Source organism: Microcaecilia unicolor, chromosome 10 (assembly GCF_901765095.1).
Source record: "Microcaecilia unicolor chromosome 10, aMicUni1.1, whole genome shotgun sequence".
NCBI lineage: Eukaryota > Metazoa > Chordata > Amphibia > Gymnophiona > Siphonopidae > Microcaecilia > Microcaecilia unicolor.
Genome location: NC_044040.1, coordinates 63,776,779 through 63,848,613, shown reverse-complemented (window position 1 = coordinate 63,848,613; position 71,835 = coordinate 63,776,779). Strand labels below are relative to the sequence as shown.

The 71,835-nt window shown below is 43.0% G+C and overlaps 2 protein-coding genes across 5 annotated transcripts; one reads left to right on the top strand and one right to left on the bottom strand.

Moving 5' to 3' along the window:
* Positions 1-19,466: 19,466 nt before the first annotated feature.
* THAP5 (THAP domain containing 5) lies at positions 19,467-58,972 on the bottom strand. Of its 3 annotated transcripts, XM_030216032.1 has the most exons (4): positions 58,740-58,972; positions 48,189-48,381; positions 21,763-22,156; positions 19,467-21,720 (listed from the first exon to the last, which is right to left on the bottom strand). In XM_030216032.1, the coding sequence occupies exons 1-4, from the start codon at positions 58,820-58,822 to the stop codon at positions 21,278-21,280; spliced, it is 1,113 nt and encodes a 370-aa protein (XP_030071892.1). In that variant the 5' UTR covers positions 58,823-58,972; the 3' UTR covers positions 19,467-21,277. The 3 variants fall into 3 exon arrangements, with proteins under 3 accessions (XP_030071892.1, XP_030071891.1, XP_030071893.1); XM_030216031.1 differs by having other exon boundaries at positions 19,467-22,156; XM_030216033.1 differs by having other exon boundaries at positions 19,467-22,156; positions 58,923-58,931.
* A 95-nt stretch (positions 58,973-59,067) lies between these two features.
* DNAJB9 (DnaJ heat shock protein family (Hsp40) member B9) lies at positions 59,068-69,107 on the top strand. 2 transcript variants are annotated; one of them, XM_030216035.1, is made up of 3 exons: positions 59,068-59,168; positions 63,965-64,199; positions 67,356-69,107. In XM_030216035.1, exons 2-3 carry the CDS (start codon positions 63,977-63,979, stop codon positions 67,808-67,810), a joined length of 678 nt encoding a protein of 225 aa, XP_030071895.1. In that variant the 5' UTR covers positions 59,068-59,168; positions 63,965-63,976; the 3' UTR covers positions 67,811-69,107. The 2 variants fall into 2 exon arrangements, with proteins under 2 accessions (XP_030071895.1, XP_030071894.1); XM_030216034.1 differs by having other exon boundaries at positions 59,166-59,253.
* The last annotated feature ends 2,728 nt before the right edge of the window (positions 69,108-71,835 follow it).

Sequence of the window (71,835 nt, the reverse complement as noted above, 5' to 3'; positions counted from 1 at the left end):
ACAAAGAGGCTAGTGCACTGGCCCTGTGATGCAAAATTGGTACTGTAGCCTAGTTCCTTCCATTTCTTCCCCCCCCCCCCCCCCACACACACACACCTTAGCATGATTAATTTTTCACAAATACAAGGTCATGAGAAAGTTCAGTTAATTTAGTGCATAAAGGGATATGAGCTTAACTCTTTATTCCTCTGCTCCTTGTGACTGTGGGCAAGTCACTTAACCCTCCATTGCGCCAGGTACAAAATAAGTACCTCTATATATGTAAACCGCTTTGAATGTAGTTGCAAAATACCACAGAAAGGCAGTATATCAAGTCCCATTTCCCTTTCCCTTAATTAAATGATTACCATGTGCTTGATTAGTTCTTGAAGCAAAGGGGGCACCACTAATTTATGCAGTTAAAGTATTCTAGTGGGAGGGAAAGATGCAAATTTAATAATACTTGCATAGCTGCCAATAGAAACACAGGCCTCTGGGTTTGTTACATACCATAAATAATATGTTATGCTAGTTTAATTTTTATCCTAGTCTCCTATCGAGAAATTGACCTTGAATTATTATGAGACAAGAGACTAGAGGCCGACAGAAACCTAAAAACTGTCTAACCACTTTCAGCCAAACCTGGTTTTAGCTGAAGACTAAAGAAAAAAACTAAAGATTGGTTGTGTAAATGTAAACCAATGAGGCCCAATGGGGATTGTCAGAGTTTATAGCCGGCAGTTCTCTGTTAAACCCACAGGAGATTATTACCCTGCAGTTCCAGGAAGTGCAAGCACAGGCTGACAACTAGGTTTCCAAGACAATGCAGATGTAGTTAAATATCTTCTGAGACAGAAGTTTGTGAGAGAATGTGTTTAATAAAAATCATGATTAACTGCTTTTTATACTTACTCAAATTGTGTACAAGTAATAAGAGAAAGTAGCATTGAGATGTTCCCCGTTTTATATTTAGTTATAAAACTGATTAAGGACAAGCATGATATGGATTCTTATTAAAATAGGGTAAAGGATTCCAGACACTGGTCTACACTGCGGACATTATATCAGTCTGGTGCACTATCTGGAATAAACAAAAGTCCACTGATGTTACTGAATGTGAGGACTATATTTATTTAGATTTATTTACCACCTTTTTGAAGGAATTCACTCAAGGCGGTGCACAGCAAGAACAGATCAAACATGAGCAAAAGACAACCACAGCAGCAAAAACATTCAAAACCAATACAAAGCATGGCACGGTATACTACTTACAATGTCAACACAATACGCAATAGAATACTACAATTGACAGTGAAGGGCAAAGCAAAGATGCAACACACAGATAGGCAAGAAAGTAGGAAGAGTCAGAAAAACAAGAGAAATACATTTCTCAAATTATTTTCTGATATTTAATTTCATTTCATTGTAATATTTCCCTACTAACACTAAGCTAACCAGTACTTATACTTGAAAACAATCACTGCAGGTTCCTTTCTTATCGAATCTAGCTTTTGCACATCATAAGTTTGATTAAAACGCTGCATCTTCATCATACCCAACAGAGCCTAGGAATTCTTTAGAATTACCCAAATAGTATACAAACCAGAATATATATAATAAAATATGGTCTTTCTTTTTTAAAATTATCTCCAAGCAAAATAGCCGCCACACACATGGACCTCAGCTAATGAAAACAAACTAAAAACCACAGTTGCTTTTACAGTGGCTGAATTTGTGCCACATTTGGAGTGACAGCTGATGTCATATCTCCACAGCAAGGGTAATTCCAAAGGAATTTATCATCCCAGATTTAGGAGCCCTTTTACTAAGCTGCAGTGAGCACAAATGTGTGCTTCCTGCAGCAAAACAAAAAAGTGTTTACTGCGGGGTGTGCAGAGGCATTCTGCGGTAATTTTTGCATGTGTGCGCTTCCCATGTGCTAAAAAATAAACTATTGGGTCGGGGGTGGAGAATAGGCATGCTCTGTGCTAATTGGTTAGCACAGCTACATTGTCACATGCTAAGTGTGTGAACTCCTACAACCTACAAAATAGATAGCTAAGTGCTCATACCCTAATGGGAAAATTAATGCATGGCCATTAATGCTGAAAATGGAGAAAAATGGCCTTAGCATGTGAGAATAACATGAGTAAACATGTACTAAGGCCACTTTTATAAAAGGGCCCCTTACAGACTTCAATTTCTGCTAAACATTTGTATCAAAAGCACTTATTTGGAGCACTCTATTTACCATATAAACTACTATGCAAGATCATAACTGCATTACTTGCAATCGTATTACACGCACAGAAAAGAAAGCAGAGTGTACCCCCCCCCCTCCCGACTACCTTACAATCCTTGGTGGTCTAGTGGTATATTCATGATCCCCAGTAGCTCTTGTCCATGTCAGTTCTACTCTCAAAATGGCTGCCATGACCTCTTGCAGCAGTTTCACAAAATTGCCACTAGAAGTCATGGCAGCCATTTTGAGAGCAGGGCCAGCATAGCAGGAGCGACTGGGGATCACTCCTGCCCTGATTACAACCCTAGATCACCAAGGATTATAAGATAGACCTGAGGGGGGCAGGAGTTAGGGAGACAAATTTTTGGCTTCTATTGAAAGCACACGGTCAGTTTGGGCAGAAAATGAAACCATGGCTGTAATCTTTTGGCCAAAACCAAAGTTGGCAGAAAAAAAGGATTTGGGGCTGGTTTCAGCACTGTAACCAAAACCAATATTCGGTCTGCCTCTGTCAGGCTTAGAAGCTAGATTAATGGGCTACAAACTAGGTTCAAGTTCTTCTACTGACACTATTTGTGACCTTACCCAAGGAACAAGCATTATTGTTAAACTAGCAGATAACGCTGAACAGTTAACGCCACTTCAATAGGTTGTGCTAAGCACATCTGTTTTAGGAGGATTGCCTTTGCATTCATTGTATGGGAAGATGCTGGGATCAGGAGCCAGACCTCTGTCCATGTGATGTTTTAATTTATTTTATTATATTCTGCTGTAAACTGTTTTTTTTTAGTCTTTTCTGGGAAAGGTGACCTATAAGACTAGTAAATTAGTGCAAAAGCTTTGCAATTTCTGCAACTGATATGTGGTATCGGGTCTAATAAAGGACTCTTGACTATCCTATGCTGGCACAGCCCTTGGTGCTTTTTTTTTTATTTTCTTTGAGAATGGATTTTCTTAAAAAATCTTCCTAGACTTATAATGGAAGGAAAAGAAATAGAAGGACTCAATATACTTGATTAAAGAATACAGGGGGTCTTTTACTAAAGCTTAGCTCGAATTACCTACAGCAAGGTCTATTTTATTCCTATGGGCCCTGCTGCAGATAACTTGAGCTAAGCTTTAGTAAAAGATCCCCACAATAAAGCCTTGATTTAATGGACCCAATTTAACAGATTTTGGATTTAAGGGACAAAATTTAGTGGTCTTGTCTCACCAGTATATATTGAAATAAACAAGCTTAATCTCTATTACTAATTAATGTTAACAAATGTCATTTATTTATATATTTCTTAATGCATGATGTATATATTCTCTAATATAGTTAAATTTGTGGGAGGGTTTTAAAATTAAAACTGATTGTATTGCACTTCAAAATATAGCATTTAATCTGTGGTGGATTTTTGGTTTTGCATATTTATTATTTTTTGGATATTTCAATTTAACTGACACTTCCTCCCCCCCACTTAGTCTGTTAAATTGAGGGTTTTACCGTATAGAGTGCAAAATGTAAATAAAGGGCTAGAGAATGCAGCAAGCAGGAGAACTGAACAGGATTAATGCTTTGAACATCTCTTTAGCCACAGCGTAGCTTCAGTGATGGTGCAGAATTAAAACTTTATTGACACACATGGCCCCATGGTGGTCAATTGACCATTTGCACTCAGGCCAGGGTAACACACCAGGCAACATGCTAGGCAGACATGCATTAGCAAAAGTATGATGCAATTGTTATCTTCTAGACCTACTGGCAGCAAGGAGGGAAAAGGAGTCACCACTTTGTTTCCTAGGCAGACCAATGAACAGATAGACACATTGAACACTTGCTTTTTATATGGTTGTACATGCAAGGGGAGAAATATAGGCTTATTTGCTCAAGAGGTGCCTGCTGCCTAGATGACTCCAGGCTACAACAACCATATGAAATGGCATGGCATAGCATAGCTGCCACATCCCTTCCCCCAAGCAGGAAGACAAGGAAGAATGAAAATGAGATTCAAGTTGAGTGAACACCCCGGAAGACCAAGATACAGGCTGGGAACAAGTTGTACTAAATGCTCTTGAGGGTGAGCTTACTGCACTTTTAAGTACAGTAAACATCAAGGAGTGGCTGGACTATGCAATCTATTTCTCAAAATCCAGAAACTCCAACCCTCTGATATGTACTTGAGAGGTTGGCAAGTGTAGACTGATGGACCGTAGAGGAGGCAGGACTTGGTTTGAAACAGTTTCAGAAGTCCTCGCTCTTCAATTCAGAGAGGAAGTAGGGGAGGGGATCTGTCTCCTATCACATGCTCGCTGGATACCTATTTCTGGGCACCCTGTTACTGAATTGCCCCAAAGATGCTGAGTGGGCCAACACCAGATCATGGATCAGCCAAGACTACTTTTAGGGTGTATCCAGCAGTGTAGAATTGCCTGCATTTAGCACAGCAATTTTTGACCGACCCAACAGCTCTTTAGTTTTATCAGGTTGGAAGGGAGGGGGGACCACATTTTTGGGCTCCCCAGGGCTTATAACAGCATTAGGCAATACCTGCTCCCTGCATCCCTCTCTGGGTAATTGCTGCCTTTCTTTCTTTCTTGAACAGACTATTTTGGAAAATACACCTCAGGCAGGAAGCTTGAAGGCATAAGGATTCTTACATGGTTTCAAGGGTGTCCATTAAAAAGGGTCCGGGGAGGGGGAGGGGTTGGAAGGAGGAACAGCTCACCATCACTGGCTGACTTTTGAAGAGGATCCCCTAAGGCCCCAGGCGTTAGAACTACAGAGCAAGCACGCGAATCAGCCTTCCTTGTCAGAATTCCTTCAACCATGCTCCACCAAACAACTCTTTGATGTTTTTTTTTTGTTCTCACAGCGTTTATTCTCACAGTGTTTACTTCAATCATACATTCTTTGAGCGCATACACTGATATTTGAAGCAGGATCACACCCTTATGCTATATTAGTGGCAGATCTGCATTGTCTCACAAAGAATTCTGCAGACTCGTGTCCCCTGATGCAGGCGAAGAGTTCAGAAACACAGCCCGTGTTGGGTCTTTATAATAAAGAATTTCTCATCGTCCTGCTTCTGAAGGTCCACTTGTGCCTTTTGCTTGGTGCACTTTGGACCCTCTCTTTTCTCTTTGTGTTATTACTAATACTGCTGACAACATCCACTTTGCACCAGTTCAGCAGAATAATTAGTAATACCATTTCTTCCCTATTTTCAAGTATGGGCCATAACAAACAGATATCTTCACAAAGGCCAGATGAGCACTTGCAACTGTCTTAATATGATCACTGACAAAACCAATAAAACTATACAAAATGTTTACATAGAGCTACCTACTAGGGATTCCTACATCACAGAATTAAAAAAAAAAGAATATGTCAAAGCTCCAGAATTTAAGTTTAGGGCTCATTTTCAAAGTACTTAGACTTCCCCAACTTCCTGCACAGTGCGGCTAATGTAGCTGCAGAGCCCAGCTGTGTAGGGGAAGAAAAAGGACAGAGGCAGCGCAAAAGAAGGGAAAATCTGGAGCCAGAGCTGTTGAGGTAAATTGTGGGGGGAGGGGTCACGAGATAATCTGGGTGAAGGCTGCATAAGAGAATCCGTGTGAAGGCTGGTGAGGGGGGGCATGAGAGAATCTGGGTGAAGGCTGGGGGGCATGGAAAAACCTGGTGAAGGGGGCATGAGAGAAACAAAGAGGGTGAGAGGAAGAGAGAGATGACTGTGTTCAATAGGAATCAGTCAGTTGGAGAGGGCGAGGGAAATGTCCAAAATGCATGCCGTGGTCAATCCAAATTAATCGCATGATTAAACATAATTACAATTCTTTTACGTTGCCCGCCCCTAGTTACTATGTAACTTTAAGTCTAAATGCTTTGAAAATATGCCTCCATATATCACATTTATCATCCTTAGTGGAGTCCAAGTACCGTTTCAGCCTGAAACAAAACTCCCTGGCTTTAACATTGCACTTCAAGGGAGATAATACTAGGACTCCACTAAGGATGGTAAATGTGAAATATACCGTATTTTTCGGACTATAAGACGCACTTTTTTCCCCAAAAATTTGGGAGGAAAATGGGGGGTGCGTCTTATAGTCCGAAGGTAGCAAGTTTTGGATCGCCGTCCCGTACTTACGCGATGCCATGTTCCGTGGTGGTCTAGTGACGTCGGGGCAGGAAAGAGCCCCCTCTTTCCTGCCCATCGCGCTGCTCTCCGTGCTCCTCACTGCTTCCTGACGGTCTCGGCGATATTCAAAATGGCGGCCATTTTGAATCTCGCCGAGACCGTCAGGAAGCAGTGAGGAGCACGGAGAGCAGCGCGATGGGCAGGAAAGAGGGGGCTCTTTCCTGCCCCGACATCACTAGACCACCACGGAACATGGCATCGCGTAAGTACGGGACGGCGATCCAAAACTCGGACAAGACGCACCGGAGCACCTAGGTTTTAGAGGAGGGAAAAAGGAAAATTTTTTTTTCCTATTTCCCTCCTCTAAAACCTAGGTGCGTCTTATGGTCCGGTGCGTCTTATAGTCTGAAAAATACGGTATATATATACACACACACACACACATATATATATATATATATATATATATATATATACACACTAGTAAAAAAGGCCCGTTTCTGGAACGAATGAAACGGGCGCTAGCAAGGTTTTCCTGGGAGTGTGTATGTTTGAGAGAGAGAGCCAGAGTGAATGTGCGGGTGTGTGACAGAGTGAGGCTGTCTGTGTGACAGTGTGTGTGTGAGAATGAGAGTGTGTGACAGGGCCCCCTCCCCTATTCCTAAAGCCCCTCACCCCGTTCCCTCCCCTCCTTTTCCTCCTCCTTCCCACACTTTGGGTTCCTTAAGGCTTTCAAAAGTCTGTGTACCCCCGTGGCCCTAACGGCCAGTATCCGGGTACCCCACCGCTTTCCTCCTCACCCCTCGCCCAAGATGTAATACTTTCACGTCCTTCATTTTTTTAAAAAAGTGTCCTATCTACCCTGTGTACAAATACCCGGCATTCAGATTGTGTTCCTCTCGTAAATTTTCATTTCTTTCATTCATTCATTCAGAACTTGCCCCCCCTCCCCCCGAACACTTTTGGTTCCTTCAGTCTTTTAAAACTGTCCTATGTACCCTGTGTGCTAATGGCCAGCATTGAGATTGTTTTCCTGTCCCAAATTTGCATGTCTTTCAGTCATTCACAACTCCCCCCCCCCCTTCTCCAGTTTAACACTTTCGTTTCCTTCAGTCTTTTAAAACTCTCCTATCTACCCTGTGTCCTAATGGCCAGCATTCAGATTGTTTTCCTTTCCCAAATGTTCATGTCTTTCAGTCGTTCAGAACTCCCCCCTCCCCCCATTTAACACTTTCGGTTACTTCAGTCTTTTAAAACTCTCCTATCAACCCTGTGTCCTAATGGCCAGCACTCAGATTGTTTTGCTTTGCCAAATTGTCTGTCACTGATGTCAGTGCGTGCCTGCCTAGCAGACCACTTCCGGCAGGCACGGTCCCAAGCACATCCTGTTGGAGGTGAGAATTATTATATAGGATATATATATATATATTTTTTTTAATGCTGTTATATATAATGGTGCAGGGGTCACTAGTAGTTAGCTCTAAGTATTATATATAGGCTCCATTTACTAAGGTGTGTTAGCGTTTTTAGTGTGTGCTAACGCTAGAAACACTCATATATTACTATGGGTGTCTAGCATTAGAGTACTCTAAAAACACTAGCGTGCCTATAGCATGGCTTAGTAAACAGGGCCCTTAGTTGTTTTCACTGTTTTAACCATAAAATTCCACACAGGCAAACAGAATTACATGCCCATATGTATACCTTAGAGGAAAAGAGGGATGGGAAGGGTATAGATGTTTAAATATTTAAAAGGTATTAATCTGAAAATTAATCTTTTTCAGAAACGGGGGAATTAGTAGAACTAGAGGTCATGAGTTGAGGTTGCAAGGTGGGAGACTTAGGAGCAAGGTCAGGAAATATCTTTTCACAGAAAGGGTGGTGAATGCCTGGAATGCTCTCCCACAGAAGGTTGTGAAGGCTAAACAGTGAAAGAATTAAAAAATGCATGGGACAAACATAGAGGAACACTATAAAATGTAAAGGGTCAGATTGTCCTATATAGAAAAAGGATGGAATCCAACTAAAGCAGTGGTTCCCAAACCTGATCCTGGAGGCATCCCAGCCAGTCAGGTTTTCAGGATATCCACAATGAATATTCATGAGAGAGATTTGCATGCAGTGGAGTCAGTGCATGCAAATCTCTCTCATGAATATTCATTGTGGATATCCAAAAAGCCTGACTGGCTGGGGTGCCTCCAGGACCAGGTTTGAGAACCACTGAATTAAAACAAAACTTAAATAACCTCAAAGCTGGAGTGAGTTTTGCTGGCAGCTTCAGAGATTGAGAAGTATGACCAATGCTAAGCAGACTGCTATGGTCTGGGTCCCGTAAATTGCAAAAACAGATCAGGATTAAGGCTGGAGTGGGCTTCAATGGCAACTCCAGTAGTTGAAGAAGTAGGACCTTTGTCAGGCAGACTTCTATGGTCTGTGGCCCAAAATTAGCAGGGAGAGAGAGATTAAGTATACTAGTGTTACATCATAAAGAAGTGGAACCTGTGCAGAGTGCTAGATTCAGCTCTGGCCACCTTGTTGGGCAGATTGGATGGACTGTGCAGCTATATACTAACATTTACTACGTCACTATGCTCACAGTGCTAAAAAGCAGCTCAATACAAATTGCTAGTCTCACCAAAATATACTTTTTTTGTTGTTATTATTCAAGATAGTATACATGTAAAAGTCAAATCAATGTATTCATAAGTCTGTGTGTGTACTGTAGTCTTGTAGAAAAGATCTGTATAGACAAGTAGATGTCAAAGGAAATTCATGTTTTGCATGACAAATATATGTCTTCCCAGTTCATAGACTGTCTGAAGGGTACAAACTACACTATGGGGCCTTTTTACTAAAATTTACCATTACCATAGCTTAACACAGGACTTTAGCTCATGGTAGCTGCAAATTTTAATGTGGCACCCATTGGGTGTGTTCCCACTATTTTATAATGCAATCTGTGTGCTAAGGTTCAGGATAACATGAGGTACCTGCTCCCCGTCAATGTGGAAGCACTTTGCACCTCCTATTCAGGTGGCACTAAGCGGTCCCACGTTAACTCTGGCTTAGGCGCTAATGTGGCGCACTTACCATGCACTAACTGGCAAACGCCTTTCACGCCCATTCTCTACCCATGCCATGCCTTCTGGCACTACAACAGAAAGTACTTTGTGTGCTGTGAAAATGACCCAAAATCTGTTAGGGGTCCTTTTACAAAGGTGCGCTAGTGTTTTTAGCACGCACGTTAAATATGTGTGCACTAAATGTTAGAGACGCCCATAAATTCCTATGGGAGTCTCTAGTGTTTAGTGCACCTTTGTAAAAGACTCCCTTAATGTGGTATAAACTGGGCATTAGCCCCCGGATTCTATATAATGTGACCTAAGTTGTGCACGCAAATACAATCATCGTATTCTGTATTTGTGTGCAACCTAATTAGTTAACAAGCCAATCAGTAATAATTGCCAATTGTCAATTGACACTAACTGGCATTAATTAGGATTTATGCACAGAACTGAGTATCCTATATAATAATTCTCACCTCCAACGTTCTGAGGCTGCCTGGAACCGTGGATTCCGCCAGATGTGGTCTGCTTCATGGAGTAGATCGAACTGACGTCAGCAGCAAACAGCGACACAGCCAGGAGGAGTAGTAGGAGTAGCAGCCAGGGGGAGGAGTACTCCTCCCCCTGCCTAGGAATCGCCCATGTTCCGAAGCACCCGCGCACACTAACCGCCGTGGAAAAACTGCCGCCACCCTCCCTGTCCTCTCCAAGTCTGGACTGACGGAGAGGACGGACAGGGAGGGCGGCAAGACAGCAACCGATCAGCTCCAGCGACTGTGAAATGTGGAGGGGAGAGGGAGAGGACGAATAGGGAGGGCGGCGACACGGCAACCGACCGGCTCCGGCGACTGTGAAATGTGGAGGGGGGAGGGAAAGACCAGCGCGTCCCACTACAGCGCATCCATCATCCCCGTTCACTCACAACAAAGCAAGCTATGAGATGCTGCAGGACGTTTAAGATACAGGAGTGGAAGACAGCACAGCAAGTCTACGGTAAGCAAGGAAGCCCATTGGTAAATCTCTGTTTCCACTCCCCTACGCTGGCGTCATTGCCATACACTCAAAAACAACCAAACCTAGGAGCTCCTGCTGCACATTGTCGTTTTTACACTGCTGATAGTGCCTTAAAACGTCAAGGACACAAGGAGGAGGGAGACAGACAGACCCTGCAACTAGGAGGGAGGGGGAGGACCCTGAAATTGGGAAAAAGGGAGGGAGGGACAGAGGGGGGACCCTGCAACTGGGAAAAAAGGGAGGGAGGGAGGGGACCCTGCAAGTGGGAGGGAGGGGGGACCCTCGCACATACTCTCATTCTTACACACACACTCGCACCCACTCTCACTCTCTCTCTGTCACACACACACACATACACACTCACTCTCTCTCACACAGTCACTCTCACATACACTCACTCAAACATACACACTCCAAGGAAAACCTTGCTAGTGCCCGTTTCCTTTAAAACAGAAACGAGCCTTTTTTTTACTAGTATTCCATAATGTGATGCGCGTAAATTCTAAGTCACATAGTTAAAAAGGGCGCGGCCACGGGTGTGGAATGGGCAGATCGTAGGCATTTCTAAAATCTATGTGCCTTATAGAATATAGAACATTTACACCAAGGTAAAATTAGGTCTTACCTGATCATTTTCTTTCGTTTACTCGCAGCAGATGAATCCAGAAACTGGTGGGTTGTGTCCCTCTACAAGCAGGTGGAGACAGAGATAACTAGACTGAAGATAGAGATACCAGACGATCAGCCCCTTCAGTACCCAGTATATGTTGCATTACAAAGCAGAAGAACAAACTTCCTCACCAACCATATTCGAAAGAAGAACGACGTAGCAAACAAAAAACAGAGTAAATTGCACTATGAAAAGGGATCCCCAGAAAGGGGCCAAACATGAAAAAACATCCAAGTACAGCTAAAAATCTAAGGAAACCTTCTTTCCTCTTCTTTTCCTTTTTTTTTTTTTTTTTTACAGTAATGTCTTCAAAAAGCCTGTGGAAGAGAGGAGAAGGACTGAAAAGAGAGGCCCTAGAACCGAAGCACAGGCCCACACACAGCCAGTGGAATCAAACAGTGAAAAAGGGAGGGATCCTGGATTCATCTACTGCGAGTAAAGGACCTAATTTTACCTTCCTTATCCTCCGCAGCAGATGAATCCAGAAACTGGTGGTATGTACCAAAGCAATCCCTAAGCAGGGTGGGCTGCCACTGCCCCCCGCCGTAACACAGCCGCGCCAAAAGAAGCATCTGAACGCGCTGCCACATCCAGTCTATAATGATATGAAAAGGTGTGCAGCGAAGCCCAAGTAGCTGCTCTACAGATTTCGTCGAGAGAAAGAACCAAAGTTTCCGCCCAAGAAGCAGATTGGGCTGTAGTGGAATGCGCTTTCAAGCCCTCTGGTGGAACCCTGCCAGAAAAAATATATGCTGAAGAAATGGTATCCCTAATCTACTGGACTATCGTAGCCTTAACCGCTGCCTCCCCACACCGAGCCCCTGACAGAAGGACAAAAAAGTGGTCTGACCGCCAAAACTCATTAGACATTTGAAGGTAGTGGAGGACTCGCCGAACATCCAGCAACCGAAGGCTCCCAAACTCCGCAGGGTAATCCTCCTTCCGAAAAGAAGGAAAAAGGACAGGCTGATTGACGTGAAAAGCCGAAACCACTTTAGGCAGAAAGGAAGGAACCGTATGGAGACCCCCCCCCCCCCCCCCAACTCCAAAAACTGCAAAAAGGGTTCCCGACAAGACAAAACCTGGAGTTCAGAAACCCTACACGCTGACGCCATAGCCACCAAACACACCGCTTTCAAGGAGCGCCCTGTACAGTCCAAAGGACCAAAGTAAGACTCCACGTAGGACAGGGATGCCATAGAGGAGGTCGAAAGTGAAGGGCTCCCCGTAAACATACCACATCCAGGTGAGAAGCGAGGGAAAAACCCGACACCCGTCCCTGAAACAAGCCATGGCTATAGGCCAGCCTTTTTTCAAGCCATCCTGCAAAAAGGCTAACAGCTGAGGCACCACGGCCTACAAAGAAGAGCAAGCCCCCCCGTCTGAACACCAGGAGACAAAGGTCTGCCAAACACGAGCATGTGTCGAAGAAGTAGAATGCTTCTGCGCTCGTAATGTAGTTATGACAGGATCAGAGTAGCCTTTCTTTCTTAAACATGCCATCTCAAGGGCCAAACCGTAAGACCAAAGCGGGATGGATCCTCCATCAGCACTGGTCCCTGGTGAAGAAGATCGAGACTGAGAGGGAACCGAAACACACCAAGGTCAGCGGGGCCAATCTGGGGCCATCAGAATGACTCGCCCTCGGTGACGGGCGATCCGGAGTAACACTCGACCTATCAATGGGCACAGAGAAAACACGTACAGTAGGCCGTCCTTGGGCCCTTTGGACCCGACCTCTCGTTGTTTGCTAAAAAACCCGTCCAATTCCGGAGTCCCCCACAGTCGGCAAATGAGGAGAAACACCAGTTTTGAGAGTTCCCATTCCACCAAGTCCAACAGATGACGACTGAGGGAATCCGCTCGAACATTGCTCTGACCTGCAATGTGACCTGCCGACAGACAGAGAAGAAGGGATTCACTCCACTCCAGAAGGGAAGCTGCCTCAGCGGCAAGCTCTAGACTTCGAGTGCCACCCTGGCAATTGATGTAAGCTATCGCCGTTGTGTTGTCAGAGAGAATGTGCACGGGCTTCCCCACCAAAGGTCTTGAAGGGCATTCACTATAGCTCACAGCTCTAACCGATTGATTGGCCAGGTCACCTCCAGGGGGGGGGGGGGTCCAGCATTCCTGAGCAGAACGACTGAGGCAATGGGCTCCCCAGCCTCTCAAGCTGGCATTCGTCACAACGACAACCCAGGGAGGTGAGGCCAGGGGCATCCCTTGCTGTAAGTTGGGATCGTGGAGCCATTAGGCCATGCTGCGCCTTGCTAAGGGTCACCACGGAAAGCGTTGACTGTAATCCTGGGACATCGGAGAGCATCTGCACAGGGAGGAGTGTTGTAATGGGCGCATGTGAGCCCTCACCCAAGGCACCACTTCCAACATCGCTGCCACAGACCCCAACACCTGTACACAGTCCCAAACTCAGGGACTCGACAGATGAAGCAAGTGGGAAACCTGAGCTTGAAGCTTGATCCGTCTGTCCTCTGGCAGAAACACACAGCCCCGAGCCATATCGAACCGAGCACTGAGGTAGTCCAAGTCTGGGAAGGAATCAGGTGGCTCTTGGGAAGGTTCAAGACCCATCCCAAGGACTGCAGAAGCGAAATCATCCGATCTGTGGCCCAGTGACTCTCCTGGTCCAACTCCGCTCTGATTAGCCAGTTGTCGAGGTAGGGATGCACTCTGATGCCCTCCGCAGGAAGGCTGCCACCACTACCATCACCTTGGAGAAGGTATGGGGAGCCATGAACAGGCTAAAGGGGAAGGCCTGAAACTGAAAATGACATTCCAGAATGGTAAAACACAGAAAGTGCTGAAGCGGAGGCTAAATGGGAGTATGCAAATAAGCCTCCTTCAGATCCAACGCTGTGAGGAATTCTTCTGGCTGGACCGCCGCCGCCACCACTGACTGCAGGGTTTCCATGCGAAAGTGACAAACTTTCAAGTGAAGATTGACCTTGCGTAGGTATAGAATGGGACGAAAGGAACCCCATTTTCTGGGGACAACAAAATAAATGGAGTAGCGGCCCGTGCCTACCTCCCGAGGGGGTACCGTAACTACCACCCCCCAGGTCCAAAAGGGACGTCAACATGGTTAGAACCGCCATCTGCTTGGATGCCGTGGAACACCGGGAGTCCAAAAAGGTGTTGCCGACGGGCGAGGAAAACTCTAACTAGTAGCCTTCTTGAATGATGTTCAGAACCCACTGGTCTGAGGTAATCTTGGCCCACTCGTTGTAGAAGAGAGAGTCAGACGACTTCCTAACCTTAAAACCGAGGAGTGGGCTGGTGCCCCATCATTGGGAGGGGCAACTGGAAGCCCCTGATCGCACAGCCGCACCAACGGGTCTCCTATGACCATGAAAGGAAGAACGATGCTGAAATCTGGGATGCTGAAAAGAAGAGGAGGTTCAGCCTGGACGGTACCTGCAGGAGTCCCGAAAACGGGGTTTTTGCCGCCCCAGATCGAGTTGCAGACTTAGGCTTGTCCTTAGGAAGTCGTTGCCATTTAGAATCTCCCAAATCCTTCGTAATCTTTTCCAGGTATTCACCGAAGAGAAGTTTGCCCCGAAAAGGCGATCTAGAGAGTCGTTGTTTAGAAATCATATCCACTGCGCAGTGACGAAGCCACAACCAGTGGAAAGACACCGCCAAAGCCATCTGTTTGGCCGAAGCACAGACCAGATCATAAAGGGAATCCGCCAAATAGGAAAGACCCGATTCCATAAGGGGCGCTACAGACCCCAAAACTGGCCCCGCATTCGGTTCCTCATCTAAGGCCTGCTGAAGCCAGAAAAGACACGCCCTGGCGGCATAGGAGCTACAGATGGAGGCCTGAAGAGTCAATGCCGATACTTCAAACACACGCTTGAGAAAAGCCTCAAGCCGTCAATCTTGTACATCCTTAAATGCCACTACACCCTCAACAGGTAGAGTAGTCTTCCTGGTGAATGCCATCACCAGTGCATCGACTGTAGGAAGGACAAATTTATCTGCTTGTTCTGCCCCAACTGGGTAAAGGCAAGCCATAGCCCTTGTCACCTTAAGACCCCTTTCTAGGTCTGACCACTGGGCAGAAATAAGCTCCTGGATGGCTTTGTGAATAGGAAAGGATTTGGAGGGTTTCCTAGTGCTAGCTATTTTAGGATTAACTGTGGTAGCTGCCTGGGCCTCTGGGTCCTTGATATTTAAAAGCTTATAAGGCGCTAGAGATCAAAGAGGGAAGCTCATCTTTATGAAAAAGACTATTGCAGAAGGATCATCCAATTCCCCCTGGAATAACTTGCCCTCCCTCTAGTTGATCACTGCAAGAAGGGAGTAGGGAAGCCCCAGAAAGCGCTGCCAGAGGGGGAGGGGGAGATGATGCCCACAGACCCTCCCCCCCCCCCCCTCAGATAGAGAAGTCATGCACCTTCTTTTAAGCAAAGAATCCTCAACAGGAGAGGGAATCAATACATCTAATTCCCCAGAGGCACCCCTTGAAGGATCTACCAATGGAGTAGCCTGAGGGAAGGGGGAGAAACGCTTAAGAACGTAGGCCTGATGAAGAAGTAAAATAAATTCTGAAGAAAACCCCTCCCCTGTGCTCACAGACCCTGGCAAAAACCCCGACAAAGGAGTGCCCGCAGAACCAGAGCTCAAATCACCCGGTACATCCACCGACATCAGGGGGGGCGGGAGCCACATCTGTGGGAGCAGAAAAAACGGCACACGCTCCCGCCGGCTCTGCACAGGCAGAAGAGTCGTCAGCCAAAGAATCAGAGCAGCCCGCTCCACAGACTCCTGCTGCGAATTTCCTGTTCCTGCAGCAGGAACAATGCTTAACCGCTTTGGCCGCCATGAAAGAAACGCGGAGCACGAAATCAGTACTCACCACGAGGGGAGTAGGAGCAGCCCACACCACACAGGGCGGTATCAAAGATCTCCCGACAGAGAAGGAGCTCCTCCCTGCAGTGATCCCGCTGCATGTGTGCAGTCAAATCTGGCTGTCAATTAGTGCCTCTGAGGAACCTTAGCTTTTTTTTTTTTTTTTAACTATCCTCTCTCTCTCTTTTTTTTTTAAATGGTTGGTGAGGAGGCAAAGCCAGAAAGCAGCAGTCAGGAGATAGGGGAACCCAGGGGTGAGGCAGGGACCTGGAGACCAGGTGTGCCCTTAAGGATGGCACCGATCAGCCAATCACTCCCACTCTCAACTGGCAAAGGCCCAGGAGGCGCCTCACAGAAGATGAGTTCAGGAGCTGAAGAGATGTCGTCCACCACCTGCTGAAGATAGAGATATACTGGCTACTGAAGGGGCTGGTCGTCTGGCATCTCTATCTTCAGTTATCTCTATCTCCACCTGCTGGTAGATGGACACAACCCACCAGTTTCTGGATTCATCTGCTGCAGAGGATAAGGAAGTTTTACTTGGCATAAATGCCCACGACTACATTTAGTCATGTGGACGGCCGCTCAGCATATTCTATAATCCGTGTGGAAATTTAGGCTTATTTTATAAGTATTAGTAAATAAGGCCCGTTTCTGACACAAATGAAATGGGCGCTAGCAAGGTTTTCCTCGGAGTGTGTATGTTTGAGAGTGACTGTGTGAGAGAGAGAGAGAGAGAGTGAATGTGCGAGTGTGTGTGACAGAGAATGAGTCTGGGTGCGAGTGTGTGAGAGAGTGTGTGTGTGTGTGTGTGAGTACGTATGTGAAACACAGTGACTGTGAGAGTGTTTCACAAAGATACACTGTGTGTGAGAGTGTGTGTGAGAGAGTATGTGTGCGATAGACTCTCTGTGAGACCGAGAGAGTGTGAGACCGAGTGTGTGTGAGTGACTGTGTGACACATAGTGAATGTGATATAGTGTGAGACATAGTATGAGAGACTGTGTGAGAGTGAGAGAAAGACATTGACTGTGAGTGTGTGTGAGAGAGTGTGTGTGAGAGATACCTCCCCCCTCCCTCTGTGGTCTCAGGATCCCCTCCCCCCTCTCAGGTCTGAGGACCCCCTCCCCCGTCTGCGTTCCCCTCCCCATCCCTGTTGTCTCAGGACCCCCTGCCTCTCCCCCCCTCTGCGTGGTTGGAAGCACCGTGCAAGTGTGTGTGTGTGACAGAGAGAGAGTGAGACTGGGTGCGAGTGTGTCTGTGAGAGAGAGTGTGTGATTGTCCACTGTCCCCCCTCCAGACACCCAGCAATTCTCCTCTGTCCCCTGGCCTCCCCTCCCCCAGCCACCCAGCGATTCTCGTCTCCCCTGCCCCCCCTCCAGCCACCCGATTCTCCTGTATCCCCTGCACCCCCCTCAAGCCATGCAGCGATTCTCCTCTCTTCCCTGCCTCCCACTCCAGCCACCCAGAGATTCTGCTCTCTCCCCTACCCCCCTTCAGCCACCCAGTGATTCTGCTCTCTCCCCTGCCCCCTCCTCCAGCCACCCAGTGATTCTGCTCTCTCCCCTGCCCCCTCCTCCAGCCACCCAGCAACTGTCCTGTGTCCCCTGCCCCCCCTCCAGCCACCCAGCGATTATACTGTGTCCCCAGATTAGCTCCGTTGAAGCGGTGGCGTTATTGAAAGCCATGACCGTCCACGGAGTCAGCTTCAGAACGTTGGAGGTGAGTTCATTCCCTCAGTCCTGCCTTCTGCTTACCCGCCCTCGACGTCATCACATTTTTGACGTGAGGGCGGGGCAGAGAGATATGTGACACTGTTACGAACCTTACTAACCCTTCACTGAAGCCACGGAGTCAGCTTCAGAACGTTGGAGGTGCTTTTTATTATAGTAGATATACAGAAGGGAGGAACTTTTATATACTACTAGTAAAAAAAGGCCCATTTCTGACACAAATGAAACGGGCGCTAGCAAGGTTTTCCCCGGAGTGTGTATGTTCGAGAGAGAGAGAGAGTGTGTGTGTCATAGAGAGACAGAGTGCGTGTGTTTGTGTGAGAGTGTGCGAGAGACAAAGTGTCTGTATGCGCGAGACCGCGTGCGACAGAGATAAGAGCGCGATAGACAGGGAGTGTGAAAGAGAGTGTATGCGAGAGAGCGAGTGTGAGTCCCCACCCCCCCTCCCACAGAGCCCCCCTCCCCATCCCCACCTCTCTGGTCCCAGGACCCCCTCCCCACCTCCCTCTCCCTTGCCCCGCCTCCAGTCATCCATGTCCACTGACCCTCCTCTCCCCCTGCCCCCCTGCAGCTACCCATGTCTAGCAACCTTCCCCTCCCCCCTCCCGGCACATCACCCAATCCCCGCCCCATCAAACCCCCCCCCCCCCCGAGCACATCAAACACCCCCTCCCTCCACTGCCACCCGCAGATGCCAGTAGTAACGCTGTCCGGCCGCTGCTGCTTCTCCTGTTGAGCAGTAGCGGCCGCTACATAAAGAAAAGAAGCGATAAATGTTTTTAAACACAGCCCAAATCATTCGCAAATGCCCGAGTCTTACAACGCAGTCTCTGCAGCCGCTCCTCCTATCTATCTACTTATTTCTATAGCGCTACAAGGCATACGCCTCCACGTCACTGTCCCTGGAGTAAGACCCCGGAGGAGTGCAGTGACGTGACAGGCGAGAGGAGAAGCGGCTGCAGAGACTGCGTTGTAAGACTCGGGCATTTGCGAATGATTTGGGCTGGGTTTAAAAACATTTAATCGCTTCTTCTTTTTTTTTTTGTAGCGGCTGCTGCTGCTCAACAGGAGAAGCAGCAGCAGCTGGACAGCGTTACTACTGGCATCTACAGGTGGCGATGAGGTTTGATGCGCCAGGGTGAGGGGGGGGATGTGTTGATGTGCTTCGGGTGGGGGGTGTTTGATGTGCCGGGGGAGGGGATTGTGTGATGCACCGAGGGGGGGGGGGTTCTGTGGTGCCGCGCTTGTAGTTTTTTGATGCGCCGCTCCCTGCCACTTGCTCCAAAGTGGCAGGGAGCGGCGCACTGACAGCTGATTCCCAAGGCAGGGGGAGGAGTAGGGAACCCTGCCTGGGAATCAGCTGTTAGTGACGTCATCTTGGCTACGGATCCTAGCTCAGCAACTCCAGGAGCCACGGACACAGGCAGTCCCACATTAGAACGTTGGTGGTGAGAATGTCTAAATTAAGGCGTACTTTATAGAATATGTTTAGGCATGATTATATACAATCTGGTCCTAAGTGCTTATATGGTTTAGTAAAAGGGCCACTGAATATTTAGGTTAAAAAAAAAAGTCTTGGAGAGACAGTGAGCAGTCTAATGTGGATTATCATCAGCAGTACTCACAAAAGGTTTTGAATTCAAACCAGGTGATTGTAAAACCTCTCTAAACCAGGATAAACTTTTGAGCTATATACCATGTGGATTTACTCTTGGATATTTTTACATATAAAAACAAGATATAGACTTTTTAAATATTTTAAATCAGCATTTTCTTTAATGATTCCATTTTCAGTCCATTACTTATTGGTTCTAATTTTATGTTAAAAGTAATAATCTGTGTACTGTTCAACAAATAGTCACACACTCACAAAACATTCATCACCCAAGTGTACAACATCTTTGAAATTTTGTCTGTTGTAGAATGGGTAAAATTGTTTCCACTTGTATTTAAAAATAAAGCAGGGAAAACATATTGATGTTATTAATTTATATAGATTTGATGTAGTTTTCAAAATCAGAAACAGTATGCTATTTTTGCTGAATCCCATAAAGAAGTTACAGGCATATCTCCTAAACTAGAAAATTGCCAATGATAGTTTTGTCTTTTCACTCTTGTACCCCAGACAGTCTCTAATGCCTCCACCCATTCCCAGATAAACCACATACAGTCTCTAATGATCCTCTACCAGGCCAAGGCATCATCTGAATTGCTGTCTGCTTGGAAGAAGTCAACACTGTAATGGTAATGACCATTCCTTCCTCACTATATCCTGGATGGGAGAGAAGTATTTGGGCTGGGATGGGCTGTAACCACAGCACTTGCTACTACAGATGGAGCTACAGGGCTTTTGTTAAAAGTATAGCCATAACCTCTTGGAGTAGAAAAACTGCCTCAAACATCTAAAGCGCAAACTGCTTTAAACTTAAAATGCCTGTTATTGTCATTGGCACTAAATTTACTGTCTGTTATGGAAAAATTAATAAAAAACAGATTGAACACATAAAAAAAATGCCAACAATACATTTTGGAATTCATCTGCAGCTACACAGCAAAGATAGATTTTAGTAAACATGCCCCCAATGACATTTATCAGGATTCTATTTGTTCACATTAGCAAAATTAGCCACAATATCCATCTTGCAATCTTTACTTCCAACATGTGAAATCCCTTAATTATCTTGCCAAAATGCCTTTCAAGAGAAAGAATGTTTAGCTTTTAGGAAGTCTTCAGAGATTTTAACGTGCCAATATCTAGGAAATAACTCAATAAACATTTCATCAAAGTGTAACATTAAAAAGTTTAATTTAACGGAAGCTTATGTATTATGTTTGAAGCACTAGGAACTGAATTGCTTCAATAACAGAAGAGAGCCAACAAACTGCTATTTTATAATAAGGTAAATTCTCTCACCTTTTAATGTAGAAATAAAGATCAAGAAATAGGCTTTAGATAGTATGATTAGTCCAGTAGAAAAGTATTTGCGACAGATATCTTTCTAAAGGACTAACTCAACATATACCTATATGCTATTTACTATGCTGTTTTTGTACAGTATTTGGAGTTTCGTGCCAGTATACAAATGAACGCCACAGCAACATTTCATATGAAATGGCTCTCATATTTTACAAAAAGTTTAGTTTATTTGTGAACACATTTTCATGTGCCGCTCTTTTGAAAGAAAGTTAACTAGTGAGCTGCTTTGCATGATAATGCACTATAGTAAAGTTTTGTGCATAGTTTGTTACATGCAAAACTTTTAATTTGCAAAAATGAAAAAAAAAATCTTGCAAATTGGGTCTTGCATGCTAAACACTGAAAGTGCAAATTATGCAAAAACATGCATTATTCTATGATTTAGGTTGCAAAGCCTCATTTCTGAAATTATTTGTATCTTGTTCTTACTAGTGATATTATTTCCATAACTTTTAGAGCTTGGTGTTTACTTTGTTCTGGCTATTGGCAGTTAGTTATTGCTACCTCTACTTCGCTGAACTTTGGAGAAAATATTAAAGAATGATTATTTGTTTTACAATAAGCACAACAGAATTAATCAAAATTTCAAAATTATATAGCTATATCATATCATAGTCACTTCAAATGTTGTAAAACAGTTTTCCACTATTCTAAGCTTCTCCTCTGAGAGCAAATTTTCCTGTTTTAGTTGTCCAATAAGTGCTTCAAGTGATCTGAGCCTAGATAAAGTTTTTCTTTCTTGTACTTCAAGGACTGTTATTTTAGAATGCAAAACAGCAATTTTTTGCCAGAGGCGATCCTTATCAATATCTTGCCTGCAGTAAGAATGTTCAGTTTGTAATACTTCAGCTCCACTGTCCATGTCTTTACAGAAAGATTCTCCTAATTCTGCATTTTCTAATTTTATCAGTAGTTGAGATGCTATTGAGCTGGCTACTGATGAGGGCTCTTCAGAACACTTAGCTGGCACAATTATAGTAATGACAGAGTCTTCATTGGTGTTAAATTGCTCAATTGTTTGTGTGCTTGCACTGAACAAAAGTGAATTTTCATTGGTTTGTTGTATATCCACAGAATTGAAAAGTGAATTTTCATTGGTTTGTTGTATATCCACAGAATTGACTTCAATGAGTGAAACAGAATTTTCAGGTGAATCTTCCTTTGTGCTACCTGTATCTTCGGATTCCAAAAACTGCTCCAGTTTACTATGTTGCATAGGTATGGCTGAACTATTCAAGAGATTCTCCAGTGATGAGAATGTATCACATTCTATATTCTCAACAGGTGCCATTTTTAAAGTACATTTGTTGTGCTGAAGATGCAACTCGATGGACTTTTCCAGAGTTGCTTCTAATGTTGTTGGAGTTATTATTGGTGAATAAGATTCAGAAGGCCCAGATAAACTGTTGAGTTCTATGATTTCACTTATTTCTTCAGACTCTTGTTCTTTAATTTGCCGACTATGTTTGGAATGGTCTCTTTCCTGAAAGAAAAAGAATTACATTATCTGAAAATTTACCTGCTAACAGTTTGCAACAAATATTATATTCTAATTTTTTTTTTAAAGACTTACAGTAATCCTTCAGTCCCAACAGAAAAAAATAAGTTTTATATCTCTTGGAAAAAAAAGTCAATACATTCCACATTTTATAATTGTTTTTTACAAAAGAATGCGCATAAATGAGCAGAATTTTGAATGTCTGGATAATTACAGTTGCATATTGATGTCAAACTCTTAAACAGTGAAATTTTAGTTCAGCAAAACTTTCAGTACTCATTCTTATTTAGGGGTCCTTTAGCAATTAGCATGTGCTAATGATATGACGCACATAGGAATATAGGAAAAATTAAATCTTACTTGATAATTTGCTTTTGTTTAGTTCCTCTGGATCGGCCCAGAAAGATACCGATGGGTTGTTCACGCCTTCCAGCAGGTGGAGACTGAGAATTCTGACTCTTGCGAAAGAGTCCCCACCTCACCATCTCAGATTTTGATGAAATTTGGTACATAGTTTCTTTATGATAAAAAACTAAGCTGTGCAAAACTTTAGTTCAAAAGACTAAAAATTGGAAGTTCTAGGGGACCTCAAGTAAAGGGTTGCAAAATGTCGCCTGAGCAAAAATGACATTTTGGGCCAACTTCCAGAAGCTGTAAAACTGGAAGTTTTAGTAGTACAAGGGGGATATTTGGAGAACCTACACTACTTTTAGGGCTTAATGAACTGGCAAAACCCCATGTTCCTAGTCCTCTTACTTTTTGAATGGTTTAGGCTCAAACGTTGCCAAAAAAACGGCAAAAATCAATTTACAGCGATGTTGAGGCTGCTGTAGTTTCTAAACTAGTTGGCCTTTCAGGTTGATTTTTGGTAGGTGTACTAAATGCAGGGCTGTAATGAGGCATTCCAATTTGCAGCACTTTCCTTCAAGTGGTTGAAAACTTATAAGCGTTCAAAGTTGGTATAAAAAGCATTTTTGCCCATTTTGGGCTATCTTTGATGCCCTTGATCTCCAGTGGGACAGCTTCAATATTCTTTCTTTTAGCACCATTAGAAAGAGCAGATTTCCTTCTATCAGAATATGTAGTTTTCATTTTGGAGTCTCATCATATAAGGATTGCAAAAATGCCCTCAAATGTTTGCGGGCAGCAGCCTGTGATTTCTTCACTACACCCTTGATACAAGTGTAGTAAAAGTGATTCTTCTTTCAAAAAGCACCAATTTTTTAAAATAAAGAACACATTATGTTATAAAACTGTATTCAAGAAAACTAAAAAACAGGAATGTTTTTTAGGATGTGGAAGGATGAGGCCAGATTTCATGACAGGTTTAAAGAAAACTGCAGTCAGTTTGGATGACCGACTTGGCCAATTATGATTGGTGGACCCTGTTGCAAGTCGTCTGAGTGTCTGTTGCTGGTGTTTCTTCACCCTTGCTACAGTTTGACCTCTTAGTGAACTGTAGGCATCAAAGTAAGCCTAGCAACAGACACTCAGGAGCCAGGAGGTACCAGAAGCATACAATTGGGCAATGAAACAAACAATTCTGCCTTGCAACAGGGTTCACCAATCATAATTGGCCAAGTCTAACTGGCTAAAGAAGTTTTCTTTAAATATTATGTTATAAAACTGTGTTCAAGTAAACTAAAAAATAGGGTGGAAACCATTGTATACATACTTCTTGTTGAAGAAACTTGCACCTGCACCGACAGGCTCATTTATATTGAATTAAATGCCACAAATGAAGATATTAATCACTTTAGACTGAAGTAAAATTTTACCCATTGAAAACCTGATTGCAAGAATAAACGCGTTTGTTGAACTGATGCTAATGGTCATCAATGGATCCAGAAAGATCAGATGAATTTCCACTTTGCTCAGTTGGTTGTTCAAGTACATCAGAGTGTCATTTACTGACATACAATAAAAATAAAGGTTTGAAATTAATTGAAGAGCTTCTGCTTGATCAACAGAAGTTGTTACAAGAGCATTCTGGTCAACTTTTCTATGCTGGATCAACTATTTGCCTTCATCATGAATCCTTACTGTTGAAAGAGTTTGAATTTTTGCAAAGAACCTGCTGTAACCCATTTTCCAAAGGTGGTCATAATGCAAAAAGGGGCTTAAGAGTGCTGGATGACACACTAGCAGCCCAGCTAAAGGCCTTAACAAGCAAAATATTTGTGCCGGGTCAGAAACTATGTCCATCTTGTCGAAAAGACGTCAGTAACAGAGCTGCTGATTCTTTATCATCATCAACAGCAGCAGATGATGAACACAGTGACATTTCTGGCAAGTTGAACACAAGTTTGACATCTCTTGGTTTTTCTCCATTAAAGTTCAAAAAAGTCAGCAAGCGTGATGCACGAGGCTACACCAAGCGCAAAATCAGGCGAGTGCAAAATACTTTGAGAGTCATCATCTTGCAGTTGCTGGTGGCATAGACATTCTACCAGTCAGAAATGTGACAAATGTTCTGATTATGATGACCTGCTAAACGAGTTGAAAAACAATGTCCAAGTTTCAGCAAATCATGCAGAAAAACTGCAAATACTAACTTTAGCACCAAACAGCTGGTCTATTCAAAGAACTGCCTCAGAATTCATGGTTTTGTTGCAGGAATTGGGATAGGAATTTGTGATGCTTCAGGAGTCAGACAGCACACACCAGAATGAGAGAGAAATCTTCTTTATTTGCCAGCAAACAAAGCAGGACATCAGTTCTAGCTCTCTTCTCCTCTCTTAGCTCTTTGTGTCTTTCTCTCAGCTCTCTGTGTCTTTGTCTCAGCTGCTTCTCTTCTTATGCTGTCTCTCCTGTTGTCTTCCAGCTTTCTTCCTTTCTTCTGAGCTCCTTCTGACGTAAACTGCTTCTGCTCCTACTTAAATAGGGTCCTAAGCCCTCCTCCTAGCCTAGCCCCCTTTACTCCCAATTGGTTTAAGGAATAGATTGGTCACCTTGCCTCAACCAATCATTACTTTTGAAATATCAGTTACATAGGTTTGGTATTCCTCAAACTGACCCAGTCCTACACTTAGCTTATAATTAATCAAGGAGACGAGAGCTAACTAGCCCTGACCTCGTTCACCTATCAGCTTATATATTAAACCAGCCAGAACTGCAGATAAGTCTAACCACATGTTGATCTCCTCAACTGCAGTCTTAAACAGCAGACAAAGAGTAATACAGAATTTAACAGACATTCTACATTTAACTACACAGAGTAAACATATTCTAAATATCAAAAACTTGTAAATACTAATCTATTGCCTCTCTCTAAACAGTATTTCTTCTAAGCATTTTAAACTAATCCTAAACAAACAGCCTGCTATATACCGGCTCATAATAGAATACATGTGTTTGCTTAGCAATCCATCCCTCACAAGGTTGAAAGAAATTCCTGTGTCTGACCTTTCTAACCCAGCCCAGCAAATGTAAATAACTTAAACCAGATAACATTCCTTCACTTGCTAGCAGAACTGAAAATTTAAAATAATATCTGAGCACCTTTAAACAAAATTAACCCTTCATATGATTTCTCAGAATTATTCAATTTCTTTTGCTCACTGCCTCATTCCCCCCTTTGAGACTAAAATCAGCTTATGCAGAGATAAGTCTCACAACTCAGACTCTGGAGATTATAGTGGTCCTAACTAGGAATAACATTTTCTTTCTTCCTAATCTAAAACAAATACAGCAAACTAATTAAGCAGTAATATTTCAACAGTCTGTGCTAATCACAGATTACTCTCATATAATGTTCTCAGTCTTTGAGTTCTTATACCAGTTGGGATAGACCCTCAACTGACAAGGATCAAGCTTTCAAATTCCAAGAAAGCCAGAATCAGGCAAGAAAGAGTCTCAGTATGAAGCCGAAGTTCAGCCGCTCCTGCAGTATGCAGTTGACCCTTCTTTTCAGCTAGTAGATTCTTTGATTCGGGTCAGGCGCAACTTCAATGGCTCCGCTGGATCTCTTTCTGCTCTCCACTGTTTAGGCTCCGTCTGATCCGTGCTGGGCTCAGTCTGGTCAGCAGACTTAATTCGAGACCAATGGACCCATGGAGTTATCCCTGCGACCTTCACAGCTGTAGGGGTAGAAAGCAAAACAGTAAAAGGTCCTTTCCATCGGGGCCCCAAAGGCTGGAGCCTCCAGTCTTTCACCCAAACTCTATCCCCTGGCAGGAAGGAATGTACCTGAGCCTGGAAGGGGACAGGGTTTATTTCTCTCACATAAGACTGAAGCTCAGAAATTATCTTACCCAGGAGGGCTACCTGCTCCTGCACCTGGGCAGACCCTAAAATCCCTATGTCTCCCTTAATTCCCTGTAAAATGGCTGGGGGCTTCCCATACACAATTTCAAAGGGAGAGAGGGCTGTTCCTTTAGTTGGAGTGCATCGGAGACGGAAAAGGGCTAGTGGCAGTGCCTGTGGCCATTTCAATTGGGTTTCCTGACAAATCTTTGCTAGGCTATTTTTCAAGGTTCTGTTTGCCCGCTCAACCTGCCCTGAACTCTGGGGACGATAGGCACAATGCAATTTCCAGGTAATGCGCAAAGCGCGGGACAGGGCCTGAAGTGTAGCTTCAACAAAGGCGGGACCATTATCTGAACCTATGGCAAGAGGCAGTCCATACCTGGGGATGACATCCCTAAGGAGGGCTCGAGCTACTTCTGTGGCTTTCTCAGTGACTGTAGGATATGCTTCCACCCACCCAGAAAAGGTACAGACCATGACTAAGAGGTATCGGAACCTACCACTCCTGGGCATTTCTGTGAAGTCTATAACTAGGGACTCAAAGGGTGTTAGTCCTCTAAACTGAACTCCTGGTGGAATACGGGGTCCCTGACGAGCATTATTCTGGGCACAGAGAGTACATCGGGCAGAGGCAGTGGCAACCAGACTATCCAATCCTTCCAGCACCACTACTCGATTGAGTAGGCGGGCTAGTGCTGTTTTCCCTAAGTGTGATAGGTCATGAGCTTGAGACACTACAGGCCAAGCTAGGTGGCGTGGCACCAGAACTCTGGTATCAGGGAGATGTAACCAGCCATCAGGTCTCCTTACTGCACCTTCTTCTTGAGCCCATTTCTCTTCCATTTGGGTATACATAGGTGTCCATTCTTGCAATCGAATTTGGAACAGGGGGGTCACAGTACTTGCTGGGGGTCCTCGAGCAGCTTCCTTGGCCACCCGATCAGCATGGCGGTTCCCTCGGGCCACTGGAGTATCTATTCTTTGGTGTCCCCTGCAATGAATGACAGCTACCTTCTTAGGGGCCCACACAGCCTCTAGCAACTGAAGTATTTCAGGTCCATACTTAACAGGTTGGCCTGCAGCATTTATGAGTCCCTTTTCCTTATACAAAGCTCCATGAGCATGTAGAGTTGTGAAGGCATATTTGGAATCAGTATAAATGTTGGTTACCAGTCCTGCTGCTAACTCCAGAGCTCGTATGAGGGCCACAAGTTCTGCTTTCTGAGCTGAAGTTCCTTGGGGCAGGGCTCTTGCTTCTATCACCTTGTCTTCTGTCACCACAGCATAGCCTGCCAGTCGCTTGGAGTTCTCCACATAACTGCTTCCATCTGTGAAATAAATTACATCTGGGTCCCTCCACGGAACATCTTTAAGATCTGGTCGACTGGAATACACTTCATCCATGGTTTGGATACAGTCATGATCCGGTGGTCCCTCAGATGCTGGCAAAAGAGTGGCGGGATTGAATGTAGCCACTGTTTCCAGGTGTATCCGTGGATTCTCACACAAACTAGCTTGGTACTTAACCATGCGGTTATTTGTAAACCAGTGGTTGCCCTTATACTCCATGAGGGTGAGAACTGCATGGGGGACTTTAACAACCAGTTCTTGCCCCAAGGTCAACTTATCAGCTTCCTGGACCAGTAAGGCTGTTGCTGCAATGGCCCTCATGCAGGCTGGCCATCCTTTAGCCACTCCATCCAGCTGTTTAGACAGGTATGCAACAGGCCTCTGCCAGGATCCCATCATCTGGGTCAGCACACCCAGAGCAACCCCCTGTCTCTCATGGACATACAATGAGAAAGGTTTCTCCACATCAGGAAGGCCTAACGCAGGGGCTTGGAGTAGGGCTTTCTTTATGGCAATGAAGGATTGTTGAGCAGTAGATCCCCATTCAAATGGTTCCTTTTCACCCCCCTTTGTGGCTTGGTATAGGGGTTTCGCCATCAATGCAAAATTTGGAATCCAAATTCTGCAGAATCCGGCTGCTCCCAGAAATTCCCTAACTTCCCTTCTGGACTTGGGTTGGGGAATTGCAGCTACTGCTTGCTTCCTACTAGCATCCAATCTCCGACTTCCCTGGGAAATGCAAAAGCCCAGATACTTCACTTCTGACTGACAAAGTTGGGCCTTTGAGCGTGAGACCTTATAGCCTGCATCCAAGAGTAGCTCCAGCAATTCTCTGGTAGCCTCAAAACACTCTTCCTGAGTCACTGCTGCAATCAGGAGATCATCTACATACTGAAGTAAAACTCGCCTGGAAGGCTCAGATTTAAAAGTCTTAAGGTCTTGTCCTAGGGCTGTCCCAAAAATAGTGGGGGAATTCTTGAACCCCTGTGGCAGGCGGGTCCATGTATACTGAAGCTTCCTTCCTGTTACTGGGTTTTCCCATTGAAAGGCAAAAAGCAATTGACTGGCGGGGGCCACCCGAATACAAAAGAAGGCATCTTTTAAATCTAGTGTTGTGAAATGGGTAGCTCCAGAAGGTATCAATCCTAGCAGGACATATGGATTAGGCACTACAGGGTGTAATGAAATAGTGGATTTGTTAACCACTCGTAAGTCTTGGACTGGCCGGTAATCCTCAGTCCCTGGCTTCTGAACTGGCAATAGTGGCGTATTCCATGGAGACTGGCAAGGTCGAATAATTCCATGGGATAACAGACGATTCAAATGTGCTTGAATCCCTTCCAGAGCCTTTCTGGGAATTGGGTATTGGCGAAGATGGATTGGCCGGGCACTTGGAAGTAAATCTACATGTACAGGAGGAATATTTCGGGCCAACCCTGGGGAATTATCTTCTGCCCATACCCCACTGACCTGAAAGCTGTCTGCCAGGGGTAGGTCAACTTGGCCCTGCGACTGATGCAGCCGCCATTCTTCTTCAAGAGGGCAACAGAAACTCAGTATACCCTTAGGGCTGGATGTTGGGGGCCGAAAGGAGACTGAAGTCTGGCCATCAGAGTCAAAGGAAATTTGGGCCCTAAGCTTGGACAGCAGGTCTCGACCTAACAAAGGGATTGGACAGTCTGGCATATACAGGAATTCATGAGTGACTATGTGTGAGCCCAATTGGCATCTACGGGTTGTCAGGAAGGGCCTCCGGTTCTGCACCCCCGTGGCACCCACCACTCGGACAGTTTTTCCAGACACAGGCGCTAATCGCTCCGTCACAACAGAATGTTCCGCTCCTGTATCAATCATGAATGGAATTGAGCGGCTCCCTATAGTTAACTTGACCATAGGTTCCTGGGAGCCCAGTTTGTAGGAACCCGGTCTGTCCTATTCGTCCCATTCTGCCATCTCGGCTATCCCGATGATGTCAGATTCAGGAGGCTCATATCTTCCCTCTCGAACTCGGCCTCGGCTTCCTCGATCTCCTGGTCCCCTTCTCAGTCCCTGGCGCCTCTGGGGGCATTCATCTTTCCAGTGCCCTCTTTCCTTACAATAGGCACACTGATCCCTCTCCAATCTTGGTCTGGGATTCTCCCCCCTTGGCCGGGATTGATTGAAGGAATCTCGGAGCCTGGCTGGTGGTCCGGGGTCCCACTTTGGCTTCCCATTAGCTAGAGGTCGACCTCGATTAAGAGTGGAATTAGTAATGGCTGCCGCTAAAAGGTCGGCCTTCTTCTGCATCTTCCGGTCAGCCTCTCGGCGCACCTCCTGATCTCTATTAATGAAAACCTTGGTTGCGATCTCAATTAGCTGGGTGGTATTCATCCCTGCGAATCCCTCCTGACGCTGCAACTTCTTCCGGATATCTGGCATACTCTGGGCCACCAATGCGCTATTCACCATTCTCTGGTTTTCTTGGGCTTCAGGGTCAAATGGGGTGTATGTTCTGTAGGCTTCAATTAGTCGCTCTAGAAAGGCCCCAGGGGATTCAGTTGCCCCTTGGAGAATTTCAGAGACCTTTGCCAGATTAATGGGCCTCTTTATGCCTTTCCTCATACCTTCCAGTAAGTCCCGGCAATAGCCAGACAACAGTTCATAGTGCTGCCCATCATTTGGATCCCAATCTGGAGCTGCGCGAGGAAACCGAGCTCTAACCCATCCCTCTGGGTCCTGTATCCCCCCGGGGACACGCTCTCGCGTGATGGCCTCAGCATTTTGCAAAATCTTCCGCCTCTCCTCAGTTGTGAAGAGGGTCAGGAGAAGTTGTTGACAATCAGTCCAGGTTGGGTTATGGGTGGCCATAATGCTAGTCACTAGGTCCACCACCGCCTGAGGCTTTTCAGTATAAGAGGGATAATGCGTCTTCCAATTCAGGAGATCGGTGGTTGTGAAGGGTACATACTGATAGGCCTGTGCCTGTATAACCTGACCCTGATTATTAGGATCCGGTCGAGTGGTAGTTACCTGACGAAGTGGCAGAACTCTCGAGGAGGTGGGAATGGAACCTGAGGTAGAGCTAGGAGCTACCCTCCTATCATGCTCAAAGGTAATTGCAGCAGGTCTAACCCATTCAGTGGAGGTGTGTTGAACCCCTGAGGGATGGGGAGGGGTACTCATAGACTGAGAGGTGGTCACAGGTGAATCAGTCCATTGAAAGGGATGCCGGGCCCCTGATGAGTGGGTAGGGGTATTAGAAGGAGAGGCTGGGCTGTCGGGAGTTGAGGAGTCAGGGAGTGGAACCCAAAACGGGTCTTCAGAGGTTAACAGGAGAGGATTTGGCACAGAAGGGTAGAGGCCAGGTGAAAAGTCCAACCTAGGGTGTGGCAGGTTTGGCACAGGAGGGGAAGAACTATCCGGAGAAGCCTGTGCTGGAGAGGCTTGGGCTGGGTGGCGTGGATCTCTGGGGGCGGCACGGAACCCCAACAATGGGCCATAAGGTGGCGGCTCAAGGTCTGAGGGGTCATCAGAGAGTATGGGTTTCTCAGACAGGGTAGGGGCGGAGGCCACCGATTGGGTGGTAGGCTTCCTAGGGCTCTTTCCCTCTTCTAGTTTAGATTTTCTAATCTTTCTTTGAACACGGCCTAACATGAATTTTACTGGGGATCCCATATAAGTTTTCAACCAAGAGGGAGGGTCAGTCACAAGGCTGTCCCAGGAATCTATATAAGGGAGTTGTTCAGAATATTCTGGTCCTCCTACTACTATGCTGTAGACCTTCCGGATTACTTCAATATCTAAGCTGCCACTAGGGGGCCACCCCACTCCCATAGATGGCCACTCAACTTCACACAAGGTTCTTAAAGTACCTGAGCTTAAAGTCTGTCCATAGTCATTAATTAAAAATCCTTTTTTGAAATTTCTAAGCATACAATCTAGGGGGGTAGCAATTGTTCTAGATGATGTCCCACCCATAATGCTTACAGTTACAACACACAAAGAGGGAAGGAGTTTTTGAGAATGCAGTAAGAGGTCTGCACTCTTCTAACATTCAAGCATCACACATCCCATACAGAAAATCCCACCCAACAATTTCAAATTTCTCAGATACAGATAAGCTCAAGCGTTTTCGCTTCTAGTCCCCGCGACTAGAAGGTACTAGGGCCTTTGCTGAGAATTGATCAGATTCTCCTTCCCTCTTTCTTGAGGGGCTGGTTTACAACTTCCTAGCTAGGATTACAATACAAAATACAGAATACATACCCGGCAAATGTTCTCCAGTCAGTTGGGTGCTGGGATTAATGCAGGATTTATCCCACCGCTGCCACCAAGAATTGTTGCAGGAATTGGGATAGGAATTTGTGATGCTTCAGGAGTCAGACAGCACACACCAGAATGAGAGAGAAATCTTCTTTATTTGCCAGCAAACAAAGCAGGACATCAGTTCTAGCTCTCTTCTCCTCTCTTAGCTCTTTGTGTCTTTCTCTCAGCTCTCTGTGTCTTTGTCTCAGCTGCTTCTCTTCTTATGCTGTCTCTCCTGTTGTCTTCCAGCTTTCTTCCTTTCTTCTGAGCTCCTTCTGACGTAAACTGCTTCTGCTCCTACTTAAATAGGGTCCTAAGCCCTCCTCCTAGCCTAGCCCCCTTTACTCCCAATTGGTTTAAGGAATAGATTGGTCACCTTGCCTCAACCAATCATTACTTTTGAAATATCAGTTACATAGGTTTGGTATTCCTCAAACTGACCCAGTCCTACACTTAGCTTATAATTAATCAAGGAGACGAGAGCTAACTAGCCCTGACCTCGTTCACCTATCAGCTTATATATTAAACCAGCCAGAACTGCAGATAAGTCTAACCACATGTTGATCTCCTCAACTGCAGTCTTAAACAGCAGACAAAGAGTAATACAGAATTTAACAGACATTCTACATTTAACTACACAGAGTAAACATATTCTAAATATCAAAAACTTGTAAATACTAATCTATTGCCTCTCTCTAAACAGTATTTCTTCTAAGCATTTTAAACTAATCCTAAACAAACAGCCTGCTATATACCGGCTCATAATAGAATACATGTGTTTGCTTAGCAATCCATCCCTCACAAGGTTGAAAGAAATTCCTGTGTCTGACCTTTCTAACCCAGCCCAGCAAATGTAAATAACTTAAACCAGATAACATTCCTTCACTTGCTAGCAGAACTGAAAATTTAAAATAATATCTGAGCACCTTTAAACAAAATTAACCCTTCATATGATTTCTCAGAATTATTCAATTTCTTTTGCTCACTGCCTCAGTTTCAACTAGTATGGTTAAAAAAGCAAGAAATCTGAAATCAGTTTGTGGAATTCTGGCAAAACCAGACAAGAAGAAAGGTAAAGTTTTACCAGAAGAAACAGAAAAAAAAATTCTTGGCTTTTTTGAAGATGATGAATTCAGTAGACTGTGCCTAGGGAAAAAAGATTTTGTCTCTGTCAGAACTGGCACTGAAAAAATTCAAATGCAAAAGCACTTGCTGCTTAGCAATCTAAAAGAAATGTATGTTGCATATCGTACTCGAAATGGGCCAGAAGTGGGTTTTTCCAAATTTTGTGAGCTAAGGCCAAAATGGTGTGTCACTGTTGGCTCATCTGGTATGCATTCAGTGTGTGTTTGTGTCATTCATCAAAATGTGAAGCTTATGCTTGCTGGAAGCCATCTGCTGAACGAAGATTACAAAGCACTGATGGCTAAAACTGTGTGCAATTTGGAATGCAAAGAATGCATGCTTCACAGGTGTGAAATATGTCCAGGTAAAGATGTGCTTGAAAATTACCTGACAGAAGTGTTCATTGATGCTGACCCAGGTGAAACAATCGAGTTTAAGCAGTGGGTTCATACAGATCGCACCACACTGGAGACCAAACAAATGTATGTTGATGATTTTGTATCTGAGCTTGCATTGAAAGTTTCAAACCTGTCAATTCACCATTACATTTCCAAACATCAGACACAATACTTAAAGAAAACCTAAATTCTTGTGAAATTGTTGTTCTCTTGGACTTTGCTGAAAACTACTCCTTTATTGTCCAAGATGCTGTTCAAGGTTTCCACTGGGAAAACAGTCAAGCTACACTGCATCCATTTGTTGGGTACTTCCGTGATGCTTCAAGTGAAATTCAGTGCATAAGTGTTTGCATAATAAGTGACAGCTTGCGGCATGATGCAGTTGCTGTACATGCATTCTTGGAAAAATTAATCGCTTTCTTGAAAAGCAAAATTGGAGAAATAAAATATGTAACATACTTTAGTGATGGCTCAGCTGCACAATACAAGAACTTCAAAAACTTTGCCAACTTGTGCTATCATCAAACAGAATTTGGAATAAGTGCACAGTGGAATTTCTTTGGCAGAAGCCATGGCAAGTCACCATGTGATGCCATAGGTGGTACAACAAAGCGACTAGCTGCTCAGGCTAGTTTGCAACGACCTAAAAATAGCCAAATTCTCACAGCACAAGGCTTGTTTGAATTTTGTGATCAAAAAATAAATAAAATCAAGTTCTTTTTTGTTTCCAAGGATGAAATTGAATCTTTAAGATCTGCACAAGAGGAAAGATTCAGTAAAGCTTCCACAGTTGCTGGAACTAAATCACCAGTTTATTCCCATTGACTTGAACCAAATTTCAGTCAGTAGAATGTCAAATGATTCCTCCTCATTTGTTGTCAAACTTTGTCAGTCGGATGACCTAGTGAGTCATACCTGGCATAAATGTGTCTCAACTTCAGCCTGGGCAGTATGTTGCCTGTGTTTATGACAACAAATGGTGGCTTGGCAATGTCTGTGACACATCATTTGAAGAACATGATGCCTTGGTCAACTTTATGCATCCATGCGGGCCTGCACGATCATTTCATTGGCCTAGCAGAAGAGATTCTTTTTGGATTTCTGAACAGCATATTCTAGCAGTTCTTCCAGTACCAGCAACTACACACTTGGACGACAGTATACATTTCCAGAAACAGCAGTGAAACTTATCAGTGAAAAATTCTTGTCACTTCAGCACTGAGGTTTTACTTGGGAACCATTAAGACACCCCCATTAGGCTTGAGAAACTAGGCAAAGACAACCAAATGAGGCTTGGGAACCTCAAGTAAGATGCCCACCTTCAGGCTTGGGAACCTGTGCCAAGTGGCTGGACTTGCCTTGCTATCAGGCGTGACCTCTTGGCGATGAGGTTGCCACTTCCTATTGAATTGGTAGTGGCATAGCCACCATGGACCAACGCATGCTTAAAGCAACTGAGTGACTTATACAGCAATTAGAAACATTGATGGGCCCTATATCCGTTTCATCTATCATTCAACAATACTGGCCAAAAAACACTTTTTTTGCAATCCTTATATGGAGAGACTCCAAATTGAAAACTACATATTCTGATAGAAGGAAATCTGGAAGTGGAGGTTGGGCCCGGAAACCTTCATTGGGACAGACGAACAGGGGCCTGGAAGGAAGTACCTACATCTCTACTTCTGCATCTAGCACCTCTAAAGGATTAGAGCCTTTGAAAATAGCAAGACTTTTGAACAGTAGCTACTTTGCCTGCCCAAAAATCTCTGCCACGTTTCCTACTGGAAAGAAGTCTGTGATCGGCCAGCCTAGGCCTATCTTCAGGAAGTCGAGGAACTTTAGTATCCCCTAGGACTTTTAACTAATTTATCCAACTTGTCACCAGAAAGAAAAGATCCTCTAAAGCGGTACTTACTAAGTTTAGACTTAGAAGCTGCATCGGCAGACCAGCCTCAAAGCCAAAGAGAATGACGGGCCGCAACACTTAAAGCCACACAGACTTGGAAGAGGTCCTCAATATCATACAAGGTAGCCGCTAAGAAAGCTGAGCCCGTCTCTATCTTAGCCACCTCAGCATCCACTAAAGAGAAGTCATCCAAAGACTTATCCAAAACTCACTTGGACCACGGAAAACAAGCCCTGGCTACCAGAGAACCACAGATAGCTGCTTGGACCGCCAGTGCCAAGACATCAAAAGGAGACTTTATGAGAGATTTCATAAGCCAATCTTGTACATATTTCAGCACTGTGCCTCCATTAACGGGAACAGCAGAAACCACGGTATCAACTACAGGAGGTTTAAGAAGAGCCTTGTCTAGATCTGAACTGGGTAAAGGCGAACTATGGATCTTGAAAGACAAAATGGAGCATCTGGCATATCCCACTGTGTCTGGATGATATCTTTGATATCTTAATGCGTAGGAAAAGTTTTACCAGTTTTCCTAATGCCTTTTACCAAAAGATCCACCTTGCACTCCTGAACGATTACTGAATCCTCCTCAAAGTTTAATGCAGAAGAGACCAAAGCTATGAGTTCTTGCAAATCCTTTTTATGAAAAATCCATACTACATAAGGATCCTCCTCAGGTAGGATAGTGTCTGATACTGGATCAGCAGGAGCAACTTCCTCAGAAAAACCTGCTTCTTCCACCCCAAGGTCTTCCTCAAGATAAGGCATTTCAGGATCCAAATCCATGTCAGCATTTGCCTCTAAAGCCCAGGCAATCCTAGGTCTTTTGAGAGAGGATCTGAGGCCTCCTAACTCTTCAGCACTGGAGAAGGATCCGATTTATGAATTAAAAATGCTCTATACATTTGTAACACAAATTTGGGAGGAAAACCCCCTTGAAGCTCTCCCCCCTGCGATTACCCAGGTATCAAAGAAATCTCTGGAGACTTTTCTGGAACTGAAGAGAGCTCTGATGTGGTGGGCTGCGACTGCATAATGGCGGCACTTCCCGCAAAAACCAGAGATTGAGAAAGAACAACTGTTTGCACCAGAAAAGAAAGTGGAGTGCCTGATACGTACCCCGACTCTGAGAAATGCATCGGGACCTCTTTGGCAGTACAAAATTTACAATTACTAGACATGAGGCCCCTGCGCTGGCATACCACACAACGCCGCAGCTTCTCTGCCATTTGCTTTTCAAAATCCACTCCCCCCTCAAAAAAAAAGCTCCAGAAAATGCAGGAGAGTTAAATACCGGCTGCAACAACAAGCTAGAAGCTGAGCTGCTTTGCTGGTTTGGCAGTTTGTTTGGTTTTTTTACACAACACCAAAGCAGTGTGGCTGTCTCTCCCTGTCCTCAGGAAACCCTTCCCTTGAAGGGGCTGAGGTTAGTGCAGAAAGGCAGACCCAATTAACATTAAATTACACTAATAAAAAGAAGTTGGGAAGTAGTAGTGGGGGGGGGGGGGGGGGGGGGGGAGGGAAGAGGGACCTAGCCATCTGCTTGTGACACCCCTGAGGCTGTAAGAGACCTCTGCGAGCCTCAGCCTCCTTCAGTAACAAAAACTTGCCTTTTTTTTAATCCCCTTGCACAAAATAAAGTATAGGACCAATAATATAGACTGTCTTTTAACCAAAAAGGAGACAAAAATAGAAATAGAAGTATAAGAGACTGAAGGGTTCACTACCTTCCACCTGCTGCAGACTGAGAATACTAGATCTTACTATAGCTAGCCAGGGCTCTTACTGGCTTTCACAAGAGTCAGAATTCTCAGTCTCCATCTGCTGAAAGGAGTGCACAACCCGTCAGTATCTTTCTGGGCCGGTCCAGAGGGATGCTAAGGAAATGGGTGTTATTTAGCGTGCGCTAAATCCATTAGCGCACCTCAATAAAAGGATTCCTTAGTTAAAAACCACATAGGGGTCTGTTTACTAATCTGCCCATGCGCTAATGCTGACATGGCCCATTCAAAGTGAATGGGGCTGTGTTGGCACTAGTGCACGGACAGCCACTAGCACGGCTTAGTAAACTGGAGCAATAATTTTTATTCTTATTTTATTATAATTCTGAAAAGCTTCATTTTAGTTTTTATTCAGTCCTTCTCTGAAAATTTTAGTTCTCATTCTGGTCATAAACTCATAACATCTTCAGTTTGTGCTTATTTCTTTTTTATAGAGCACAAAACAGACACAATATTTCTAGTTTTCAGTCTCCTTCCAAAAATTTTAGTTCTTATTCAGATAAGATCATGCATATATACAAGTAAAATTTTTGTTCCTCTTAAGTCATTTTCGTTAAGAAAAATTACTGATAGTTCTTATTTTATTCATGCCAGTACAGTTTCTATTCCATTTCAGTTTTCTTTTGAAAACAAAAACCACACAAAACTTTTTACTTTTAGTTCTCATGAATTAAGGGTCAAAAATGTTTGTTCCGATTCTTATTTTTTTAATGAAAAATTTCCCTAAAACTTTTCTACCCTCCTTTTTAGCTGTTTTCTCATATTAAATTTCCATACCAGTGCTTTGTGTTTTACAGACTTTTCTCAAGGGTTCAGAACAGTGATCAAGTTTTCTCAGAATGTCTCCACTATACCAGGGGTAGGTTTTCAGGATGCCCACAATGCATATGCATGAGAGAAATCTGCATGCACTACCTTCATTGTATGCAAATCTCTCATGCATATGCATTGTGGGTATTCTGCAAACCTGAGTCCTATGAACAGGGCTGAGAACTACTGCACTATAATATACATTAACCAACATATTCTACATAGGTCACCCAGATCTGGGTGCAGATTCCAGATTTGTGCACAACCTAATTAGTTAACAGCCCATAAACAATCAATAATTGGATGTGTGTGTGGATCTGTCCTGCGCCCTATTCTATAAAATGCACATCTAAATTTTATAACTCGCAACTCAAAAAGAGGCCTGGCTATGGGAAAGGCATGGGCTGGTCAGAAGCATTCCCAGAAATTAGAGGGAATGTTCTAGAACAGGATCATTTATGCACTCAACTGCAATTAGTTGAGTGCCAGCATTTACACCAGGTTTCAGTAGGCATTAAGTGCTGTGCCCAAAGTAATTAGTAAGCTCGCATCTCTGGATAAATGCGTGGCTGCGTGGTTGGTGTCGACGAGAGTGCTTTGGTTTTGAAAGACCATGGGATTATTTTTTTTTTTTGTTACATTTGTACCCCGTGCTTTCCCACTCATGGCAGGCTCAATGCGGCTTACATGGGGCAATGGAGGGTTAAGTGACTTGCCCAGAGTCACAAGGAGCTGCCTGTGCCTGAAGTGGGAATCAAACTCAGTTCCCCAGGACCAAAGTCCACCACCCTAACCACTAGGCCACTCCTCCACTCAAAGAAATACTGAGCAATGATGGTGTCCATCTGTCAAGGAATGGACGGAGTGTCTTCAGCAGCAGACTGGCTAAAGTACTAAAGAGGGCTTTAAACTAAAATTGATGGGGATGAGTATAAAAGGCCAGAAAGCCACAATTAACCCAAAGAAAGGTAGGACATCAAATGCCCCTATAGGGGAGGGAGGGAGAGAGGGAGAGAGAGAGAGAGAGAGAGAGAGAGAGAGAGAGAGAGAGAGAGAGAGAGAGAGAGAGAGAGAGAGAGAGAGAGAGAGAGAGAGAGAGAGAGAGAGAGAGAGACATCTGGAGAGCCTTGTATACCAATGCCCGTAGTATGGGAAACAAACTTCTAGATCTTGAGGCTATAATGATGGAAGCAGACTTGGATTTAGTGGCGGTCACGGAGAACCATGACTGGGATATTGCTATACCTGGCTATAATCTATTCAGGAACGAGAGTAGGAAAAAAGGGTGGAGGAGTGGCATTATGTGCTAAGAATAATATCAAAGTGACGGAACTGCAGGACATGTGGGGTACGGAAGAAGCGCTGTGGGTTAAACTGGAGAGAGGGAAATGTATCTATATCAGAGTGATATACAGGTCACCCTCACAGTCGGAGGAAATGGACAGGGACTTAATTGAAGACATCCGCAAGATAGCTAGGAAAGGGGAAGTATTACTGATAGGAGACTTCAATATGCCAGGTGTTGATTGGGGTGTCCCTGCCGCGGGGTCATCTAGAAGCAAAGAGATATTAGATTCCCTACAGGAAGAATTGTTTCAGCAGTGGGTAACGGAACCGACGCAGGATGGAGCTATCCTGGACCTGGTGCTTACGAATGGAGAGAACGTTTCTGACGTCAAGGTGGCATCTAGTGATCGAATAGTCTGGTTCAATATTAAAACAGAAGAGAGGGCTCATCCGAGATTGAAGGTCCTAGATTAAAAAGGAACTAACTTTGCCGAGATGGGGGAATTTCTCAAGGGACAGTTAGTAGGATGGGAACAGCTGAAGGATGTAGAACAGCAATGGACAAAACTGAAAGGAGCTATATTAAAGGCAACTAACCTTTATGTTAGAAAATTACATAAAAGTACGAAGAAAAAAACAGCCGCTCTGGTACTCAAATGTAGTAGCTGAAAAGATAAGGGAAAGGAGGTTAGCCTTCACATGTTGTAAGACAGAAAGATGAAGACAGGAGAGAATACCTGAATAAGTGAAGAGACGTATTCACAATGGAGAAGGGTAGATAGTGGGGTTTCTCAGGGATCTGTGCTGGGACCGCTGCTTTTTAACGTATTTATAAATGATCTAGAGATGGGAGTAACTAGTGTGGTAATTAAATTTGCTGACAACACAAAGTTATTCAAAGTTGTTAAATCGCGAGACGATTGTGAAAAATTACAAGAGGACCTTACTAGACTGGTAGACTGGGCGTCTAAATGGCAGATGACGTTTAATGTAAGTGCAAAGTGATGAATGTGGGAAAGAGGAACCCAAACTATAGCTATGTAATGCAAGGCTCCAGGTTAGGAGTCACTGACCAAGAAAGGGATCTCAGCGTCGTCGTTGATGATACGTTGAAATCCTCTGCTCAGTGTGCTGCGGCGGCTAAGAAAGCAAATAGAATCTTAGGTATTATTAGGAAAGGAATGGAAAACAAAAGTGAGGAAGTTATAATGCCTTTGTATCGGTACATGGTGCGACCGTACCTCAAATATTGTGTTCAATTCTGGTCGCCACATCTCAAAAAAAAGATATAGCGGAATTAAGAGAAGGTACAGAGAAGGGCGATGAAATTGATATTGGGACGACTTCTCTCTGAGGCAAGGCTAAAGCGGCTAGGGCTCTTCAGCTTGCAGAAAAGACGGCTGAGGGGACATATGATAGAGGTCTACAAAAAATAATTAGTGGAGTGGAACGGGTAGACGTGGATTGTTTGTTTACTCTTTCCAAAAATACTAGGACTAGGGAGCATGAGATGAAGCTACAAAGTAGTAAATTTAATACGAATCGGGAAAAATATTTCTTCACTCAACGTGCAATTAGACTCTGGAATTTGTTGCCAGAGAATGTGGTAAAAGCGGTTAGCTTAGCGGACTTTAAAAAGGGTCTGGATGGCTTTCTAAAGGAAACGTCCATAGACCATTATTAAATTGACTTGGGGAAAATTCACTGCTTATTTCTGGGATAAGCAGCATAAAATTGAATTGAATCATGGACGTGCTATAGACGTAATCTACTTAGATTTCAGCAAAACTTTTCACACGGTTCCCCACAGGAGGCTTTTGAATAAACTTGACAGGCTGAAGATAGGACCCGACATGGTGAACTGGATTAGGAACTGGTTGATGGACAGATGCCAGTGGGTGGTGATTAATGGAATTCGCTCGGATGAGGAGAAGGTGAGTAGTGGAGTGCCTCAGGGATCGGTGCTGGGGCCAATTCTATTCAATATATTTGTGAGTGACATTGCCAAAGGGTTAGAAGGTAAAGTTTGCCTTTTTGCAGATGATACTGAGATTTGTAACAGAGTAGACACCCAGGAGGGAGTGGAAAACATGAAAAAGGATCTGCAGAAGCTAGAAGAATGGTCTAAGGTTTGGCAAATAAAATTCAATGCGAAGAACTGCAAAGCGATGCACTTAGGGAGTAGAAATCCACGGGAGACATATGTGTTAGGTGGTGAGAGTCTGATATGTACAGACGGGGAGAGGGATCTTGGGATGATAGTATCTGAGGATCTGAAGGCGACGAAACAGTGTGACAAGGCGATGGCTGTAGCTAGAAGGTTGCTAGGCTGTATAAAGAGAGATTTGACCAGCAGAAGAAAAGAGGTTTTAATACCCCTGTATAAGTCGTTGGTGAGGCCCCACCTGGAGTATTGTGTTCAGTTTTGGAGGGTATCTTGCTAAGGATGTAAAAAGAATTGAAGCGGTGCAAAGAAAAGCTACAAGAATGGTATGGGATTTGCGTTGCAAGACGTATGAGAGACTTGCTGACCTGAACATGTATACCCTGGAGGAAAGGAGAAACAGGGGTGATATGATACAGACGTTCAAATATTTGAAAGGTATTAATCCGCAAATGAACCTTTTCTGGAGATGGGAAGGCAGTAACTAGAGGACACGAAATGAGATTGAAGGGGGGCAGAGTCAAGAAAAATGTCAGGAAGTATTTTATCACGGAGAGAGTGGTGGATACTTGGAATGCCCTCCCACGGGAGGTGGTGGAGATGAAATCGATAACGGAATTCAAAAATGCGTGGGATAAACATAAGGGAATCCTGTTCAGAAGGAATGGATCCTCAGAAGCTTAGCGGAGATTGGGTGGCAGAGCCAGTGGTGGGAGGCGGGGCTAGTGCTGGGCAGACTTCTACAGTCTGTGCCCTGAAAATGGCAGATACAAATTAAGGTCAGGTATACACATAAAGTAGCACATATGAGTTTATCTTGTTGGGCAGACTGGATGGACCGTGCAGGTCTTTCTCTGCAGTCATCTACTAAGTAAAATGTATTGAATTTTTTGGGATCTTGCCAGGTATTGTAATCTGGATTGGCCAGTGTTGGAAACAGGATACTGGGCTTGATGGAACTTTGGTCTGTCCCAGTTTGGCAATACTTATGTAATTATGTAAGCGGGAAAAGCTATCAGGAAAGCGAAGCAGCAAATGGAGGAAAAGATAGCTAATACGGTAAAATTGGGGGATAAGAACTTTTTCAGATATGTAAGTGACAAGAGAAAGTGCCATAATAGCAGTGTGAGGCTTGAAGCTGAGGGACAGAAATATGTGGAAGATAAGGATAAAGTTGAACTACTTAACAGTTATTTTTGCTCTGTGTTCAAGGATGAAAGGCCAGGGGTAGGGCTGCAGAAAACAAAGGCTAAAGGGGATGGATGTATGGTAGACCAAGAACCGTTTATGGAGACTGTGTTCATGAGGAGCTAGACAAACTAGAAGTAGCCAGAGCGATGGGGCCTGATAGGCTTCACGCGAGGGTGCTCAAGGAACTCTGTCGGCTCCACTGAGACCTCTTCAATGCTTCCTTAGAAACTGGAGTGGTCCCAGTAGACTGGAGGTCGGATGTGGTTCCTTTGCACAAGAGTGGAAGTAAGGAGGAGATTGGGAATTACAGACCTGTCAGTCTGACCTCGGTGGTAAGCTAATGGAAACGTTTCTAAAGAGGATTGTGAGATTTCTTGAAATGAATGGAATACAGGACCCGAGGCAGCATGGCTTCACTAGTGGCAGGTCATGTCAGAAAGAATCTGACCATCGTCTTCGACTGGGTGACCAAACAGTTGGATGTGGGAGGGGCGCTTGATGTGGTGTGCTTGGATTTCAGCAAAGCCTTTGACAAAGGCGACTGATAAATAAACTGAATGCTCTCAGTATGGGACCTAAAGTAACTGATTGGGTTCAAAATTGGTTGAATGGAAGGAGACAGAGGGTAGTGGTAAATGGATCTTGCTCTGAAGAAAAGGATGTTGTCAGTGAAGTACTGCAGGGATCAATCCTAGAGATGGCTCTTTTTAACGTCTTTGTGAACGATATTGCGGAAGGGATGTCTGGTAAGGTTTGTCTCTTTGCAGATGATACCAAATTCTGCAACCCTAAATTCTGCAACAGGGTGGACACCCTATAGGGTGTGAATGACATGAGGAAAGACATAGCGAAGCTGGAGGAATGGACCAATATTTGGCAACTAAGGTTTAATCCCAAAAAATGCAGGGTCATGCACTTAGGTCGCAAGAATCTGAGGGAACGGTACAGTATAGGAGGTGAAATGCTTCAGTGTACGAAGGAAGAGCGGGACTTGGAGGTGATTGTGTCTGATGACCTTAAAGCTTCCAAACAGGTAGAAACAGCGACGGTGAAAGCCAGAAGGATGCTTCGGTGCATAAAGAGAGGTATGACCAGCAGGCAAAAGGAGGTGATAGTGCCATTGTATAAGTCTCTGGTGAGGCACCATTTGGAGTAGTGTGTGCAGTTCTGGAGGCTGCACCTATGGAAAGATATAAACAGGATGGAGTCAGTCCAGAGGGTGGCTACAAAATTAGTAAGTGGTCTTGAACACAAAAAATATAGGGACAGGCTTATGAACCTCAACATGTATATGCTGGAAGAGAGAAGGGAGAGAGGAGACATGATCAAGATGTTTAAATAGCTCAAGGGCATTTATGTACAGGAAGAGAGCCTTTTTCAACTGAAGGAGAGCTCTGGAATGAGGGGGCATATGATGAAGTTAAGAGGGAATAGGCTTAGGAGAAATCTAAGGAAGTACTATTTCACGGAAAGGGTGGTGGAGGCATGGAATGGCCTCCTGGTGGAGGTTGTGGAGTCGAGGACTGTTTCAGAATTTAAAAAGGCATGGAATAAGCATGTGGGATCGCTTAGGAAAAGGAAGAGTTAGGTGTTACAGAGGATGGGCAGACTGGATGGGTCATATGGCCTTTATCTGCCATCATGTTTCTCTGATTCTAAGGTGCGAGATCCACGTTAAGCTAGTATTCTATGAAAGGTGCTCCGTGCAGAGCACCCTTTGCAGAATACTAGTTTAACACAGTTCTTCCCAGTACCTAACTCTGGGCACCATTTATAGAATTTTCCCATAAGATAATTAAATAATCAGTATGACTGATTGGTCTTCTTTAGTGAATACAAACAAAAATGAGCTTTTCCTTTCAGCTGAAATAAGTAAACAGAGCTGCATAAATTTGTAATTGCTTTTCTGCTGGGAATGAGGGAGTAATTCAGTATCTTCACTAGTTTTTTTTTTTTTTTAAAGAAAGCCCACAGCATTTAAATATGTTATATATGAAAATGGTGTCCTAAATTAAATTGCACAGCTGTATGGATAGCAGAGATGTGCAGGCAATAAATAAATAAATAAATCATCTTGTTTAGTTTCCTGTGTTTCCAGGCTGTTTCATTTTATTTTTTTCTTAGGGCACAGCTTGACAAGAACAATATTTAAGTAACAGGAAACAAACCCATAGGTGAGGCAGAAATTTGCAAGCCTGCCCTGAGGTGGTGCTTATTGGGCCATGACTACCAAAAACAGAAGACACTGAAGGGGATGGGCTGGCTATTATACACATTCAAGAGGCTGAACAGCTTCCGGAAGGTGGCTACCTTCCAAACCAAAGGTCACAGGTTCAAGGATAGCTGGTTCCTGGGGGAAAAATGTTAAAATTTAACAATACCAAAAGGTAGCAAATAAATTTAGCCGAGTTAAGTGAAAGAGCTCTTCTGGTGAGAACTTATCTCATGTGGGATAGATAGGCCTGATGGTAGACTTGCTGAAAATTCTACAGAAAAAAAATATCTGGCTTATAGTCAAGAGTCCCAAGAGGACTAAGAGTTAAGACCTAGAAAAATATTCCAAAGGAGAAGTCCAAGTTTCTCTGTCTTGTCCTGCTGATATTGGAGTCAGGCCATGGGCATGGATATCGAGACACTAAGGATTCTTGGTGCCGTGGTGAAGGTTCCTCCCTCAACGTTCTAGACAGATTTAAAGGCCCTTGGAGGTCTCTGTGTTGATGCCTCTCCTGCAGGCAGTGCTCAAGTCTGGATATCCCTCTGCATCAACAGTGTTGAAGCCACAGCATTGCGCTAAGCAAAGAAGTGCTCCATCCACTTAATGAATCTCCCCGTGTGAGCTGCTTTTCAAAGGCTGACATCAATAAAAGTGCAAGGAAAGTAGCAGGCGTGGTCATGTCCTCCTGAGTCACCTAGAAAGTATCAGAAGTTATGTCATGGGGTTGTGCACCCCCAATAATACAGAGAAGGCTGAGAAGTCCTCACATCAGGGGTATTTCAAGGACACTAGCAACCTTAGTTCCTCAGTGCTTTAGTCAAAGATGAATACTTCCTCTTCTCTGGGAGGACTCAGACAATGATCAGTCCCCAATGGCCTCTTCCAATACTTGATGCTGTGGGTGAACAGTGCACTCTGGATGCAGATGAATCCCCAGCATCTGAAGCAGCTTTGTGACCCACATGGTCAATGCTTCCAAAGCCAAAGTCAGTGGATCAGACTTCTCAGAGCTAAAAATGTTTGTGTTGTTTCTCTTAACCAAAGACTTCTCTTGGACATCTGTGAACATCCTTGACAATGACAGGTGTCATATTTGGGTCCCAGATATTGCAGGTACAGTTATGGGTATCCATAACGGATATGGTCCTGTTGCACTTCTCAAAGCTGCTTGGGGCTTTTCTTCTAGGACATGTTGTTGAGACAAACAGCTACTGCAAAAACAAAATGACTTAACTGTGAAACTAAGAATCTCAACCAGGAGCCCAAGTTCCTTAATGAGACCTACACCGAGTGAAGTGAAAAAATAAAGTTTAAAAACAATCAAAATACCTAAAACACTACTGGGATAAAAGTAGTGTACAACAGTGAAAGGGCATGAGAAACAATTTAGAATAATAAAAAAACCTACAATTTAAAAATAATGCCATCTTGAGGCAAGGGCTAATGACACGTGCCTGACCGGCTCCATGGAGAGACAAAGACAGAGTTGTCCCCGCATGACAGCTGCATGCAGGAAATAGTGTGCACGCATGGTGGAGCATTTCAAAAGCTTTGAGCGTGTTCCAAGATGGAGACATTTCCCATACAGGCTTAGTTGGTGATGTTACCCCATGACATGAGAACATGCTATCCTGCTTGTCCTCTGAGAAAACCCATTCTAGTCTTGAAACTGGGGAGGAGAATCACCTTTTAGCAGGACTATGATCCTAAGAATGGTGACTCAGCAACAAGAAACTGAATGTTTGAGTGGCCCAGTCAAAGGTCAGACCTGAATCCGATTTAAAAAAAAAAATCTGTGGCAAGATTTCATGACTTCAGTCCACAGATGATCCCCTGCTAACCTGAAAGGGGCCCTTTTACAAAGGAGTAGGAGGACCTACGCGCGTATAGCGTGCGCCAAATTGGCATTATCGCCCGGCTAGCGTGCGAGCTGGGCGGAAATTCTTAATTTGGCGTGTGCCAAATCTGTGGTAAAAAATAATTTTCTATTTTCTACTGTGAGCCGCTTACCTGGCAGTAAACTGCAATTGGCACAAGCTGTATGCTTACCGCATGGGTAGCGCACGAGACCTTACTGCTAGGTCAATGGGTAGCGGGTAAGATCTCAGGCTGAAAACTGGTTTCAATTTTAGCGCACGTCCATTTTTCGGCCCCCTAAAAAAAAAAAAAAAAAAAAAACAAGGCCCTTTTTCCTAGATGTGGTAAAAAAAAAAATGGCCTGGTGTGCAAGCAAAAGACACGCTCGCACTACCACAGGCCACTTTTTACTGCGGCTTAGTAAAAGGGCCTCTATGTGATTTTATTCTGGCAAGAATGGACAAATTCTGCACCCATCCTGCTACAGAAAGGTAATAGACACTTACTTTAAATAACTCATGGCTGTTATTGCTGTAAAAGGGACTTCCACTGAGTATTGAGTAAAGACTTTTGACAAGTATATTCTGTTATTCAGTGAAACATACATTAAAAATATTTAAAAAATGCATTATTGTTTTATCGGTCTCAGTAGCATTAATAATGGCTATTCTTCTTTGTGAGGAAATTACCTGTACTCATATATCATTTTAATGCACTTTGAACATTTTTTTTTTTTTTTAAAGAAAGCAGAATGTGGAGAACATACTGTGTTTTTCACACCCCTGTTTCTGATTAAACTGAACACACACTGTACCAAGGTAGTTAAACTAATCTAAAAAACAAACAAAATAAGCAGCAGCTATGGTGACAGTAACCGTTAGACCTCGATTAAAATCCCAGCTCTAGTATTCACTCCACAGTCTTGAGAGTATCTTAATGATATTCATAAAGCTCCAGTTCAGTCATTTCTACAGACTATAGCTGCAAATCATATAAATCACTATCCTTATGCAAAAACTTAACATACTTAAGCTAACAATCTTGTATCCATATAACTATATAAAACACTGCTGTGATAGTAACTATGTTATTAATTGTTACAAAGTATTATCCAATTATTATTGTCATAGTTACTATCACAGCAGTGATAGTAACTTGTACACTAAATTTGTATTCGGATAATACAAATTTAGTGTACAAGTCTTAATAAAAGTGATGCATATAATGAGTTATCACAATTTGTATATTTAAATATGTATTTTTTTAAAGTAAAAATGACATTTCCACTGCACTTTTCTGAGCATTTTCAACACGTTTAAATACATACATTTTGTAACTCCTCACCCCGATATTGGGTATGCTGTATTATATTTAATTTCCTAAAGTTTACATTACCTGAAGATTTTGTGTTGCACAGAAAACAGTTGGTATGGCATTTGGTTTCAAATATCGAATACCCCATCGTACATCAAACGAGTCAGGAGTAAAATGGTCACTGCATAAGTAATGGTGCTTAGTGGGAATCCACGAGCCACGCTTCATATTCCGTAACCATCTCTCAAGTCTTTCCATATCATGGAGTGGAAACCTAGCCAAAATGTAAAGGAAGACATTAGTAAGCAATTTATCTGTAGGCCAAGTATGCTTATTAAAAAAAGAAAGAAAGAAAAAGTCTAGCAATGTAACCCCTATTTTTGATAGTATAAAATAGTAGATACTATTTTAAGCCTTCATGTTTTAATTTAGAAGGATCCAAAGAGAATCCACAGATGCAGAGAACTCAAAAAGATCCCACGGAGGAACTCCATTGAAGAGGAAAAGTGGGAATGCAAAACCAGACTAAACAAGAACAGGACCACGGAGGTATTGTAGACTCGTTGAAAAAAACTTTTGAGTCTGGGAGTTGAAACACTGAGTGCAGCACTTTAACTACAGCGTTTCAGCTCACGATTTTGTTATCAATTTACGCCAACGGTCTTTCTAGAGACCATAATAATTCATCTACATTACTCCCAGACTCAAAAGCTTTTTTTCAACGAGTCTACAGTTCCTCCGTGGTCCTGTTCTTGTTTAGCCTGGTTTGCATTCCCACCAATATCTTTTTTTCACAGCCCCTAGGGCAGTGATGGCGAACCTTTCAGAGACCGAGTGTCCAAACACCAACCCAAAATCTAATTATTTATCGCAAAGTGCCGGTACTCATTATGGGCGGGGTCACCACATGACTCCACCCATATGATAGCCACACCCCTTACACCAGCCATGGCGCATATAAACAGACATCATTGAAAATATTATTCTAGTATAGGAGAAAAAAATAACATGATTTTTTTTCATTATAAATCATTTCTGTAAGCTGTTACAGCTCCAGTATACCCAGTGCAAAATAAGACAGCAGCTGTAAATTCTCAAATTGGACATATTCCAAACACTAAAATTAAAATAAAATGATTTTTTCTACCTTTGTTGTCTGGTGATTTTGTTTTTCTATCCATATTGGTCCTAGTCTCTGATTCTGCTGCTCTCTATTTGTTCTCTTTGTTATGGTATCAGTTTAATTGTCAGGATTATTGAAATATATGTGCATAATTATTGATTATGCTAAATCAGATATACCAATATAAAAATACAACTTTAAAAACGTATTGAAACTGCAGCAATGAAACCGGCTTTCATGTCAAGCCCCTCTTTCCCCTCCCTTTTCCTGGGAACTTCTGATAGCAGGGCTAGTCAATTACAAACACTTAACAGAGACAAAAGGTACTGGGATATAGCTTCCTTCTCCTCCCACCTAACAAGGACTCATAACAAAAGCATGACTAGGTGGATACTTGAAGGATCACCAAAACATCTCCGAAAACCAAAGACCCAAGAGACAGAAAGTCTGGAGAAGGCACTGAAGACAAAGGCTTCAGAGGAAACCATAAACAAAACATTTGCCTGTCATCAGATGTATACCTGCCCCCTCCCATCAGCTATCAGACAGGAAGACGCCGGGATGTGCAGAAAGGAAAGACTTATTATGTGATCATGTGAACAGACTACATTAACCATAATGCCTTGCAAATTATCCAGTGCAAACCAGGAAGAAAGTGCTGGGATTCGTGTGATCATATCCTCCTGCAACTTGCAAGGTATAAAAGACAGGAGTTGGCCCACACACACAGATTCCTCTCTTCAGCTGCAACCCAGATCCATCTCTGCTGATGCCCTGCTACAGACTCTCCCTTCTCCTGCAGCCACATGCTTACCTCATGCTGTGTAACAAGGACTTGTAAGTAACTTATAACTTCTGATTTAAAAGCCTGCTACCTTACTTAAGCACAGATTCTCCGTAAGACTCGTACCTCTCGCTGCAATTGTATAAATAACCTCCTTCTGAAGCTAAATATATGGTCTGTTCTTTCTTAAACCTGGTAATGCAGGTTAATGTAATCCAATAAATATACTTAATTCCTTTCATTCAGTGTAATCGTGAATCTTGTTGCCTTAAAGGGCAACTGGTGGAGAATTATTCAATATATATCTTACAACTTATAAAGATTAGCTAGTGCTCAAGCAATTCCCCCAAGTATAAATCATTTCTTGTAACATCTTAACTCCGTTTCCAGGGCTTCCTTTCCATTTATTTCTTTACTTTCCTCCTTTCTTCTTCATTTCTTGCCCTCCATCCATGTCCAGCAACCCTCCTCTCCCCTCCAGCCACAAATGTCCAGCCACCCTCCTCTTCCCCTGCCCTCCCTCCCAGCACCAGGCCTCCCTCCCTCCCACCAAGCACCAGACCTCCCTCCCACCAAGCCTCCCTCCTCCCTCCCACCCACCCACCCAGCACCAGGCCTCCCTCCCTCCCAACACCAGGCCGCCCTCCAACCAACCATCAGGCCGCCCGCCCTCTCTCCCTCCCAGCACCAGGGCCCCCCTCCTCCTCAAATTTTAAAGGCGTATCTCGGGGTTAAGGCAGCATTGGCAGCGAAAAGCGTGTTCTTTGCTCGGCGCACCTTCGGCCTTCCCTTCTGTCTCTCAAGCTCTGGTCCCGCCTATGAGGGCGGGACTAGAGCTTGAGAGACAGAAGGGAAGGCCAAAGGTGCGCCGAGCAAAGAATATGCTTTTCGCTGACGCCGCCTTAACCCCGAGGTACGCCTTTTAAATTTTGGAGGAGGGGGGGCCCTGGTGCTAGGAGGGAGGGCGGGCGGGCGGCCTGGTGCTTGGTTGGTTGGTTGGAAGAGGGAGGGCGGGCAGGCGGCCTGGTGCTCGGTGGGAGGGAAGGAGGCCGGCCTGGTGCTCGGTGGGAGGGAAGGAGGCCGGCCTGGTGCTCGGTGGGAGGGAAGGAGGCCGGCCTGGTGCTCTGTGGGAGGGAGAGTGGGCGGACCAGCGATGGCGCGCGTGCCAAAGGAGAGGGCTCTGCGTGCCCTCTCTGGCACGCGTGCCATAGGTTCGCCATCACTGCCCTAGAGGGATAAGGGATTACCCCTGCTGCTTGGCCTCGTAGATCCCGATACAGCCTGGCACACAGAGCGAAGGCCTTTAGTTTGACGTTTGGAGCTGCCGAGAACTAGCCAGTGGTGTGGCCATGGCTCAGATCCTGGGAGACAGTCCCTTGGTGAGACTTCAAGAACAGACCCAAGGGCCACAGACTAAGGCTCCGGGACTCTGGTCCAATAGTGGGGGGGGGGGGGGGGGGGGGGGGGAAGGGGGCAGGAAAAAGACAATGCCGTATCAGTCCACTTGCACCATCTGCTGGAGGCAAATACTGGACTGTCCTGGCTGCACCACCTATTATCAGGATCTTCAAGTCTCTGCCTTCATCTGCTAATAAGGGAACATAATCCATAGCTCTGGACTGGTCTAACCGGATAAGGAAATATATATTTACTTCTGACACAGGCGGATTTAACTCCCAATTTGTTTGCATTAAAAAAGACCGCAATAAGACAGTAGATCTTGATGTCATAATGAATTCTTAGCCTAGTGGTTAATGCAATGGACTTTGATCCTGGGGAACTGAGTTTGATTCCCACTGCAGCTCCTTGTAACTCTGGGCAAGTCACTTAACCGTCCATTGCCCCTTTTACAAAATAAGTATCTGAATATATGTAAACCACTTTGAATGTAGTTGCAAAAACCTCAGCAAAGCAGTATATCAAGTCCCATTTCCATAATCGTATAATCTATTCTCACTTTTCTTCATGATGGTAGGCTCTCTGCAACTTGTGCTTCCTTTGCTCTTCTACAGCTTTCTGTTTGATATTAAATTCAATGCTATTCAGGAAAGAAACTGTATAGTATAGATCTACCCTCAAGAACCAGAAGATACCCACAATTTGCATTCCCTGCAAGTCTATTTCTCTTTTCCATCTATTACTGTCCCTCTTTCTACTCCTCCCTGAGTCAGTACATCAAGCTCCATCTCTGGCTGTCTTCAAATCTAGGCTAAATGTCCACCTTTTTGAGGCTGCTTTTAACTCTTAACCCCTATCCACTTGTTCAGTACCTATATCTAAAAATTCTCAGTTACCATCGATCGACACCTAACACTAGAGAGCCACGCGAAAAACACAACCAAGAAAATGTTCCACTCAATGTGAAAGCTAAAAAGAGTAAGACCTTTCTTCCCAAGGACTGTTTTCCGCAACCTGGTACAATCAATAGTGCTCAGTCATCTAGACTACTGCAACGCACTATATGCCGGCTGTAAAGAGCAAATAATCAAGAAACTTCAGACAGCCCAGAACACTGCAGCTAGACTCATATTCGGTAAAACAAAATATGAAAGTGCTAAACCCCTACGAGAAAAACTACACTGGCTCCCACTTAAAGAACACATCACGTTCAAAATATGCTCCCTAGTTCACAAAACCATTCACGGAGATGCACCGGCCTACATGTCAGACCTGATAGACCTACCACCCAGGAATGCCAAAAGATCATCCCGCACATTCCTTAACCTGCACTTCCCTAACTGCAAAGGTCTGAAATATAAAATAATGCAAGTATCAAACTTTACCTACTTGAGCACACAGTTATGGAACGCATTGCCGCACAACTTAAAAACGATTTACGAACTAACGAACTTTCGCAAACTACTGAAGACCCATTCTTTAACAAGGCATACCACATAGATCAACCAATGTGAATATACACAACTCCTCCACATATACTCAGAACTGCCTTACTATATATCTGCTTGTTATACTACTATCATGTTTTATCATTATCATGCTGCCCAAGATCCTTCTGTAACACTAAATGTCTATTTCTAATGTATTTCCACTATTCATGATGTATTTATTGTAAGCCACATTGAGCCTGCAAAGAGGTGGGAAAATGTGGGATACAAGTGCAATCAATCAATCAATAAATAAATATCTGTTTTATCATTCCCACCTTAAGAAATTCTCCTATCCCCTATTTGTCCTGATTAGATTGTAAGCTCTGTTGAGCAGGGACTGTCTCTTACATGTTAAAGTGTACAGCGCTGCGTATGTCTTGTAGAGCTATAGAAATGTTAAGTAGTAGTAGTACAGTTGATACTCTCCAATGCTGCCACTTCCACTCCTCTCCTCCCAGCTGATGGGCAATCCAGGTGCAACATATAGGGTGCACTCTCTAAAATAAAGCTAGCAGAAAGGTAGTATGAAGTGTGGGACTGATGTGGCAGTTACAGATCCTATGGCAAAAAAACTGTTCCCCCTTCCCCTCGTCTTTCCAGGTTGGGGGGCTTACAGCCTGGGTTGTGGGGCACAAGGCATTGGTCTATCACTCGGCTGGAGACCTGGGCTGTTCGCCTTGTGCTTCTGGAGTTTCAGCTGTTCCTGGAATGGAAGGTGGTATGGCATACATAAGCAGGTGTCATGCAGTGTTTCTGGAGGCATGTCTCGGTTGTTGGGCAGAGACTCATCTCCTGGCCCTTTCAGCGGTCAACATTATAGACCAGGGTAATGTACAGGCAGTCTTTCAGTCACTGTTTCTTGGATATGTGGAATATATTTGGCCTGGGCATCCAGGATGGTGTGTTTGAACAGCATCCATGCCTGATATAAATTTTTGACCCTCGCAGTCGCTCCTCTAAGTTTTTTTTTTTTCATCATTCTTCTCATTTTATCATAGTCTCCTTTTTGAAAGTTAAATGCTAACGTATTGGATTTCCTGTGTATACTTACTTCAAAGCGATTATCAAATCTGATCATATTATGATCACTGTTATCAAGCGGCCAGGGCACCATTACCTCCCGCACCAGATCATGTGCTCCACTAAGGACTAGGTCTAGAATTTTTCCTTCTCTCGTCGGCTCCTGTACCAGCTGCTCCAAAAAGCAGTCCTTGATTTTGTCAAGAAATTTTAACTCCCTAGCATTCCCTGATGTTATAGTTACCCAGTCAATATCGGGGTAATTGAAATCACCCATTATTATTGTGTTGCCCAGTTTGTTTGGGTCCCTAATTTCCTTTAACATTTCTACATCCATCTGTTCATCCTGGCCAGGCAGATGGTAGTACACTCCTATTACTATCCCTTTCCCCTTTACACATGGAATTTCAATCCATAGTGATTCCAAGATGTGTTTTGTTTCCTGCAGAATTTTTAATCTATTTAATTCAAGGCTCTCCTTAACATACAATGCTACCCCTCCACCAATTCGATCCACCCTATCACTACGATAATTTGTACCCCGGTATGACTGTGTCCCACTGGTTATCCTCCTTCCACCAGGTCTCAGAGATGCCTTTTATATCTAATTTTTCATTTAGTGCAATATATTCTAACTCTTCCATCTTATTTCTTAGGCTTCTGGCATTTGCATATAGATATTTCAAACTATTTTTGTTGTTCCTATTTACATCATGCTCAGTACTTTACGGTATTCATTTGCAATCTTTTGTCTGATTTTTATTTTTATTTAAGGACACCTGATCTACTATGGTCTCTTTTGCAACCTCACTATCGGGATACTCTATCTTTCCTGTTTTGGTGATATCTTTGAAAGATACCTTATCCCAAACTATGCGCCTCTGAGCGACTGTTGGCCTTCCCCTCAGATTCTAGTTTAAAAGCTGCTCTATCTCCTCTCCTTTTTAAACGTTGATGCCAGCAGCCTGGTCCCACCCTGGATAAGGTGGAACCCATCCTTTCGGAATAGGCTCTCCCTTCCCCAGAACGTTGCCCAGTTCCTAACAAATCTAAAACCATCCTCCCTGCACCATCGTCTCATCCACGCATTGAGACTCCAGAGCTCTGCCTGTCTCTTGGGCCCTGCGCATGGAACGGGTAGCGCTTCAGAAAATGCTACCCTAGAGGTTCTGGATTTGAGCTTTCTACCTAAAGATCCTAAATTTGGCTTCCAGCACCTCTCTCCCACGTTTTTATGCAATTGGTCCCCACATGTGCCAAGAGAGCCGGCTCCTGAGATACAGGAAAATAGTTCATCATAACTAAGAAATAACAGCACATGACTAGAAGGGAAAAAATGTGTAACTACACCATAGACAGGAAGGGGAGAAAGAGTAGGAGAGTGCCTTATAAACACTGCACGGTAAGTCATGTTCAATCTCTAAGGACAGTAAATAGAAAATTAAGAGCATGCATCAGATAGTTGGAATGTTTGACTCCTGACGCATTCATCCTTGCTGAAACATGGCTGTATTGAGTATAAAAGTATGCACACACCTGTCTTCTTCAGAACCTTTGCACAGCAGGGGCAAAGTCTGTAGGTACTTTCATACTAGCAAACTTTGCTACTATGCAGCTTACTGAAATTTGCTTCCAAAAAATACAAACAAAAATGTGACAAATTATTTCAAAAACAGAGGTTTGACGATTTAAAAATTGCTGCATTAAATGTACTAATTTAAATCAACTTAACCAGAAAAATACTGAACAGTAGTACAAATTAATTTGCAAACATATACTACTTTCTGCAATACAAGTATTTTCATATTTCCTAATTGTGCAACCTACCTTGTATGAACAACTCTTTTAAGGGTCCTTTTATAAAGCCACACTAGCGTTTTTAGCATGCGTTGATTAGCATGTGCTAAATGCTAGAGACGCCCATAGGAATATATGGACATCTCTAGCGTTTAGCACATGCATATTCAACACACACGCTAAAAATGCTAGTGCGCCTTAAGGACCCCTTAGTTCTGCATTAATGCTTATTGTAAGTGCCAATGACTAAGGGGTCCATTTACTAAGCTGCAGTAAGCAACAGTGCACATGCTTACCGTAGCTTAAAAGGGCTTACTGTGGACCACGCTGCAGTAAGTTTGCAACTGGCATGCACTAAAAAATATTTTCCATTTTTGCATGGAGAGGGCATGTCTGGGGCAGAGAACAGGCGTTCCAGCACTATCTGTTAGTGCATCCACACTGCTGCACACTGATTAGTGCAGGATTACCGCACGAGCCCTTATCACCTATAAAACAGGTATCGCTAAGTGCTCCCGCAGCAAAGTTTTTTTTAATGGTCATGCACTAATGGCGATATGAGTGCATGGCTATTAATACAAAAAAAAAGAAAAGAAAATCAGCTATTTTACTGCTGCAGTACAAATGGCCTTAGTTTGCACTCAGGCCACTTCCTACTGCAGCTTAGTAAAAGGACCCCTAAATTCCTTCCTACCACTACTTTTGAAAATTATTGTTCAGGATAATGTCACAAATGTCAAAATTGTGATAATATCCTACAGAAAACTATAATCTTTGCATGTTGTGATATCTTTAACTATACCAAAAAGAGAGAGATCAAAGTTTACAAAGATTCTGCTGATCTGGAAAAGAGATTTATAAAATAGTAAAATTTGCTGAGAACGTTATCATTTCTAACCAGCAGAAGTCAAACTGTGCTGTCATTCACTGTATGATATCACATTGTTTTATATGCAAAGTGATATTTGCTGACGCTTTCATCCCAACCCATAATTATCATTAGATGCCTTTAACCAAAGTCATCATATATTACTGGAAACCTGACCTAACAAATTTTAAGTTAAAACTTTTCAGGACAATTTTTTTGCAGTAGATCATAGCAGCAATTATGCTGTTACAAAGCAATAGTCATACTTGATAATAAACCTCAAATATTTAGGGCACCGTTTACTAAACCACACTTGATAACACCAGAAACACCCATAGGAATATATGGGTGTCTCCAGCATTAGACAGCGCTAAAAATGCTAATGTGTCTTAGTAAACAGGACCCTTAATCTGAAGCCTAATGAAAAATGTCACCTTGTTCCTGACCATGCTGTTTGCATCGTAGCCAGCTTTTAAACACTGAGGGTGTGAGCAAATATAACATGCAACACAAAATTTCCCTTCTACACTGAAATAATTTACCCAGTATTGGGGGAAGTATTAGGAGTAGTCAAGTAATCACTGTCTGTCATCTATGACATTGTGAAGTTTTCTTTCATCTTCATGTCTGCTGGGACAGGCGCCATGGTTCAGGGCCCAGTAAGGATACCATCTCAGTGACATGTCCATACATACCCTGTCTGTAACCAAAATATTCCAACCCTCAAGCTTATATATAAACTAGTAAAAAAGCCCCGTTTCTGATGCAAATGAAACGGGGGCTAGCAAAGTTTTCTTCTGTGTGCATGTGGGAGTGTGTGTGTCCCTGCCCTCTGCCCTCTCTCCCTTTCCCTGTGCTGTCTGTCCCCTCTGCTCTCTGTCCCCTCCCCCCTCGGAGTCGAGTCCTTCGGTGTTAAGTTTCCTGCTGTGCTGTGTTTGTGTTACAGAGATAGTGAGGGCTTCTGCCCTCTCTCCCTCCTCTGAGTCCTTCACTGTTACAGAGAGAGCGATTTGATTTCGTGCTTTGCTGTGTTTTCCTTCACTGTTTGTGTTACAGAGAAAGCGAGGGCGAGGCAGACACTCATGGGGAAACCGGATATCTCTCCCCCTTCACACTTCCGGCTGGAGGCTTCATTTAGAACGTTGGGGGTGCCTTTTATGTATAGAGATGAAACAAAATTTCCTTACAAATAGGAGGTAACACTGAACTAGGATTTTAGCTAGTTCAAATGTACATCCTTGTTAAGAAAGTCAGGCTAGTTACAATCAAACCACTACCTCAAAAAAGCAGAAGATGATATACAGATTAGATTACTAACTTTAGTAGAGTTTCTAATTAGATTTAGAGTTGCCTGGCAGGGTTAAGCCAGTCCTGGGCTTACCCAAATGCATGCAAGGACTTGTAGCCTTGCTTTTCTTAGGGAAGCCAATGGGGATATTAGAATCACAAGTCCCCTGCATACAATGGGGAAAGCCCTGGACTAGATCAACCCTGTCGGGTGAATTTGGATCTAGTTGGCAAACCTAAACTTCAGAGATGCCAAATTAATCTATTCCACCCGAAGATTTCTGACCACCCCATCCTGGTGCATTATGGGCCTTGCAGTGCCCGATTCCACCCAGTGATGTCAGTGCTTCATATCCTACATTGCTTTGTGATAAGTTCAAAACCAGGACTGGATAACTTGGTATCTCTGCGACTTTACATTCCAGGGGAAGCAGCACTTGCTTGGGAGGATCAAAAAATAAAGCTCTAATCCCATCCTACCTCCCTGGCTGCTGGGGCATTCTAATAAGTATGCATTCAGGAAGAGAAATAAACAAGCCAGTCCAAGTTTTACTCCACTAATACTACGTTGGTGTACCTTTGTATTTTTACACGTGTTATTTATGCTCATTTTCTAGTTTGCTTTCGTCAGTGAAATTTAAATAGACCAAAATCCGACCTGCAGTAATTTGTAGAATCAGGGGGTGTAAAACCTAGATTATCAGCTTGTCTCCGTGATAAGGGAACTATATGCTCATATTATAATATAACTTTTATAGACTTAGAATGATACAAAGATTAAAAACAGGTTCCCCAAAATAATATTTTAATAAATAATTTTAAAAAAAGAGGTAGAACTGTCGCATGCATACAAAAAAAAACTTACGGGTAAAAACTCGGCTTTCGTTCTTCCCTGGCCGCACCCGTATCTCGGTTCTTACAAGAAAAAGCCGCACAATAGCGAGTCATATTTTGACTGGGAGTGCGTCAAACAACCGACTAAAAACAGCCGAAAACCAACGAGCTAAGTTCTGCGTCACAGGCGACCCCGTAGCCCTAGATCACCTACTTCCGTGTACATCACGTGATAGGGATCGTCGTACTTTCTATTAAACCTCCTTGTATCAAATCCAACCTCCTTCCGGTTGTTTCTGGGAGTGACGTTAAGGACGTCGAGTCATAACAGCCTTCCACGTGCGCTAACCCGTTAGATCATGTGAGTGGTGACAGCCAATGAGGTAGCGTTTCGTGGAGTTCGGAGCGTGGTGGCGCTGAGCTGGCGGGTGGGGACTGGCGGTACAGCGCAGGATAACGGGTACGTCTCGATAGTTGGGCTTCTAGGGTTATGAGGAGTTCTGAAGTGAAGTAGTGAGGTCGCGTGCGGGTTAACAACCGCTCAGGTAAGATAGCAATAAGTATTCTTTAGCTAGTTTTCTCTGTCAGTAGGACAAGGTGGGTCGTGTTTTGGAGGTCGGGTTTTTCTATCAGTGCAATTGGGAAACGAAATGGTTGGCTACGATGTGTGATATATGTTGTGTCCGCTAATGGCCTGGCTCATGAGATAAGGGGTATTGGTGGTGATTTCTGTTCCGGTATCTTTTTATTGGTCTTTATTAAGAAACTGCCAAAGCTGGCCGACGTTGACTTTGAGCTGGGGACTGTTCCCGCTCTTCTGCTGGGTATTGTGCAGCGCTGCGTACACCTTGTAGCGCTATAGAAATGCTAAATAGTAGTAGTAGTAGTATTGGTGTCTGGTAGGAATTCTTTTACATGTGTGTGAAAATGTGTTTTAATGTATGCGCTGCAGGGAGAAAGGGCTGGGGCTCGTGCTTGATTTATTTTAGGCTGCCAGGTTCCCAAGTTGTGTTGGTGAAAAATCTCCACCTTGTTTAGTGCTTTAGATGTTTTAGTTTCGTTTTTATGGTCTTTGCTTTTCAGTTGCCTTTTTTATTTAGGAGGTATAAGGTATTAACTTTTTGTAGTTGAATGTATTTGATTCGAGTTTAAGTCTTTGTTGCAGGGGAGTTACATAGTTTACATTATTATCCTCTGGTTTCACAGTGGCGCCTTTTGTATGGCTATTATTACAACTTGGGAGCTACTCTTGGTTGTAGAACAAAAATGTAGCCTAACTAATCGAAGGACTGAAAAGTAATATTGGATTTGATGTTATGAAAACAGAGTGAGTGTGTGATTTAAAACACATTAAAATGCAGAAAAGTGATAAAACTTGTAAGGGAAGAGAAAAAAAGTCCACAGTAGTAAAGTGATATATTTTTTCCCCCAAAGGATCTGTAAATTAAGGTGCTGCTTAGAAGGGGTGAAGCTCCTTGTGGGAGATTATAAAGCAATAATACAAGGATGTGTGCAATGATTAGAGGATTACTTTGCAATAGTTTTAAATACAATGTACTTAGTGCTTTTTTTTTTTTCTAGCTTTGAAGGTAATTTTGTATCCAAGCAAAAAACAGTGTCTGGTAGGAAGTGACAGTCCATTAGACCTATCCATATCATCCACTGTTTGTTCTCTCTTAGAGATCCAATGTGAAGTATTTCCTCAGATTACTTCCTAGTCTATCCCCTTTCACTTTCATCCCAGGTCCTTTTATTTCTGAGCTTCCTTTCAGTTGACAGAGATATATATATATTTTTTTATTTATTTATTTAGATTTTTGCTCACACCTTTTTCAGTAGTAGCTCAAGGTGAGTCACATTCAGGTACACTGGATATTTCTCTGTCCCAGGAGGGCTCACAATCTAAATTTGTACCTGAGGCAATGGAGGGTTAAGTGACTTGCCCGTGATCATAAGGAGCAGCAGTGGGATTTGAAATATATATATATTGTAAAGTGGATCCTCTTCCCTCAGCGATTGCAGCTCTCCACACCTGAAGAACACCTTCCAGTACTGCTCCTTTTTCCCTCAGAACAATGAAGGTTTTTATTGCCTAGGAGGGGCTTCCCTCCTTCCCTCAGTTGTGGCACCACAACACAAAACAAAAACACAGATATCATTCACCTTTCTCAATTCGGTTAGTTTCCCAGTCCCGGCTTCCACAGCTGCTTCCTCTCCCTCCCTCCTGGGGAAGAGTAGCAAATAAAAAAAAAAAATAACAAAATACTCTGTTCAGTATAGCGGGGTTTTCCCAAAACCCAGTTCACTTTTAGCCAAGCCTTACTCCACTGCTCAGTTTAGCCAGGCTTTCAAAATACAGTTCAGTTCTAGCCAAGCTTTCCAAAACACAGCTCAATTGAGCCAGGCTTTCAAAAAAAAAAAACACAGTGCAGTTCTAGCCAAGCTTTCAAAATACAGCTCAGTTTAGCCAGGCTTTCAAAACACAGTTCAGGTCTAGCCAAGCTTTCAAAATACAGCTCAGTTTAGCCAGGCTTTCAAAACACAGTTCAGGTCTAGCCAAGCTTTCAAAATACAGCTCAGTTTAGCCAAGCTTTCAAAACACAGTTCAGGTCTAGCCAAGCTTTCCAAAACACAGCTCAATTTAGCTAGGCTTTCAAAAACACAGTTCCGTTCTAGCCAAGCTTTCCAAAACACGGCTCAATTTAGCCAGGCTTTCAAAAACACGGTTCAGTTCTAGCCCAGCTTTCAAAACACAGCTCAGTTTAGCCAGGCTTTCAAAACACACAGTAATGGTTTTGCGCGGGCTCAAAGCCTAGGGTCCCACCCTCTTGGTCAGTCATACTCCTACCTGACCTCCTCCCGCATGACCCGGCTTGGCCCCGCTACTTCCTTGGCTTTCGCTGAGCCAGAGCCGAAAAGTCCATCGGCTCTTCCAGGGTGTTCTCCGGTTCAGTCAACTCCATAGGGCAAGGCTCCCCCTCTGCCTCTCTCTCCTCAGGAGCCCAATCCATATTCTCCTCGCCCCGCCCTTCTCCCAGCTGCTCACCCTTTCTTTCATTAAAGCTCTTTGGTGGCTCTTCTTTCTCCACCCACCTGTTCCACCACCTCTTCCACCAGGTTGGAGAATCAGCCTTATTCCTTCCCCTGCGGCCCTCCTCTGGAGACTCCAGGGAATGCAGATAGTTTCTCTTATCCCCGATCTCCCTTGGGGCATGCTGGGAGTTGTAGTTCTTTATTTCTAATTTTTTCCTGGGGAATGCCTGCCTATACCGGGGGTATTCTGGCCTATCCCAGGGTTCCTTTGGGGCCTGTCCTACATACTCTTTACTATATATATATATATATATATATATATATATATATATATATATATATATATATATATATATAATATCTATTTCAGTACAAAGCACTCATAGGAAAACAAAAACGGCCCACATCAAGGGATGAGAGGAAAATTAGAGTATAAAAGAAATCCAGATTACTCCATAATAATCCAAGTTAAATTCTTGGCGATCTTATATATATCCACCTGAAACATCACTTTGCTGCATTATCTAACTATTCTGGATCAAAAGTATAAGTAACATCTGGAAATGTAATTATACATTTAGAAGGAAATTTTAGAAAAAGTTGCACACTGTACCTGCACTCTCAATTTAAACTGAAGAAATTGCTTACGTCTAGCTTGTGTTGCTCTAATGATATCCAGAAAAACCTGAAGTTTCTTTCCACTAGGGAGGTGTTTAAATGCTTCTTATCTTCCTCCTCCTTTTCTTTCAAAGTATACACACTAAGATCTTTAAATCTGCACCCATATGTTTTGATGGCACTGACCATTTTAGTAGCTACCTTATGGACCAACTCCATCCTGTTTATCTCCTTTTGAAGATGCTATCTCCGGAGCTGTACACAGTACTCTAAATGGGGTCTCACTAGAGACTTATACAGAGAAATTATCACATCTTTTTCCTTCTGGCCATGCACCCAAGGCTCCCTTTGGCTGTTACCATATTCCTTTTCTACTTTTTTGGCTATCTTAAAATCATCTGATTACCTCCAAATCAAGCTCGTTGGGTATAAAAGTACTTTAGAATGCAGAATGTCTTGCTGTATCTATCATGATGAGCTCTATTATTCAAAAACTGAGTGTTTATCTCAAAGGTTTTTTTTTCATATTTAATCTATTTCTTACCTTGGTTAGTTATATAAAAATGTTTCCCATTACAAGGCTCTTTTTCTGTCATGTGCTTGTTGCAGTTACTTAAGCTGTACCTGTACTTATTTGGGTACCTCCAATAGGCTTTTAATCAATAGATTTTGTTGCCTTGTTCAACAAAGGGTAGAGAGTAAAAAAATATGCATGTTTTATTGTCTAACCTTGGTGACCAAGGCAACAAAATCTATATCTGTACAAATATACATTTCTATTTCTAGTTGTATGGTCAGAGTAGCTTGAGAAGTGCAAGCTTTTGGATACCAGGCATGTCAAACTAATTAAGGAAGCAAGGATGACATGGAAGAATGAGCCTGACCTTTATGTTCCCTGTGGTTACTCCTTAACTCATGTAATCACTGATCTTTCACCTAATGTTTTCCTCTCATTCTTTGTATTTCCAACTTGTCACAACCATTGTTGTGAATAAAAAGCTTATAGTGCCAGGATTCCAACTGCCAAGGGATTTTTCCCAGTTTTTTTTTAAATGTAATCTCTCTTTCCCCCCCCCCCCCCCTCCCTCACTACCATTTGTGACCATCTCTGGGAGAGAGATGACTAAAGACACCAGAAACAAGAAAATTAGGTTTTTAATTCCATTACAGCAATGTTTCACAAGTCTTGGAGTACCCCTTGCCAGTCAGGTTTTCAGGATATCCATAATGAATATGTATGAAAGATTTGCATATAATGTAGTCACTGTATGTAAATCAAGTTTGATAAATCAAGTTCATGCATATTCATTGTGGATATCCTGAGAACCTGACTGGCAAGGGATACTCCAGGACTGGACTTGGGAAACACGGCATTACAGCAAACAATTTGTAATATAATTATCCTTCTACGTGAAAAGAACAAACTCTAGCCCTTCTCAAAATTTTGGATCCTCCCTTTTGTTGCCCTTTTCCAGAGGTGGTCACACATACCTATCATTATAGTCAGTCCTTTTGGAGCTATATACACTACTTTTTAAGGTTGTAATTTTTTTTGTAGTGATAAACTGTTAATATTTGTGTCTTTTTTTTTTTTTTTTGTTCTAGGAATAGTTTACAATGGCAACTGCACATACACAATCTGTTTTCACATTTGCTATTTGCATTTTAATGATATCGGAATTGATTTTGGCTAAAAAGAGTTACTATGATATTTTGGGAGTACCAAAAAATGCCTCTGAGCGACAGATCAAAAAAGCTTTTCACAAGCTAGCCATGAAGTATCACCCAGACAAAAATAAGAGTCCTGATGCAGAAGCAAAATTCCAAGAAATTGCAGAAGGTAAGATTTTCTTTCTTTGCTATATACATAATTGTACTGCTTTTTTTTTTCTGTTCTAAGCATACTGTGGGGGTCCTTCAGTGCATAAATTTGCCTATATAATTACATGGGGAGGCAGCATCTTCCCCCCCCCCCCCCAAACAATAATGCCTCCTAAGTGCATTAACTCTTTGACCCTTTTGGAAACTATAATATGTGTGTGTTTTCCATCCCAAAATAAGGTGTGCAGTTAGCCTGTGAATTAGTGTATGCTGTCTTGCAAGAGACGTGGTATGTGAATTAAGTAACAGCTTTGCATCCCTTAGTACATGAGCCGTGTATGTCAAGGATGAGTTCAATGAAATTTGAGCACCTTTATAAGATCACATATGATGATGGAAAGTTGTGTGTCTTTGCATATGCTTTGAATATTTTGTAAGGAACACTTTTTTTTTATTTTTCTGATGCTTGATTTTTTTTTTTTTTAGAGTTATATGCACCAATTACAATTATAAATTGAAGAGAGCTCTCAGTAGTGTAATTCAAGATACGCTCAGCTTCTATAGATCAATCAATTAAACCCTAAGGATCAATAGAACCAGGGAATCATAATAGGATCTGTCAGATCAGCGTACCCGCCCTTATTTGGCTAAATCATTCAATGAGCCAAGCATGCTTTTCAAAGGTGGTATCACAATCCTCATCAATCCTTATTATATTTACGATTACTTTGTTCATAAATGCTTCTTTTCAAAATATTTTTTTAGGCAAGAGCCATTTTCAGTATAACATCAGGCCGAAGCCATTATGTATATAGTTACTTCAGATTCTTTCTTCTATATCTATATGAAGATTTAGAGATAATACTTAGCTTTTGTAAAGCTTTCAAGTATTGGAGACAAGATGTCACTGACATAGATCCATGTTTCGCGTTTCCATGCTGTTTCAAGGTAGTCTCCGCAAGTATATCTGATCTTAGACGCCGTCAGATATACTTGCGGAGACTACCTTGAAACAGCTTGGAAACACGAAACATGGATCTATGTCGATGACATCATGTCTCCAATACTTGAGAGCTTTACAAAAGCTAAGTATTATCTCTAAATCTTTAGATAGAATCTGAAGTAACTATATACATAATGGCTTCGGCCTGATGTTATACTGCTATAAAATGGCTCTTGCCTAAAAAAAATAAAATATATTTTGAAAAGAAGCATTTATGAACAAAGTAATTGTAAATATAATAAGGATTGATGAGGATTGCGATATCACCCTTGAAAAGTATGCTTGGCTCATTGAATGTTTTGGGTTTTTTTTTTTAAAGCATTCCCAAATGTATTTCTTTGCCTTTCACTTTCAAACAAATTTTTGTATAAATCTGTTAGGGTCCTGTTTAGTAAGGCGCATTAGCATTTTTAACGTGCCTACAATTAGCGTACGTGCTAACCATGTAGGCGCATACACGGTTAACATGTGTTAAAGATGCTAACGTGGCTTAGTAAACAGGGCCCTTAGTTTCTTTCAGTATCTCAATTATTTTGTGCCCAGCTTTAACTTAAAACCCTCAAACCAAATACTTGGCTTCTGAACTGGTTATGAGAAACTGAATCCTCACCTGAGCTTCCGCTGCTGCTAATAATAAAAAAAAAAAAGTAAAAATGAAAGAATTGGTGAAAAGTGGTTGAATTCTTTCATGCTTCTAGTTGGAATAACTCCGTCTTTTGGTGTTCTATACTTTAAAACCTTTCAGAGCAAAGGCATAAAGTCACTTTGGTTTGAAATGTACAGGCTCTCTTTAAACTCTTGCCAATTTTTTTCCCTCTATCTCTGTATTTTTGTAATACAGGTAAATTCAATTTTATTTTTATGGGTTTGGCAGCTGTTTAAATTGAAAAATTGAGCCTTAAGTGTTGAAATGCAGAAGCTTGCAAATGACTCCTGTCACATGGACAATTGCTGAATTGATGTTATCTCCTGGGGGCATGGCCCCATGTCTCTGTGGTAGGACTTGAGGGTGATATAGATGAAGAGTGAGGCCTAGGCTGTAGTGGTATACACTCCCAGGCTTCAAGGGCTATAATTTTTACAAATCTGAAATGACTGTCAAATATAAAGGTACATATAATGAAACATACATGCATCTCATCACTATGCTATTATTCCACTACTCATAAAAACAGTATTCAATGACTCCTACCCTTTATGGAGGGCTCCAGTCCCATAAATGCACACATCCTTTTTACACTTATTCCTGTGTTATCTGGTTGGCAGTTCTATATAAGAGCTGTCTCAGACACCCTTGGAAAAATAAGGTGTAAAAAGTAACTTCTTTCTTCAGCTTGCATTTCCAATGACAGCTGATTTCACTGTTCTGCTGCAGCCAAGGATAATACCTGAGCTGTCAGTTTACCCTTTTCCACTACTCTAAGTGATAGTATTCTCAAAGGGAGAGTAGGTAGGTAGGAAAGAACAGATTCTGACAATAGGCAAAAAGAGCTATTGGGGCAGACAACAGGAGAAACTGAAGAAAAGTTTTTTGTTTTGGAAATGGTTAAATATGTTATTTTTCCAAAGGTGTCTGACATCTGGTTGGCAACTCTATATAAGAGTCAACACGCAGAAATAAGTGCAAACGAGACGTATATGGGTGACTGGAGCCCTCCATAGGGAAAGGGTCATTGAGTACTGTTTTAGAGTATTGGCATATTAGCATAGTGATGCATGCTTGCTTTGTTATATGTACTTTTGTTAATATTCTCAAAAACCTCTGTTAAATTGACAGCATAGAAGCTTGTATAAATAAAACGGTAGCCTCTTTGGGGTCCAGCTCATCTCCTTTTAAAAGATTCTTGCATAGGTGCAGGTAGCACATTTTAGATGACTTGGCACCTTTTTCTAGCTCTGCTTACAAGTGTATGTATGTATGTGTGTGTGTGTGTGTGTGTGTATATATATATATATATAATGTGTATATATATATATATATATATATATATATCTATATCTGATGAATTGCAAATATTAAAAGACATTGGAAGAAAGCCAGTTTATTGATACTGATGAGTGAGTAACATTGGGAATGTTTTCAATCCAGACTTCAGGATAAAGTAGTATGTTAAAAAAAATTGGTACTGATTACTTAACAGTTTAATAAGTGTGTTTCTGTGATTTCTGCAGCTTATGAAATCCTGTCTGATGAGAATAAGAGAAGAGAATATGACCAGTTAGGTCATGAAGCTTTTACAAATGTAGGTGGCGGAAGAAGTGGCTCTGGAAACCCATTTCATCACTCCTTTAACTTCAATTTTGATGATTTATTTAAAGACTTTGACTTTTTTGGTGAAAACCGCAATGCTCATTCTAGGAAGCATTTTGAAAATCATTTCCGTAACCACCAGGAGGCTCATAACCGGCAAAGACGTCACTTCCAGGATTTTTCTTTTGGCGGTGGACTATTTGATGATATGTTTGAAGACATGGAGAAAATGTTTACATTTAATGGCTTTGACAACAGCCACAGACACACTGTGCGAACTGAGAATAGATTTCATGGGTCTAGCAAGCATTGTAGGACTGTTACTCAACGCAGAGGAAACATGGTCACTACGTACACAGACTGCTCAGGACAGTAAACTGGGTTTTCTTGGTGCATTGTGTGCAGATGTAAACAAATTAAATCATTAGTCACTTGAGAAACGATAAACTTATTTAAGTGTGGTGTGTTGAAGTAGTTTCTATTAATGCAAGAACATACAGAAGTGACGACTTAAAAAATTTTTGGTTGAAAGTATACCGTTGAATCTTTTGGAAATTCACTTTTAGAAAGATGGATGCTATTTATAAAAGACTTTCAGTAACTTAATTCTGGTCACCTTTCTCTCTTTTATAATTGAGGTTGGCAAAGTAGAGCTGCAAACTAGTTAAGTTTGAGACTTTCGTTTTGTATAGATTTCTTGCCAAGTGTCCCTGAGGCAAATACAGCTCAGCTGTCTAATATCAGCCCTTTGTGGAAGATTGTAAATGATTAGGTACTTGAACTAAAGAGTGTAAAATACCAACACTTTTGAGATGTGGCATCCACAGTTGAGAGGCACTGGAGAAAATATATCAGGGTTCTTCCATTCTCTGTTTTAATGAGCCACATCTTGTTGTTCCTTTTCCTAACTTCACAGCTGTCTGATATTATAAGTTAAATTTACCGGTATCCTATTTTATGTTCAAGAAATAAATAGTCTACAACATCTGTTACCCTATAACTTTAGGATTATTAATAACAGTTCGTGACCTTAATTTCAATTTTAAAAGGGGTTGAAAATGGAAGAATTTTCATAACAAAATTTTATACATGATCAGTTTAGTGACAAATATGTAAAGCAGTGCCTCTCAAACTATAAGTATTGATCCCTTTTAACTGTTTAAAAATGTCATCATCTCTTGAGGTCATAAAAAATTTCATATCTTCTGTCCCCTTTTTTTTTTTTTTTTTCACTAATCATGAAAACAGTATCAGTATGCAGAGGGTCCTGTATATCAATGAGCATTGTTTCTTACCCAACAGAAAATACACACAAGATGAGGGGGCAGGAGCTGTGAACATTTAGGGGGTCTTTTACGGGCATCTCGGCATTTACCGCCAGCTGATTTCTACCATGAGCTAAAAATGCTACCTCGGCTTAGAAAAAGACCCTCTAACTGACTTAACAGGTCCCATACTGAATCCCCCACTAGGGGCCAGATGCACTAAACTTAACGATTTTCCGATGACGGTAGCAGCTAACGAAAACGGAATACAGATGAGCAAATTGTTTAGAAACCCCTATTGTGATGATATGCACTAACCTTTTCCGATTGCCTTAACGCTGGAAAATGGTGGAAAATCTAATGAGAGGTCTGTACCTCTCGTTGGGTCTTCGTGGGATTGGAAAACATCATGAAATATTTTTTTTTTTATGGGGGGGGGGGGGGGGGGGAGAAAACGGCCAAGTGCTTGTCATGGATGGCCATTATGGGAGTGCTCCACTCGAAAAACAGCCCAAGTGCTCGTCAGGCGCTTCCTTTATGGACATTCTTCACTGCAGGCTCTTTTTTGGATCCCAGAATAATAAAAACGTCTTTTTTGGCCGTGCTTCACTCAGCTGAGAGACCTGGAAGTCTCTGAGCCAATCATAGCGTGTCTAGCTCGGCTGAACGCTTTGTGATTGGCTCAGGGACTTCCAAGTCTCAGCTCAGTGAAGCACTGCCAAAAAAGACATTTGAGCTGCGAAGTTGCAGGAGATGTTTCTTTTTTTTTTTTTTTTTGTCTTTGCAGCTTGTCCCCCGGCAGGCAGGCAGTCTGAACAACTGCCTGGGGGGAGCTAACCATGCTTCTGGGACTTTTGAAAGGCTTTGAAATGGATCGGATGAGTTTTTTTGTTGTTTTTTTTGAGTGAAGGACGTCCTTGGCATGCGCAGAGCAGCCAGCATAACGCTTGGTTGCTCTGCGCATGCTCGACCAGCCGACTGGCCGAGTGTTTTCCGATAGAATAGAGAATGCAAGTGAGTTACAACGAGCAGCTCATTTGCATTCCATTTTCTTAATGCATGCCCGTTCCTTACCGATTCGCTAAGGGAATCGGTAAGGGAAGGGCTCTAATGATTTTTTAGTGCATCTTCCCCTAGGAGTAGGGTCTCAATTGTTAAAGCATGCTTGTCAAAGAACCAAAAGGGAGAAATTTCCCTAGCTTGTTTGGCCTTGAATTTTAACAGGGTTTTTTTTTTTTTTTTAAACTTCTACCCAGTTTTTAAAAACTGGAATTATTATTATTTGTTACGTTTGTATCCCACATTTTCTCACATATTTGCAGGCTCAGTGTAGCTTACATAATACCGTGAAGGCATTCGCTAAATCCGGTACGGGATAGGTACAAAATGTTGTATTGGGATAGGGAAGATAAGATTTAATCAAGTTGGGTTGAGGTAAGAGTTCATTAATGTCCAATACGATCTTTAATAGTGAGGTGTTGCAGGGTTGAGTCATTTAAGTTGGGTCATTCGGATATGCCCTTCCGAATAGGTGAGTCTTTAAGGGTTTTCTGAATTTTAGGTGGTAATAAGTTGTTTTCACCACTTGTGGCAATGCGTTCTAAAATTCTCTGGATTTTGAACACCTAAAATATCCTGTTCTAAAGTTTCTAATGTTTATAGATCTACAGCATGCATCATTAAAAAAAAAAAAACCTGTTAAGCCAGGCTAACGGCTGTTGTGCACTAATGCCGACAGCCCATTCATGGCAGCCGCAAGTGCAGCTTAGTAAATGGGGTGGGGGAGTCTTTTGGAAAATAAGGGCATTAAAACATAGTAAACCAAATACTGAATTTGAAGCGTATGCCTTCTGAACAGTAAAAGCTTATAAGGGTTCAGAATCTGTTTAAAATGTGATGTGCTGTTGGGTATATTTTGAGCTTCAAGAAATTAATGCAAATTTTTTTGTATTTGACTCTTCATGAAGTTTACTATATATTTGAATTCAGTATTAACTTTTTTTTTCTGGTAACTTTTATTGTTTAAAAAAAAAAAAAAACTCAGGGGGAGTTCTACAGAAGTCAGACTTTCACACTTGTCACAGGGAGCCAGATGCACAAAACCCAACGAGCCCACAACTTGCGTTTTAAACTGGTTCCAGGCAGTTTAAAACGCAAGTAGTTTACCGGGGCATGCACCAAGGGCATTTTTTCTGTCACGGTAGCAGGCAACAAAAACGGAATGCAAATTGTCCAAAGGCTATTATAATGAGCTGCAGTACCGTTGCAGCTCATTATAATGAGATGCACTACTGTTTTTCCGATTCCCTTACCTTGGAAACCCTAACGTGAGGTCTGCACCTCTCGTTAGGGCTCCTGTGAGGGAATCGGAAAGGAAAAGAGCCCCAAAAATATTAAAAAAGGAAGAAAAAAAGCAGCGAGCGCACGTGAGGGGCGTCCTTTGTGGATGTACTCTGCCTGCGCTTGTGAGGGACGTCTTTTCGCCTTTTTTTTTTTTTTTTTTTTAATTTTGTCTCCCCTGCATTGCTCATCTTCTGTAGCAGCGAGAAGGGATTACGGAATCGGGGACCTGCGACTCGAGTCGATCCGGAGTTCGGGACGTCCCTTTCCATTATGCTCCTCTTCAGCCAATCAGAGTGCGTGTAGCTGACACCAGCAAGCTAGATGCGCTTTGATTGGCTGAAGAGACCCAAGAAGAGGAGCATAACGGAAAGGGACGTCCCGATTCTCCGACTGGCTACCGAGGTAATGGTGAATGCAACGGAGCTACAACGATTAGCTCATTTGCATTCCCTTTCCTTAGTGAATTCCGGTTCCCTACCGATTTGCTATGGAATCGGTAGGGAACGGGAATTACCGACGACTTTAGTGCATCTTCCTCAGGGACAGGAACCAGAAGGAATGCCGTCTGCAGGCTGAAAGAGGAGAAAGAAACAGCAATGTTGTGCCTGGGTGAGTGTAAGACAAAGCTGTACCATTTGACTTGCCTTAAGAGAAGAAAAGACTTGGGGGGGGGGGGGGGGGGAGGAAATTGAGCTTAAGAGGTAAATGGCAAACTGGTAAGAGCTGGGGTGGGGAAGAGTTCTTGTTGAGCTAGGGAAAGAAAATTAGGAGGAGGGAGTGGGGAGAGTGAGCT

What these genes read in the sequence shown, in the direction of transcription:
- THAP5 (XM_030216031.1), bottom strand. Translation starts at nt 58,822, where the DNA reads ATGACTCGCTATTGTGCGGCTTTTTCTTGTAAGAACCGAGATACGGGT. An exon ending in CGAAAGCCGAGTTTTTACCC is followed by an intron (nt 48,382 to 58,739) that starts GTAAGTTTTTTT and finishes CATTTTGGCTAG; the next exon opens with GTTTCCACTCCATGATATGG. An exon ending in GTGCAACACAAAATCTTCAG is followed by an intron (nt 22,157 to 48,188) that starts GTAATGTAAACT and finishes TTTTTCTTTCAG; the next exon opens with GAAAGAGACCATTCCAAACA.
- DNAJB9 (XM_030216035.1), top strand. Translation starts at nt 63,977, where the DNA reads ATGGCAACTGCACATACACAATCTGTTTTCACATTTGCTATTTGCATT. An exon ending in ATTCCAAGAAATTGCAGAAG is followed by an intron (nt 64,200 to 67,355) that starts GTAAGATTTTCT and finishes TGATTTCTGCAG; the next exon opens with CTTATGAAATCCTGTCTGAT.